General features: G+C 31.4%; 2 protein-coding genes across 3 annotated transcripts; one reads left to right on the top strand and one right to left on the bottom strand.

The window, feature by feature from the left end:
• Nucleotides 1-5,393: 5,393 nt before the first annotated feature.
• LOC132942876 (D-2-hydroxyglutarate dehydrogenase, mitochondrial-like) lies at nucleotides 5,394-31,477 on the bottom strand. Of its 2 annotated transcripts, XM_061011560.1 has the most exons (8): nucleotides 28,934-29,028; nucleotides 28,379-28,765; nucleotides 23,130-23,327; nucleotides 19,566-19,759; nucleotides 13,041-13,209; nucleotides 10,201-10,487; nucleotides 9,867-10,038; nucleotides 5,394-5,756 (listed from the first exon to the last, which is right to left on the bottom strand). In XM_061011560.1, exons 2-8 carry the CDS (start codon nucleotides 28,638-28,640, stop codon nucleotides 5,485-5,487), a joined length of 1,554 nt encoding a protein of 517 aa, XP_060867543.1. In that variant the 5' UTR covers nucleotides 28,641-28,765; nucleotides 28,934-29,028; the 3' UTR covers nucleotides 5,394-5,484. The 2 variants fall into 2 exon arrangements, with proteins under 2 accessions (XP_060867543.1, XP_060867542.1); XM_061011559.1 differs by lacking the exons at nucleotides 28,379-28,765; nucleotides 28,934-29,028 and adding an exon at nucleotides 30,674-31,477.
• A 10,239-nt stretch (nucleotides 31,478-41,716) lies between these two features.
• On the top strand, nucleotides 41,717-46,568 carry LOC132943890 (uncharacterized). Its single transcript, XM_061013032.1, has 4 exons — nucleotides 41,717-41,861; nucleotides 45,377-45,478; nucleotides 45,817-45,982; nucleotides 46,388-46,568. Exons 1-4 carry the CDS (start codon nucleotides 41,803-41,805, stop codon nucleotides 46,388-46,390), a joined length of 330 nt encoding a protein of 109 aa, XP_060869015.1. The 5' UTR covers nucleotides 41,717-41,802; the 3' UTR covers nucleotides 46,391-46,568.
• Nucleotides 46,569-66,742: the final 20,174 nt, after the last annotated feature.

Consider the following 66,742-nt stretch of genomic DNA (forward strand, 5'->3'; position numbering starts at 1 on the left):
AACGTATTTTATATAGAAATGTCGATGTGTCATGCTCATGCAGTCATGCATACCTAAGAAATTAAAAACAGAATAAATAAAATTTGTCTTATTTTGTATGATGTTTTTTTATTTTTTGTACAATTTTATATAGACAATCTTATAATCTTGTTTAAGGTTTTGAAATTATTTTCAGTTGATTTAGAAAAGTGAACAAACGATTATATTTGTTCACAATTAATGTCCATGTAGTGATGCAATCGTAATTACAATATTTTGTTAATACCTAGCTAGTAAGCTTGATATTTTGATAAATTAAGTAGGTTGAATCTATTGAATGCAAATATATGTGAAACAATATACATTCTACGATACGACTTTTATAATATTTTATATAGCTTTGTTCTTTGTTCTTTAAAATTAATTTTCGTGTTTAGTATACATTTCCAAAAATATAAAAATAACATTTACATGGTTAATAGTTTTGAAACCAAAATAAAAATGCAAAAAATTGAAAAATTATGCAGCAATTTTGATTGAAAAACTTTGGTACCTAATTTCATACTATAAATAACACGACTAATACCATGTTTAGTGTTTCCATGAAAAATCGATGATATTATAAAACAACTGAAAACGTACGCTGTGTATATACAACACTAATCAGTATAATATCACTATGGTTATAAATTGTATGCCAATTATGGTAATTAACGTTTTACAGATTCACATTAAAAATGCACATTGTAATATAAATACACATGTATGTATAGTACATGGTATTACATGGTATAACATACGTTTTAAACTTTAAACACGTTTTATTGCGTACCTATATTTTTCGATAATGGATTTGTAGACAGCGTGTTAATTTATTTTGTAATTATTCATTTATGTATACAATATACATACCTACAGGTACATAGTACACACGTAGGTGTAAACAAAATTGAAAATTACCGAGTTGAGTTGATTAGTCGTAGCGTTTGCGTGCGACTAAAACACAATGGTTATTCATATTACACACAATAGTTGAATAAAAGCATATTATGGAATACCCGAATGCCTCTAGGTACCCACTTCGAGTATAATATATGTATAGGTAGGTAATGTAATGTTTCCTCGTTGTTCGATTAAGTATAATCTGTATTCAGTTTAATTATATCATAAAAGCTGCTAAATTTATTTCGATAAATAATTGCCTGATTAATTGATAAGGTACACCTAAGTATAAACTAATAGGTACCTATATCCTTTATGTAAACTTGGAAACTGTTATATTTTTTAAATTAAAAAAATCTAGTGAAGCCGCCAGCTGCTGTCTAAAATAATTACCGGGAGTTGGTCACTGTAATAGATATTTGTGCTATGATGTATTTCCCGATTATTTTTAAAAGTACTCTGAAATTTTTACTTTGAACCCCCCCCCCCCCCCCTCTAACACTGTAAAAAGTGTTTTCGGAACACATTGTAAAACCAATACATTTATCGCTCCGCTCATAATCTAATAACTTAAAAAGGAGAGTATTTTTATTTACACGGCATTCAAGAGAAAAATTCTAGTTGTGCCAAGCTTATGAGTATATAATATTAATCATATTTTATTAGGTAGGTACTTTTAAATTTAATATTTACTTTGAGTAGCTGTACTTTAACTAAAGTACAATAAACTTATACCCCGAGATGTGAGAGGAAATTAATATAACAATAAACCAATAACTTATAATTAAAATATAATAATTAAATTCATATTATCACAAAATAAATTATATACAATTGTATATACTTAACATTATAAATTATAATTATTTATTGGAGTTATATAACTTAAAAGTATAATATTATGTAATAAAAACATAGCGTATAAAGCAAATACCTACAGGCTATACAATAACTGCAGAACATGAACATTTCAATTGACTTAGCTTTTGAAATATTTGTTTAAATTGTTTATATTTACTTTAGGTTAACAGTCACTGCATATGATAGTTATAAGCAACTTAGATAAATGTATAAATTTATTAACGTCGGAATGTTACATAATTTTAAAATATTGCTAAACTGCGTAAAATATAATGTAGTATACGATATATACCTATGCCTGTTATAGAAGTTAAATTTGATTTAACTGTATAGTTAAATTAGCAAAGAATAACGTTGGTATTCATTGCAATTAATATTAAAAGTTAGAAACAATATAACATAATACTATAATAGTCATGATTCATGAATATAAACACTGAAATAATTCAGGTTAGAAAAAATTTAAATATTGAAACTTAGAAATTAGGACGACCGATTAAATACAATTGATATATTATCTATAGTTAAACGCTTTGCAGTTTTTATTTCGATAACTTAAATTAATTTTGTTCAAAGCGAGAGAATATTTAGGAGGATATTGGATATAGTATTTATTATACATGGACCATTTTTACAAATTTTTGCTAATGTAGTTGGATTAATATTAATTACAAATATTTTCAAATCAGCATCGCTTTAATATCTTCGAAATTAATTTTATGGATCTATTATTATTAATCCTTAGAACACAAAGTTAAATAGCTCAAATAGTACTCATTCGAATTTTAATTTTGACGCATCAACATTTTCGGAAAATTATCTACTAATTAATTTAAAATAGAAAAGGGAGATTCTCATTTGAAAAACAGAAGTTTGTATCTCCACAGAACACTTCTTAAGTAGGTAGTACAATAAATCTCAAGAATTTGATAATATGGTCTAAAAGTAGGCATATTTGAAAATTCCAAAATTCAGATTTTGAATAATTGTATTAGGTAAAGGGGTGAGCATGTTTGGTGAATCACACTGTATATGATATATTTTTTGCTTATCTGATTTAAACTCGAATATATTTTATGTATGCGTATGACGTATGTGTTAGGTATTTGCTATATGAGAAATTATTTCTAATTGTGTAATTTAAAAAAATAGAGATAGTACATTTTTAACTGATTGAAATATCAATTTATTATTTACAGGCTGTACTATAATACTCTATTATACTCGTATACTATATAATATGACTAGAGACTATTAGTTCATAATATGCAAGGCATTAATATAATTATTTACTTGTCTTATATTTATTGAACTCAGCAGATATTTTAATGATGAATAGTTTTATTAACTTGTAACTTAAATTAATTTCCTTGATTTGAAATTTGCTTAGGTATTTTCAGAAAGTTAAATGCTAATGTTTCTAAAGCCTGAAACGTGTCTATTAGAGTTAAACGGATCATCAAATATTGAACAGTTCCTTAAACATCGAAGAAAGACCGACAAATGATTGGGCCATTCAATTTAAATGAGCCGTTAAGCTTATCAAATTTTGTGTGACTCGAAGAAGTAAGTGAGCTCGTTAAATATTTTTTTATTGGTTTTATTTTATACACTGAGCATCAACTAGTGGTTGTCACCATCGGTCTAACTGTCATAAATAACGTATCTGAACTGAAACAAAAAACTAACAAAATTGTAAATACATTGTCTTATTTTTTTGTCTACAGGTGATGAAAACTCTTAAGCAAAGGATTTTATTTATTAAACCCAATAGAGTGGTAATTTTATTCTTAAAAAATTAAATGAAATAAAAATTTTTCATATTGTTCGAAATATTACATATTATAAATTATAATATTATGTTTGCTTGATTTATTCATGAAATGTGTTATGTATAAACGTATAGTTATTTTCTTGTCCAACATTTTTTTTTGAAACTCCAATGATTTATATTGCATTTTACGTAATGATAAAAATATGTAGGTACTATACAAATCAAATAATTAAATAAAAACCTTTAAACAGAATATGGATGTCGTGTAGGTTATATTATTATGTTGTATTAATAGTATTTCCTTTGTACGTATAGAATTAAAACAATTTTTATTTAGGTATTTCAATAAATAATATTTTCCATCGTACCTATCTATACGGGGTATTATCATTAATAATTAATACGATGCCATAATTTAAAATAATTTAATGTTCACATGTTAGTAAGGTTTTTGATTTTAATAGATAGCTTAATTTTTTTTTTAATAATGGTATAATTGATAGTTATCGATCAGATTAAAAATTAGTTTAAAAAACAAAGTATAATAGTTATTACTTAAGTACCTGTTTAGTAACAAAAAATAAAAAAATAAAAATTATTCAATATTATCTTTGGCACGGAATCAATGTTATTAATAGCGTCTGTTCTGTATTATATTATGTTCTTGACACCTAACCGTTCTTATAGGCACAGATAACTATCGGAGTATCGGACATAATAGAGCAATTTGAAATAGTAAAATTAGTTATCATAAAATAATGTTATTGTATCCTGGTATCCATATAATATAGCTTCTTGTTTTAGGTTCGCACATTATACGGTATTACAGATTAAATACTTTTACTGTATAATATATGATATATAGATTTGTGAATAATCTAAAATTCACAATCAATATCATTGTTTTTATTTATTTTGTATAATTGCGAAATTCAATAACTGAAGGACATAAACAGTTAATAATTTAATAGACTTATAAACTTTATTCAACCTCCTTATCAACTATTTCGTTTATATTTTAATTGTACAACATATTAACGTCCATGATAGGGAAATAGTGAAAAGTAAACAAAATAAATGATTGACAATACTAAGTTTGATTGTACAAATATTTAAGATTTCATATCACTGTGCTTATTGTTCTTTGTATTGTGATAAATATGATAAATATAAGTAATATAATATCCATTCGATTTAACAAAAACTATTGATGGAAAAAAACAATACGATGTATATTGTATTGATATATTTATGTATAAAATGTATGGTCTTTATTAAAATGTAATATACTGATAAGTGAAAATATGTGTGTACAACACGATTTAAGATAGTAGATTGCACATCCATTAGTGATAAATTGACCTACAGATTAAATCAATAGGAATTTTCGACTTGCAAATAGCGTTCCAAGCAGATAAAATATTCAACCATAGTACTACAAAGACCAAGAAGGTGGTAAAAATAACTATAAAATCAGATTACTAGGCGCGCTAGTAGTATATTGAAACAGCTGATTTCTGGATAAAATTCTGTCGCCACAATATAAAGGCATTATCACTGATGGATGGGCAACCATACTATCTTAAATCGTTGCGTACAACAACGTGACATTTTTTATGTTCAGATGATATAACAGTGTTTTGGACAATCTCTATTCACTCATTCTCTCGGCGAAATAAAATTGTATTTTATCTGAATATAGCTTCGAGATTTGGGCACATCGAGGAGGGTCAACCGTTTCTGCAGCTAAACACATCCCAGCACAAACCCTTTTTTTTACATATATAAATGTAATTCCGTATATATGCATTAGGTATAATATATTTATATGCGTGCGTAAGGTACGTATACCAAAGTTTATTACCACATTCGACGTATAAGCTATATTATAAATATATAAATATTAGGTTTTTTTTTCCAATCCCGGATTACTGATCGCTGGCCGCCACGGCCGGGATCACTTTGTAAGGGTTCAATATACACTTTGGGTCCATGGTATGTTTCAGACTCCGCATAAGGTCGATGGCCGACTTACTCTTCGTTTGCTCCAGATATTGCGTTTTTGACAAACCGATCCCGTGCTCGGCGCTGACGCTTCCGCGGTGCTTGGACGTCCACCCGTAAATGAACGGTTGGATCGTGCGAGCCACTTCTTCGTTTCGTTGCGATGTCACCACGTTTAGATGCAAATTGCCGTCGCCTGTAAGACGACACGCACACAATAAATAATAGGCATATTATGATAATAATGTGTTTTGGAATAAAATTTCAAAAAAAAACGTTTTTTTATAAATTCAGTAAAAATGTTTACAATAAACATATTTACATTCCCTCTCTGTATTTTCGCTATTGCCGATTTCCTCTGAAGGTAGGTACATAGGTAACTGACCGCTGATGGGCGTAGGTATATGCGTAGGTATATGCGTAACCGCGGCCCGAGGGCGTACCGTGTTATTATAATGATATATAGATGTGGGTATGATATAAATAAATTATATACATTGTAATACACCGCGGTCACGCTGGGTTGGCGAATAATTACTGAAAAGTCGATAAGAATATTAAATTACGCACCTCTGTCTCGCCGACGGAGACGATTATAATATAACTATATTGTACGACACGATGAGAAAAAATGGCGGGCTGCGGTCGGCCTATGGTGTACACGGGTGTCGAGTAGCCATTTCAAAAACTGATTATGTACGTACTAAAAAAATTCTATTGATATTAAGATTTTAAGCTTTCATGGTAGCATATCATTTTCTTAACTTCGTCTTGAAATAAAATTCCAAAACTTATTCTCCTGCTTTTTCAAAACTTATCATTTATTATCTCTTACTTCGGATTTGGCGGGTTTTTAGTTTCTAAACTGATTATGTAGGTACACGTTTAATTTCAAAAGTTTATTATTTGCAGTGATAAACATCATAATATAACAGTAGGTACCTACCTAATACCGTTTGCTGAATCAAAACTTTTTATCTATACATATTATCTCCTACATAATGGTTTCCATGTAAAACCTATATTATAACAAATTCTCAATTATTTAACATTAGAGTAGTAAATAATTTTCATTTAATAAATGAAAATATTAAAATATTATTGATAGCCAAAGAAGCCTTAACCTATTGACTGTTGTTAATTTGTGAAAACAAATAATAATTGTTAAATAATTTTCGTTTCAGAAATAACCAAGTTAATTCCAAAACTCATTTAGGCATTTGAGTAAAAAAAACTTATTATCCGAAATAATTTTTCATAAATATTAAGTTTGGTTTAAATAGTTGTTACTTGTTGATGTAAAATATAGTTTAGACAATAAAAAGAAATTGTATGTTATATTCAGAATTGTTTTAGACATTTAAAATTATTTTTTGTTTTCCAACGTCAAAAAATGTTAGACCATAATATATTATTTATACAGTGGAATACATTAGACTTATGGTAGGAGTCTAAGTAGCCATCCAATTGCCTGATTTTACTGTTAAAATTTGTACATATTCGCTCAGTTCTCTTAATCATCTTAAGTATAACTTGCACTCGAGCACCCTAGCAACTAAAATAAGTAACATCATTGCAAAAGCTGACAAGAACATACGGCTAATATGGACACCAGACCATTGTGGTATTGATGGCAATGAGAAAGCTGACAAAGAAGAAAAAGTCGAGAAACAGTATGACAGAAATAGGCACACCTACTCCTCACTTATTGACAACCATATAGGAATGTTAGCACCTATATTGTACCAATTTATGTGAATCCAAATGGCGGGGTATATCAAATAACAAACTCAGAGAAATCAAAAATACTACCACGTACTGGCCTAAAACTTATTCATTCAATCGTAAAGATGAAGTAATTATAAACAGACTACGTACAGGTCACTCAAAACTGTCCCATGGCCATCTTAAGCACAGAGAAGAACCAATACTGTGTTAAACTGGTGGAGAACCCATTACAGTCGAGCACCTTTTTGTATACTGTTGAAACCATATGGGAACTAGAAAAGCCTAGGAATGCCTGACAACCTCTTTGAAGTCCTCAGCCATCAAAGACAACATCAAAACAACCAACTTATTTCTCAAACATATTATAATATGTACCTATACAATTTAATCTAGGAAAACCATTGTATTGAACCATATATTTACTCTGTTATAGCAGAGCTAATGATAGTTATCATAGCAATGATATTTAATATTGTGTAAGCTAATAGCCTAAGCTGTTGAAGCTATACCAAGAATTTATAACAAAAAATTGTAGATAACTAGAATACTAGATGTTTAAATAACCTACTCCTATCATATTATGTCGTGTAATATTGTTATGTATACAGTATAGGTACCAGTGAACTGCCGGGACGGAATGACACAACGGTGCTTAAGTTAGATGGAACCCTGGACCGACATATTTTGTAACTTAAATTCTAGATGATTATTGATTATTAAAAAAATATTATTTATTATTAAGGCAAATAATTGTTGAACGTTGTAAAGTTCCTCCGAAGTACTATGTATTCATGACTATTACTTTTTGTAATCTACTAAAAGGAAAAAACAAACATTAAATAATTCACGTGCGTGAAAGTCTGGTGTACGTACTATGTAGTGTGGTTGACTTATAATTCATTATATCTATATTATGCTGTTTGGGTGGATAAAATTAAACAAGTTTATCTGTTTAAGCTGCAGGTATTCAGTCGGTTGACATTTGTCCGTATTACTGCAGTTTCATGGGGTGGAGTTGGGGAGGTATCTATGACGTGAAAGTTCACGTAAACTCGGCAGGTATTGTTATACAGGGTTTCAGAATTGCCATCGTAAGATCCAAGTCAAATATATGACTAACCTAGTTTCAGTATAGCTTACACGCACTGTTGGTTTATCATCCACGTGCGGTTCCATTTGTTTACCAAAAACCGGAAAATATCATGACTGACGTCAATTTTTGTGACCGATTGCGCAGTGGTTGTATTATAATATAAACATTGAAAACCGTGACTTTTAACATGGTGGTAAATGGTAATATGGTACCTATAGAATATAAATCAACACATCTATGTCAATATATTTATTATATCGTTTTATTGCTTAGAATTTTTGATTTATATAATATAATAAAGGTACAATAGCCTATAATTATTAGTTGCAAGGGTACACACATGTCGCACACATAAAGTCCACGGCGCCCAGCATTATCAGGGGCATAAAAAAAATGTTTTAAGGAGTCATTCTGCATTCATAAATAAATTATTTTGTATAAACTAGAACCTACGACCTAACTACCAATTTGTTTGTGTAGTCGTATTCTTCAACACTTGATTTTCACTAAGAAGTTGCTATGTATTAAAAAATTCTAACTTAGACTCAACGAGTGCCCCATATCCCCCCTTTAACCAATCCTTAAATATATGTAGATTAGTATATACTTATATACTAATTACCGTATGTCTATATTATAGACATATAGTATAATTAGTATGATAGAATTAACTTTATGTAATGAATTAAATAGCTTCAAATAAGTTATAAGTATTTCTATCATCAATAGTTCCATATTTCCTTACATTTGATTTTAAATAAGTTGTGTTGTAAAAGTTCACAAACGCTAAATAAAAATAATATATTTCGACATTAACAATCATCATAAAAATATAAATATTTAAATAGTCAATTAAATATTCAGTTGTAAATTGTGGTGATATTGAAATAGAATGTTTTAAAATTAAAATAGCTTTATAATAGCTTAATAAAAACATTTTTAATTTGTTTGAATAAATTTAACTATCATATATAAATAGTATTCTAAGAGATAAATCGATCAAATATTAGTTTTTTAAATAGATATTGCTTACTTAAAAGCTAAAAATAATGCATGGTCAATAAACAATAAACATAGATACAATAATGAATAAATCCAATAAATCATGTTATGCGCAATTTTTATCGGAATAAAATTATGTCGATTTACTGCTAATATACTTAATCTAAGGCTTAGATTCTATAGAAAAGAACAATTTATAAACACTCTAATAGTGTTTTATGTTTTTTTGAATTATCTATTATCAATATCGTATTATTTATTGTTACTTCAAATACATTACAATTGAATGGGCATTTAGGTACCTAATGATTGTGTTTTATGAAATTCTACCTCAGTGTGTTTTGATTTCGGTTAGGTATATCGCTTATATTGACTTGTACATGGACTTCAGCCATAATGATAATAATAATAAATAATCTAATAATAGCTGATATAATAATTTGTCGTCTATACTAATTATTTCTATTAATTCTTTTAACTCACCAATGTGACCAAATCCACAAACGGCTTTGACATCTGCAACGTCCTTAAGTTTTTCCCGGGTTAGCTCAACAATCTCATAAAATCGGCACAGAGGTAACGATATATCGAAGCTGTACACGTAGCCCAACTTTAATAATGCTTCAATTACTGTTTCACGAACTTTCCATATTTTCTGAAAAATAAAATAACAAATAATGTTTTTATACCATTTTCATTTAATCACAACCGAACTAAAAGTACTATTCATTATATTATTCATGATAAGGTAAATAAAACTATATAATTCGAGCGGCCTGTAACCCATAAGTTATATGTAAAAACTAAATAGTTATACGTGTATGCTGGACATCTGATCGGTCGTTGTTGCATCGGAGATCACCGAGTGACCGAGTGCTTTTTCTAGGACATTTTCCATGTGTTGGCCGACAGTCGGTTGACTTGAAGCGAGTTCGATGAGTACATAGAACGGATGGACATTGCTGATCGGACACGAGTGATGAAGTTTACTTTCCACGTACGTCACAGCCGTGTTGTCCAGGAGTTCAAATGACGATAGGGTTTCTCCGAACTCGGCACGAGCAATGGAAAACAATTTGAGCACTTTATCGTAACTGTCCAATCCTGTATATATAAAAAAAAAAAAATAACTTAAAATTAAATAGATAAATTATATAAAAATGGAAAAAATTATTTATAGTGAATGCGTTTCCGGCTGGAATTCATAAAGATGCATGACTGTACCTACAATTTGTACAGTGATGACAGTACGTCTATATATTCTGTATGGCAGTATAATATATGACACTATGTACGAAAAATTACTTAGTGTAGAAAATTGTCACCATTAAACATTGGTATTGGCGGTGGTAAATTATTGTAAGTTTGTTGCGTGTTATCTTATAGACGTTTTGCTCGTATGGATAAAAATAAAAAGGATGCGAAATGTACCCTTATATACTAATGTATAACGTAACTGTTGGGTAGAATATATGCGTGTAAAATAATTACAGGGTAGTTTTCCGTTTTCTCATTATACTTTCCCGGGAAAATGGGAAAATACCATGATTAAAGAAAAACATTACAGTCCGATTCCTGTCAATTATAGTAGGTACCTGATGAGTTCGTTTATAATTCAACCACAAATTACCACTCACATGTTGTGTAATTTACGTGGTAGGCCATTGAATTCATTTGGCATCAGGCCATTGGTTGTTACGATAAATATAATATTCAATGCATTTCAACCCAAGGACATTGATTAGGACCGTTATGTGTATTAAAATACATTACCTAAGGAAAAATATTTGAAATTAGGGCATGGGTATATTAGTTTTTAAATTCGAGAATTTTTGTGGAGAAACCTGTATGTATATTGGTTACTATAGATATAAATGAAATTATGTAACATAATATATTTTATACAATAGTTTTAACCGGTGACGTAAACATACAAAAAACCCTCGAGAACAGGAAACAGCTAGCCGACTTCCGCGACGGACTTATTTACCGAAAAATTATTTTTAAAGCATTTATTATTTGGCATTTGCTTGTGGAAAGGTATTATAGTATATAGTAAGATATATTAGTATTTGTTACCATGTAAAACAGTTAAAACTTATCGGACTTATCCTGCGTTATCTTTACGAAACGTCTAACACGTACGATTTTAAACCGTAAAAATAAAATATGTATGAGTATGAATTATGGTCTTATGGATGTTTAGTTTCTGGGAAAAGTTCGATGTAAAGACTGCGTTTTTGTCCACGAGATTTGTATGTTGCTGCAGGATTTCCATCTTATTATAAATTAAAATAATTATAATCCTAGTTTAGTATACGTATATATTTAATATTAATTTTTTCCAGCGACAATAATTCTGTGATTTTTAATTTTTAAAAATGACATAAAATAATGAAAATATTCTTATAATTTGTTCAGTAAATATTAATAACTATAGATACTATTAATATTGATATTTGTTTTTATAATTTATACTTATTAAGTTATTTTGAAAGTTATACATATACCATAGGTAATATGAAATAATAAAAATATAATAATAATAATAATTATATATAAAATTGTACCTATATTGTTTCCTATTTCTAATATTATGTGTAATAAGGAAAAAAATGTTTAAAATGACAAAAACATAAGTACAATAGCAAATGTATACTAGTACTTAATGACGATAATGATTATAATGACTAAATTTAGTTAATTATTTCAATATAATATATTTTTAAGACCCTAACTTTATTTTAAAAATAGATTTACATACAAAGATGATTTTAATTTTGTATATTTTCATAATGTATGTTTGATAAATTAATGTAAAATTAATAAATATTAAATTTAATGTAAGAATGCAGTGTCACACCGTTTTAATTTGCCAGTCATAATTTAAATAACAAACAAAATCATCGTAACATTGCAGTCTGCCACACGCATAATCTCTGTGACCATATTTTGAACAAAGTACACAAATGCTTTCATTAATTGTTTTTCTTAAGTAAGCACTAAGTGGAATTAGTATCGTTTAATTTTAGGGAAAATGCGCAAGAATTGATGACATTCTTTGGGTTAAGGCTATTAGCCACGAGGAATTTGTTAAAAAAAAAATAATTTTATCAAAACATCATTGTTAATTAAATTATTTGTTGCTTAAACTAGTCAATATTTGATGCAATATTTTTAAAAAAGAATTATTTACAGTTTGGATGCTCGGCCGTGATTCTGAACGGTATTGATTTTACAGCGAAGTGTTTTTTTTTGTCCGTCATCGCCCTGTGGGGCAGTAAATATGCTTCGATTTTCAACTTTGGAGTTTTGGGGTGGTTTCTGGTTGAAAATGGTTTCTAGTTGTACTTTGTAGGTAACCATGGTAACCAAAAAGTTAGAAAGTCTACGCTCGGAATCGTTTTTTCTTCGTATACAATTATACATTAATTTATCATTGAATTCAAATTTCACACACCCTTTTCAGTGCCTAGGTACTCATTTCTCAATGACGATACACTCAAAAAACTCAACTCCTACTGTACAACAGAGCGGTTACTTACTCCCCCCCCCTTTTTGTTAGTCTTATGATAATTTTACATCAGATTAGACTTAGACAATTATTGATGATTTAAAATAATATAAAGTTTTTAGATACAAAATATGGTTTCTTACCAACAAATGCCACGTTTACGTGCTTCGGGAGACTTGGACACAATATCGCCACTTTGGTGACAATGCCTAACGTGCCTTCTGAACCAATGAATAAATGCTTCAAATGATATCCCGTGTTGTCTTTTCGCATTGTATTTAAACAGTCCAAAATCGTACCATCTGCGGTGACCTATACAATTAAATAAGATCATCTTCTTATTTTTAAATAAATATCAATAATATTTAATTATTATATGGTAGAAATAATAATATCAAGATGGATGTTTGTGATAAGAAAATAAATAACGTCTAATAAATGATAGGTAGATAATCATTATTAAATAGGTATTAACAGTATAACGCAATAATGACAGTGATATTATCCATTTATATACTACAGCGAAACACGTATTATTAAATAGTCAACACCTCTAGTCTATATTATTATAATAAAGGCATTGTTAAGTGGCGTCAATAATAAAATATTTGTTGTTCCCAACGTAACACTCGTTACGGACTTACAGCACTCATTTGCCCGCAGTACACCTATAGTATAAATATTTGAAAATGTTCGTCTCACCTCAAAGTATATTAATATCTAGTATATAAAAATGTCGTGTCACAGTGTTTGTTAGTGAACTCCTCCGAAACGGCTTGACCGATTTTTATCAAATTTTCTTTGGTAGGTCTGAGAATACGTTTTAGGGTAATTTAAAAACAGGAATTTTAAGATTTACGACAGAAATTCTTGTTTATTAATGATAGGATCTATCTATCTATTGATGATAGGATTTGAGAACGATATTTATTTTATTTATTACTAGCTGACCCGTCACAGCTTCGTCAGTGATTGGTTGTTAATTATTTTAAAAAAATAGTGTCATCATATAATTGGAACAATAAAAATACAACCCCCCCCCCCTACTTATCCCTCCCCTCTGACAAAAACAATTTAAAATCAGGCAACATGGTGACACTCAGGAAGGAATTCGGAACAACTCTGTGAAAAAAAATTGGAAAAATATTAAATAGTGCAGTCACAAAATTGGAATATAAAAAAGGCCTGTTCTTTTATATATATAAAGATTAGAATAGCTTTGTTTTTTTAATCTTTCAAGAACTTAATACTTATTTGTTATTAGCAAAAGTGGTATTATAGCCTCCAGCAGACTATCAGGTATAACAGTAAAAAATGTCAGCCAAATCGGTTCAGTAGTTTTCTTGGTTAGAGCGGTCGTAGAAAACCCCTTACAATTTTATATAGTAGTATAGATATATATATTATATATAGATTATTATTATTATCTATTTATTATCTATTTATTTCTTAAAGCAAATATATACGCGTTCAAATGCTTCAAGATCCATTCGCTGAAACATTCTCAAAACAACTGTTAGATATCGGCCATAGAAAAGTAGCTTACATGAAAATACTGGATGCATAAAATTGCCAAACGATTTCTGCACAATCATTAATTCGCAAAATGATCTCATTGACCAGATATTTCCCGATATACACACCCAATACTTGAACAATGAATGGCTGGCAGAAAGATCAATTTTGGCAGTAAAAAATGTGGATGTCAACGATTTGAATTTCAAGATACAACAGTTGTTGCCAGGGGACTTGGTGTCATACAAATCTATCGATACAGTTTGCGATACCAATGAAACTGTAAATTTCCCAGCAGAGTTTTTGAACTCATTGGATTTGCCTGGCATGCCACCACACCATTTACAACTGAAGGTTGGAACTCCTATTATTGCTTCGTAATTTGAACCCACCAAGGTTGTGCAATAGCACGCGATTAGTCATTACAAAATTGATGAAAACCGTTATCGTTACCAGCATTTTGAATGGCAAGTTCCGAGGAGAAGATTTATTACTACCACGAATCTCTATTATTACCACAGATATCCCAATTGAATTCAAACGGGAACAATTTCCAATTAGATTGGCATTCACAATGACGATCGATAATTCTCAAGGCCAAACGATGTCTGTTTGTGGCTTAGATTTGGGTACACCATATTTTTCACACGGACAATTATACGTGGCGTGTTCTCGCGGAGGTAAACCATCAAGTTTGTTTGTGTTGGCTAAAGATGGACTCACTAAAAATATTGTACACTCCATTGCACTAAGAGACTGATAGTGTTTTTTTAAATTTTCATAATGTGTGATAGAGATGTAATTTGAAATGTATTAGTGAAGATAATAAAAAAACAATGAATTCAAAAAAATTAATAGTTGGTATTTTGTTTTTGTCCACAGTGCTCCAGTGCTCCATTCCTCTTTCAGTCATATACCCGTATAACACATCAACACACAAAAATTACAATAATTTAGTTATTTTTTATTTGACTACCAAAATATTTATTAGAAATAATTTTTATGGCAAAACAACGTTTGCCGGGTCAGCTAGTTTTATTATAATAATTACGGTGTATAATGTATATAATATAATACAGTAAAACATATTATATAACTATATAATATGAACCGAGATTGCGTCTAATTAAAAAAAACTCGTTCACAGCCTTCCAGTCAAATTTTGTAAAAATAAAAAGGGAAAAAAATAAATGGCTTTAATAAATAAAAAGAGGGTTGGCGTCGTGGGTATATTATAGTGAGCCTCGAGAGTTTCAGTGGATGTCTGGGCGATAAAAAAAAAGGAAAAGAACAACATGAAACACTGATTTGATTAAAAAAAAAGAAAAAGTAAAGTTAAAAGAAAAAACCGAACCCACTTAATTGAGCGTCGGGCCGATTGCTAAATCACCGGCGACGGTGGCAGACATACGCAATTACAAAAGTGGGGGTTGAGAGGGAACTGATGTCGTTTGGGTACCGACGGGGTAGTGAGGGGGAAAGAGGAGGCTGTGGCATTCCGTGGAAACCGTATACGCACTGTGCATACCAATTCCGATTTCGGTGCCAATGAAAACACACGTAATTAAGGGAAAGTTTAGGGCCCCAAAGCCGCGTTTTCGACCGTTCAAACTCATTTTGCCACCACCACCGCCGTCACGGCGCAGTTTATTATGTTGCGTTTTTCCATCGTTGTTTTTTATTTGTTTTTGACGCAACGGAAAACGCAGAGAGAGGAAAATAAAAACATTACAATCCGTTTCCCGCCAATTATAGTAGGTAGGTACCTATGGGTTTTTTATAATTTAACCACCAACAACCGTTCACATTTTGTACATGTTTTGTACATGTTACAGGCCATTGGTTGTTACAAAAAATATAATATGTAATGGATTACAATACATTACCTACAAGGAAAACATTTAAAATTTGGGTTAGACAATAAATATATTTTATATTTTGTATTCACTTATTGAAATTATCTATTGTATTTTATATCTTGCATTTATATTCGATGAAAATAGATGTATTTAGTATTTAAATACAATTTTAAGAGTATTTTTCTCACCCCTGGATATGGGTATATTATAAGTTTTTAAATTTCAGTAGTACCAGTAGGTTGGATGAGGGGACAAGTAACAACAGAATAATAGGGGAAATGTTGAATTTGATTTTGACTTCATTATATACGCTCGAGTGTTCTACAGACTGTCTTGTTATTCTGGACAGTTAGGTGCTCTCCTCATATTTCATGATGTTTGTAGTTTACATATTATTATGTACCTCATTGTTGAGGAAAGTAAACTCCGGCACATGAGATCAATCAAAATCGTATAAATTATTTATTTATTAAAAGATGCAACATAGGGGCTAAGGCATCTGAAAACAGTCCGGCCCCCGTGTAGCGATGAAAAAAAGGTACTCTCCTCGTGTGGTGCAAATAGCAAATCCTGTGGTTTGATATTTTCGGACTAGGATAATTTTATTAAAGACCTGATCTAATTCGGGTTTGTTTGTGCCAATACATATGTTGTGTGAGGAGTGTTATAATAATTATTTTTTTTTTTGGTGTTTTGGAAAGTAATTGAATAATGAATGAAAAAAAAGGAGATATAAAAACTTGCTTGGAGTGGAGTGTATTAATCATACATATAAATGTATAATTTAGCATATGTAGCATAACATAAAGGACCGTACATTAATGATATGAATACATGATATTGTCAAGAATATAGGTAGTTAGCACGATTTAAGATGGTATGGTTGGCCAACGAGCCATGATAAGATGGCATGGGAAATTAATCCAGATTCCACTACTAGCGCTCTTAGTGGACAATTTTTTTTTATGTGTCATATCTTATTAAAGTCTGTACTTACACTAATTATCAAGTATTATATGTAAATAACTAAATAAACAACAATTATTAATTACTATTTAAATAACATTTTAACAAATTTAACTTTGCCACCAGTAGCGCTGTAGATAAAAAAAAGTGACCAGATCACGTGACTTTCGGATTCATATCGTCGATCATAATAATATGATAGCCGGATAGCACTTTTATAACGGATCGTTGGGTAACCATACTATCTTAAATCGTGTTAGTTAGTACCTATTCAGTAGGATTGACAGAGCTGCTGCAATATCGCATTAAAGTGTGATACGCTTACACTGATAGAAGTACAAAGAAAACTGACGGATGCTTTGGACAGTGTAATTGCACGTAGCAGTTGTCATAATTTAGAAAAATAATCGATTATACGACGTATACCCTTTTGTTTTTAATATTACGACGAATGGTACTATTCACGGTAATTATTTCAATCGATCCGTCGCGTTTATTTAGGCGTAAAGGGCACTAACCACTATTGTTTTAAATTTATTATTTTTTACACGTCGATTAGGCGGGCTACCGTGCTATGGAAACCTTCGTGTCACGTGATCGCGTTTTGCGAGGCTTCGTCAGTGTTAAATGTTAATACATACAGCTACGGCGGTTTGTACTCGTATAAATACAAATGTATATATAGGTGTATATTTAACTTTTGTCGACCCATAGTGTATAAATGTATAATATTATCGCCCGAAAACAAAATGATTGTAATCAGCTATATCGATGCAAAGCCGAAGGGGCTGCCCTTCTCACCCGCTCACTTATTGCAAAAGCGCTGGACGCGGCGGTGTGGTGTATTAAATAAACAAACAGGTCTACGTAGTATAGTAATTTTCCGTTTTGTGTTTCAACTTTTAATGATACACATTATTTTTCGTTTTGCGTGTTTACATTTTCTAACGTTATTATTTAAGCAGTTCAGTTCTGTCCGTTTCGGTTTTTAGAATACATTAGGCGTATAATAATAGCAATAATACGCACGTGAATGTTTTGTTAACCAAAACTCGGAAAACACGTAAAAAAATAAACGCTGTGAAGCCTTCGGGTAGCGCACAAAACTATCAACGAACCCCCTCCCCCCCTCCCCCCCCCCCCAAAGGCCGTCCACCGCGGCACCACTCATATACTAAAATATAAACTATGCGCGAGTGATGCGATATTCGTGAACGACGACAGTCGCGGAAAACAACAGCAGGTACCACCATCATCATTAATTGGTTCTCAATCCGGTAGTATTACGATAAAATATAATATAGCCGATGGGTATAATCTTATAACGGATTACGAAAACATACATTATTATTATATACCTATTCGAGTTTATGGCGTGCGTATCGAGAACGTAAGGGGCCGCGTTTACGTACCCACCCACATATTATTATAAACGCGTGGATTAAAACGATTGCATTATTCTGTTATAGTACTTATTACGACAAATCGACCGTGAAAAATACTTGTTGTACGCACATCGCACGCGGAGCGGGCAGTAAGTTTGCAACATGACTTGCAGTGGCATATTATTATTTATCACATAATGTTTTTTAATGAAATATAATATGATGCGGTGCAACACGTGAATTGATCATTATCATTGCTGTGCACTGTTATACCCGTGTATCGTCGTAAGTAACAGTTACAGTACCACAATAGTCGTCACGTTTATTTTTTTTCACTCCATCATAATAGTGCGAAAAAACTCAAACGACTCAGTCCACCGCAAGCGACCGTGCAACGAAATTTATTCGGACCTATCGTCGCAGCCTTCAGTCACACACAACCATCGCACTACACCTATACACTACATAATATACACCGTCACCATGTCGCCGTGATCATCATCATCGCCGGCTTTACTCTATGCACACATAATATCTACACGCGGCGAAGTAATAAGTACACATACACACACACACACACATAAATACGTATATATCGCAGCGGCGTGTGTGAGTGCACGAGCCCCACAGGGTTTTCCGGTCGGATGCACACACAAAACCCTCTCGGGGGTCGCACAGGCACACATGTGTATATATATATTATGATCCCATCAATCGAATAAAACCATACGGTATATTGATGGGGAGGGGGTGGCGAGTAAAACACACACACACACACACGCACATCGAGCACAGGACCTAACGAACCGTCGATCGGGGACGATACATAATATACGCGTGCCCCGTACGCAGCCCCGTGGCTTGATCCTGCAGCAGTCGCGGAATTGCAATGGCGGCGATCCACGCGACTATCGCCCTTCTGTTTTTCTATTTATCGACTTACGGCTTCTAGGCCCAAGACGCACCCCTGCAGCGTGCCGTAACGTATGACGCGTATGCCGCCGGCGTTGGTCGACACGTTGCCGCCGATCTGACAACTGCCCTTCGACCCCAAGTCCAACGGCATCATGTACCCGTGACCATCCACGCACTTCATCAGCGACTCGAGCACGCATCCCGCCTCGCAAACCAACACCCCTGTAAAACGGTATACACGGCATTGTATAATATCATATTATATTGTACAAAATAATACGATGCGTATGTATTTATCAGTGCCTATATAATATATTATATTGTATTGTAATATATTATACTGTATATATACAAGTTACTCTTTGTCACTATTGACTGTAGATTATTATTATTATATTTGGTAATCATAACCGGAGGTCTGCAGCTGTATATTGGCGTATGATTTATTTTGTATGTATTGGCATCGAAACTATAAGGGTTCGCGATGACAACCGTACTGTGTTACGTAGTTAGGTCTATATATAGTTAAATATGTATACATCTACGATGTGATTCTTTTAAAGGCAAACACCAATTTTCTCAAAAAGGTTTTCGAAAATACATTTTTTTTTTACACAATTTGAAGTAATTATTACAAAACGACGTTTTTGAAAGAAAAAAAATTAGAATTTAGAATTTCATATTCTGATGCAGAATATTCTTTTGAGAATTTCAATACAATATAAACATCATATTTCGAGCGTAAAGCTACTATACAGTTAGTTAGAACTAGAATTTAAAGTTTAGGTGAGCCACGGAGGGGTGGTAAACCACGCAAAATGTTGTTCTTCTATCGAATGAATTCTCTTAAATTTTAAACAATATTATATTGCTTATAGACATAAGTATTTACCTAATGTCGTGTGCAATGATGACACGTTTGAATGATATTATATATTCAATAATATTTGGATTTTGGAAAGATTTAGATTCTCGCCGTTTATATTCATTAATTCGTCTGAGGTTATAGTAATAATAACACATTTTGACTACGTATAGACAAGTTCTGTAGGTAATTCAAATGTTTTTAAGTATTTCGTTGTGGTTGGTACTCTGTGATTCACGGGCCGGGGTGATCGCTTTTCCTCGAACTTACTACACAAAAAGATATAAAATTTACGTGCGGACAACTTAAACATGAAATGCGCATGACATGTTATTATACTCGAATTGTTCGTTTAATTTTATATGTTATGCAAGTATTTAACTATATATTACGATGTATGCGATTCTTCGTTCTTGTTTGTCTATAAGTACTGTTGTCAGTACTGTTCCTTACATAGTATAGAATCCATAAACAATTATGACCTACAAAGACATGTAAAACTTTAAAAGTGTACAGGTACTCTTTATTTAAAGGAACGCCAGCTTTTTAATAGCCATAGCCATGCATTTAATTTACGCATTCACACGTTGTAGGTATTTCGTAATTGCATTCAATCGTTGAAATGTCTTAGCCTTCAGGCTATATAACAAACTACCTATATATTTCATTTTTTAAAAACATATTGCATAAAAACACCAAATAATATACATAGACACGTATATGGAGGGGGGAATCAACCCCCCCGAAAATTAATAGTTTTTTTTTTGATTTATTTATATGTATAGATCCCCCTGAAATCTACTATGCTATAAGTACATAATATATTATAATTACATATCATAAATTATTAATTTAGAAGTTTATCATCCTTTTCCTTTATATTGTATAATAATAATAATAATTATTATTATTATTTATTATGTAATATTTTATTTGTTCGCGTTGTATGTATAGGTGTATACATATAAGTACCTACCTATATATTGTTTTTTTTTCATAGTATAGGAACTATAGAGCCTGTAGTGTCAACTGCTGTACACTCACATATGGTCGAATCATTTTGTAGTATGTACAACCTGACAACCACCTTTTAGATATACATAAACAATAATATCTAGTCAAACATTGTTATCTATTAGATAGGAAGCAAAAATGGACAAATTATTTGCAAAATATATAATATAGAGGCACAGCTGCGTTAAGCTAAAAATTAATTAAATCTTCATAAATGTTTTACATTTATTTCATCGACATTTTCTAACTAGTTTGTATTGCATTCAATGTTTCGTGAGAAAATTATTTTTTTTTTTAAATATGATTGTTGCCAATTTCACGCTGACGATCACTATGACATATGAGTAAAACCGCAGGCATTTGAAACTTCACGTCACGCCATGTGCTATACTGCTATAATATACATTATACAACATACTTTGGTGTATATTATTATGTAAAGGTGGCATTAACTAGTTAGTTATTTCTTTAATTAACTTAATAGCTTAACTAGATAAATTGTCCATGTCCATTGTAATAATTTATAACATAGCCTTTTAAAGTTGATTTTAAAAATAATAGGTAAATCTTACTTATACGCTAAGTTAGATAACTGTGGTTAAAATTAAAAACTCGCCTAGATATTTTTTTTTCGTAATAATTATGCAGTAGGTTATACAATGACTTTAAATAAAATATTATGTGTTTAACTTTTTATTAGACTAACACCAAACACGTGTAACTATTATCATTGTCTAAACCTTTAAAATACCTAGTTTACAGTCATGTGAAACCAGAAATGTTCACTAAGTTTAAATCATAATACATTTTCTCCGACCAAAAAAATTAATCCATAGTTTGTCTATTTTGTGACGGTTAAAAATGTGTCATGCACAAATGGTACCACCACAAAAATTATTTCTATATACGCCACTGAGAGGAGGATTGCACCTTTGTTATTACTGAAAAAATTAATTGCATGGCCAAAAGACTGAAAAAATTGGTATACTCCCACCTACTTCATCCCATTATATACTTATCATGATGAGCTTATAAGAACATTGAAAATTTCCCGCGGGCAAAGTATTGGAGTTACACCACAGCGTATATATAATATCATCCTGCGCACAAATATTACCATAAATAATGCGCGTATTACGGTATAATATGATATTATAATGGTAGGTACTGTATGTGCGTTATACATATAGGTATTATAATATGATATTGTGTGAAGTAAATGCGGTATTTCTATATGGATACTCTCCAGAAATACAACACTGATGAGCATGGTTTTAGATAGGCGTAGGTGCACAACGCGGTCTACACGACTATATTATCAGAGGTATATAGCATAATAACGTATATACCACAAAAACTCCTATAATATACTGTATTACACTATTGCTACTACCTAGTTTTGGCGCCGCCGACCGCGCCCGAGAACCGCACCCGCACGCATGCGAGGGTACAATACAGAGTGCTCACCGCCGTCCCCGTCAATAACATTTTTTTTTTCCCCATTCCCTGGATATCAATATATTAAAATGGGGTTTTCGAAAACCACCGTCGCGTTTATGGTGTGTGTGTGTGTGTGTGTGTGTGTTGTAATCGTACACCGTTATAATATTATACAATGACGTTATTTTATTGTATTACCTATAATATAATATATATAATATGACGCATAGAAACGGTTATGATTTTAATAATCTTTACTCTACGCCTACTTACCGGACACGGGATCGAAATTAATTATATTGTTCATCCGCTCCGTGGATAAGACCACCTCGTCGAATAGCGCCACGCTACCGCTCGACACGCTCGTGTTGCCCGCCTGTGGGCACACCGCAATGCTCCTGTCGTTACAGTACTTCAGTATGTCCGACACGTCTTCTGCGGTTTTCGGTCTTAACACCAGTCCGCTATCGCCTGTACACACGCACACATCAATCAAACACAATAACAATAATAATAATGAAAATAATAATAACAACAACAACAGCGACGATATAGCTGTAATGAAAACAATCGTAAAAAATATATGTAATATCTTATATTATGTCCATCAACACGCAAGACACTATTGTATTAGCTAGGTCCCTCTCCACATCTTTCTATAAAATGTGTGCCATTAGCGAAATTAGAGGATGTTATCATTAGGATAATATTTAGGACGAGTAATTTAACATCAGTAAAGAATACATAGCATATATCAAGTAAAAATAATGTCATAAAGAAATTGATTTGATTATAATAATATTTATAATTTTATTTTATCATTAATTGATCATGAACGGTTTTTTATATTATTACTATATATATTATGCAAATACTACGAGGTATAGATGTGAAAAAATAAAACATTTGTTTAGTTATAAGTCTATAGCGAATTTGTTTAAAATGATGGTGGGACTATTGGGTTTAGAAGATATGGGCCATATGGACCATGTGGGCTATGACGATTTGAACATTTTAATAATCTATCAATATTTTATAATTTATAGAAATTGTCCTATACTCTATAGTATAATGAATACTAGATCTATAATATTATATATACATAATACTTTTGAGGACTATTAGCCCTAGTATATCCATTTTAATAACTCAGAAACTACTCGTTGGATTTTTGATTTACATCAACATTTTCAACAAAAAAAAACATCTATTTAACTAAATAGGTTGGTTCTTTTTTGAAAATAATAAGTTTGTATCACCATTCTCCTTAAATTGTATACAAATCTAAACAATTGAAAATATGGTCCTTAAGGGTGCCACATGGCACACCAGCATGTGCTGTCTACGTCTTACAAACGTACAAGTCGTACAACATAGCAAATTGTATACGTTCTGAATAATCCATTTTACTATGTTATTTTTAAAATTAGAGAGAATTGTTCTATTATACATTCTTAAGGTAAGATTATTATTTTGGGCATGCATCTCGGAGGCTTTAACTGTAACTTTAACTATGAAACTAGTTGTGAACATTTTAAAACTGTGCATGGGTGTCTTCAAGGGGGTGCCAAGAGGGGCATTGCCCCCCTTGGAAATTTTTAACTGCATGTACTTTAATATAAATATCTCTAATCGCTATAACTAATATTAGATTAAAAGTAACTTTTATTTTGCTCTAGCTATGGGATTTTATCCTGCGGGTGCACTTTAAATTTTGTAAATTTTAAAATGGTTATAACTTGTCCAAAATTTGGTATGTTGTACGCTTGTTAGACGGAGATAACTGCGGGTGTAAGTATACTTGAAAACACCAAAAACTAGAGTTCGAATAAGCTCATTATTAAAGGAAAAAATTGGGGTGAGCGTGATTAGTGAATCACTCTGTATATGGAGTTTGCGCATGAGTCCTTTGTATATTTTAACATTACACAAAAATGTCTGGAATGTCTGAATGTATATAAAATCTATGTGCCCCTTGATCGTACCACCCAGCCCCCACTTAATCTAGTCTTGTATAGTTGTATCTATATATATGTGTATATTGTGTGCGTGCGTATAATTTCGTACGTTTTATAGCCATACAATTTCTACGTGACCATCGTTGTCCGGCTTTTGTGCCGGGGTTGTAATCTGTTGACAGCTATATAGGCGATGATCGTCCCGCCATATATTATAAAAGAAAAGGCTGCATCCAAATTGGGTTCCCGACCATAATGGTATTTATATTTTTTTTTGGATAGAAGTGCACAATAGTTGGTTCTCAGATATGTATTGCCATGTTGGGTAGTACGCGGAGCTAACTATTGATTCCGGATTTTTATATAGCGTTCAAATGAATTACATATATTTGAGTAAAAATGTATACTTATAAGACAACTAATAACGACGATAAACACACAACAGTGGCACTGAAGTGTTACCTTCTGTGGGAGGACTTTAGTCATACACCACCCCTCCCGAAATATCTCTCAATATTATTTTTACGAGCATACAACAAAAACTTTATTGGCAATTTCAACTATTTATTGGCAGTGGGTATATTTTGTACCCCGAAAATATCCTATACATAAAAATAATCTGACTGTAAGCTGAGTATAAGGCGAACTGTTCGTGCTGTATGAATATAGTTGTACAATTGCGGGTGTATAGTGTATATACATGCAAAAAGTAAATAGTTTGTTCATCGTTTTATTTCACGCATTATGCGAAAATAATTCAATTTTATTTTCAACCGATTTTCGATGGGTTTCACCCTTGGTCAACCCTTCAAATTCGAAATTCCATATCAACCCTATTACTTGCCCTAGAATAAAACTAATTGGAATTCAATGCATATTACACACATAACACACACCCACACGCCGGACACACGCACAATATACATTCATAAAATTTTTATAATTTTTATTAACTTTGTTCTCAATAATTAACAGGGAACCAACCGTAATGGGATATTTTTCATCACGTAGTTATATTATAATACGTAACCCCAACAATCGTTTGCCGAGATTTTATTTCGATTAGATTATCGGAATAATTTCGTTTGTATATTATGATAATGTGGTGTTGCGTGTACTACATGACTCGACCCGTAATTGATTTGTTTTAACACAGGGATTATTAATGTTCGAATTAAAAAGATATATTTTTTTTTAATTTTAAAGTGATCAACACCTATGTTGTTTGTAATATAAATTATAATGCTGATGCAATATACCGTGTAAATATTGTGCCACCTAAGTTTATATACTTTAATGGACACTGCGCGTGTATTTATAATAATTAGTACTCTGAAGTTGTAGGATTAGCATGTTTTTATAAATGTTTACGGTGTTTACAAACTACGTTGTAAATTCGTTGCATTATATTGACGAATTTAAAAATTAAATTACATTAAATATCTATTTTTCTTCATGATTTGCCATTATTTGGAATTTTTTTTTTATTTAATAAGTTTTCAAAAGTATACATTATATAATAATATCTATGTTAGCTTCATGGATGTATATTATAATGTTTGGCCTTAATTGGTATTTGATGGTATATGATATACCTCGAAACATAATATATCTTATATACCTACATAATATTATGCACATATTATAATTTTCTAAAAACTAATTTAAATTATAACTAAGACAATTTAAATACAAGCTAAATAACATAATAACATAAAACCATTTAAATACAAAGTTAGTAAAATGCATTTTATTTAATACATACCATTACAATTAGTATAAAAGCAAAAATAGTAATTTGAAATAAATATTTTGGATAGTAAAATTAGCATAATGTAATGGCACATTTACTTACATTTATTAATTTTTACTGTGATAATGTACAATATCATTATTGTTTATTAATGTATTATCTTTTAGGTAGTACCTAATTTATATGAATTGCAAATTCAGATCAATATTTTATATTAACAATTTAAGTTTTAAAAATATTATTATTATTGTATTTAAAATTTTTCCAGCGCCAACCAACCATTTTAATTATCATGTTTTTATTAAATATTTTTATTTTCTACGAATCATTATTTTGAAACAATTGGGTTTAATGAACACCGTTAAAAACAATACATTAATAACATTATATTATTGCCGTGGCGAGTTACATTTTTGATTTCGGCTTCTGTGTGCCCGTGCCACACCACTACCATGTCCTAAAATAAAGATAAACTGACGTACAATAATTAGCCATGTCGTACTGTCGTGGGTCGTAGAAGAAAAAATTAACGAGTTCGATGCGATAAAACGTAGCAGAACGAGCGCGCGAATGTATAATATGTACATCTGTGGGACGAAAACAATAATTCAGCGGCGGGATTTGAAATTAAACGGTGCGAAAGAAAACCCGACGATGAGAAGAACACAAAGATAAATGGTGCGTGTTTACGGCGCCGGAATATTGAAAGAAAAACGGATTGTGGTGAAAATCAATAACGACTATATACATATATAACATGTACGTGCACGACCGCGAGAGTATAGTATTGTACAGCCGCATAGGTATATAAATAGCCATGTAAGAAGGTATTGTATGGTTGATAGTTATTTGAACTCTGACCGATCGGAAACAATCAGCAAACGACGGAGTATTTTTCTCGCACCAAAACTACGTTATTATCAACATTACTACATTAGGTGCATTATACAGTGTGACTATGATGCTAGAGTTAACACTAGACATTTTTGTTGAACGACCATCGATTTATTTCACCCCGAGGGGTGAATATTGTATGACATATTTTTGGAAACAAATCAAATTGTTCAATAGTTAAAACAAAAATATAAAATAGGTACACCCCCATAGCCGTACAGTAATTTAATTGTTGAGGAATTTTTTCCAAACTCGGGTGATTGATTTTTCGCTTACCTATAAAATTATTATTATCAAGTCCGATAAAATTAACTTGGACAATTTCAAAGTTTTATCGAATAATGATAAGAAATCATTATCATTGATAAGAAAATAATATCAGTATCAGCTGTGTCAGAATCTGTTATCAAAAGACAAAAGTGGTATGAACAAATTGCACACAGCACACTTTCTGTAGACATAGGGTCAACATTCTGGTGAGGGGCTACATCCCACCTAACAAAACTATTAATTTAAAATAACCCATAAGTGGCTTGTACCTAAAATCTAAATCAATGAGGAATATTGATTTTTGGGTGGGGCTAAATCGTAGTCAGGGGAGCTAAGCCCGCCTAGCCCCCGCCCTAGTTGTGCCACTGTCCGTAGTGAGTTTGAAAACTCAAATTATTGTTGAAAGTGGCCCAAAACGTGTATTAGGATGACCGTACCTCATTGTCCCTCACCACAAATATTTGAATCGATGGTCATTTCGCGAATACATAATATTAATCATAGTGTCGTTATTTCTCCAGAATGTACATAGGGGTTTTGTTTTTGCATTCTGTTTCAATGTCTAATCCCCCCCGTGCCCGGAAGTCACGGCCACGACTTAAATGCACATTAATAATAACTGCAAAAAGTGCAGTTGTTGTCTTTACCCGACACGTGTTTCATGTAGTCCGCGTTGTACGGCCCCACGTTTTCGGCGCCGGTCAGCACGTTCGGTTCGCCCAGCAGCGACCGGAAGTGACGGACGTCGGCGTCGGTCACGCAGCCGTACTCGCCCCGGACGTGGCGCACGTCGTTTACGACCTTTGCGTTCGATGCCGCTGCCACCGCCGACGACCTCTTCCGTCGGCACTCAAAGGCCCGATGCAAAAGCATCCGTCTGACATGGGCCACGGGTTTCGACGAGTACATAACGAAGACGATTTATGTCGATGTGATAATCGCCGATATAGGTACCTATATTTCAAGTGCTGACGATGGTGCGTGACCGCTGCTGGCGATATAGATGACGGTGTAGGTACAAACCAGTGTCGGAACTAAACGGAAGGATGTCGTAGTATAGATGAATAAATAAAATAAATCGCGATAGACGATAACGGCGAACAAAGCGTGTTGAGAATATTTTTACTATTATTAGTTGGTATAGTGTCTATTATGATACCGCGGATCGGCTAAGAGTAAGCAAGTAAGTAAATATTATATACCCGTGGGCGTCTGTTCTTTGCAACGCACTGCCGTATACCGTCGTTGACGTATGTTCCTACTTGAATGTTGTTAGGTACACTGATAACAGCGGTGTATAGATAACAACAATATACAAACTCCGATTAGAGCCACGCATACATATTACATACTATAATTAATTATTAAGATAATAATATATTATATGCATAATATATTATATACGTTTAAATTGATAATTTTAATTTGGAAAAGTATATAATAGATTTATGATATTTCTTACGCATAATTATTTCAACAGTAATAATTAGTCACACAAATTATGCATGAAAGATTAATATCAGTTCTATTATACTTTTCCAATTTGGCTGTTGTAACAAATATTAGTTATTAATATTATAATATTATCTTATTGGACCAATGAAACATCCGAATATCGTATGGATGATATAAAAACCAAAATCTTATTATAGTAGGTACCTATTATATTTTAATTATTTATTATTATTTATCCTGAGAAAACATTATTTTGTGGTTATTAATATTTCCTTGCTCCCTACCCCGCAATGTGGTGCGCCGATAACGTCTTCTACACTCGATTTAAACGCGTATCCGTAGTCCGTACACTATAATATCATAAATTATAAAATAAACAGGTCGGTATATTACATTGTTATTAGTTATTTTTTTTTTTTTTTTTTTTTTTTTATTTATTATATTAGCTTTTAGTCAAATACTATTACAGCTCAACGATTATTCGTAATATTATATAAAATTATAGATTAAACATTGTACATTATATATATAGTAACACCGATTAAGAGTCTTGTAAGGATTCGGCACGGCGTACGCCGTAGCCAATACAATAGAGATAAAAAAGCAATTAAGTTTGTTAGAAACATACAATTTAGACATAGAATAAAATACATTACTGTTATGTTAGATAAGAAAAAATTTTTACAGAAATAGCTATGGAGATAAGGAGGTTTTGGGCATTAATGAGTGTAGGACTGAAGAGAGGAGAGTAATTAGAGGACTGATTAGAGAGTTGAGGTTAGTTATAAAGTTAGATAATAGGACGGGGAAATTATCTGTGGAAAAATCTTTGGTCCGGGTAGCTTCAGCGTATGATTTTGGTCTGGAATGAGGATTTGGCGCCGGGACTTTGGTTGTAGAAGCCTTGAAAAGTCTTGGGTTTTTTTGAGCACTTATGAAGGTAGGGCAGCCCCTGTAGTTTGCGGTGTGATCCCCGGAGCACAGGGCACATTTTGCCTGGATATTCCGATCTTTGGAACATTCCTTGGTGTGATGATTTGCACCGCATTTAACGCAGCGCGTAATGTGGTGACAATAATTTTGCGTGTGGCCATATAATTGGCATTTATGACACTGCGGAGGACCGCGATTCTTTTTATGTGGTTTTTCTATAGTGACTTTAGTGTTAAGTAAAAACGAAATTTTTGTGATATCCACATTGTTGGTATTTTGGGAAACTTCTATAAAAAATAGAGGTAGGGGGCGTTTATTTTTGTCTGATATATTTTGAACACGTACGACAGAGTGTCCCAATTCTGATAGAGCAGAAACAATATCTTTTTCAGTGGTAGAGAAGTGTAAGTTTCTGATAACAAACCTGACTGAGCGATATTGCCGGGGTTTGAAGGTATGGAATTTGGCGTCGGTGTCATTAAGATGTTTCACAATTATGTTGAAATTTGACAAATTCGAGGGCTGAACAATAAGATATATTGTAGAAGACTTACATGTGAATCCATTCGGACCGGTAAGATTTGTCAAAAGATTTTTGAATGAAGAGTAGTTTGAAATATCTTTGATATAAATTAGCGGTGCTGGAGAATCTTCGCCCTGATCGGGAATGTGAGCGTTGCCATGGTTTGATATGGATGTGATAGATGGTGTAGTAGTTTCATTTTCTTCGGAGGCGAGAACGGCGTATCTGTTTGGTGTGATGAAAATTTTGGATTTTTTATCGCCAGGAGTAGGTGATAAAGACGAATTTGACAAATTGCGCTTTGAATGTTTTGCGTTGGTAAGATTGGGTGGCGAACCTGGACTCAAGTTCGGATCTGAATTTTTCACGAGGACGTAATTATCGCCGACCCTGGCCAAACGAACCGTTAGGCTCATTTGTAGGTCTATGATAACTACCGATTGTTATGATTGCAATTGAATAAAATCAATAAACGAGCGTAAAACAGAGATAACGGAACAAACACAGTGCGAAGTACATGCGTTCATGTTGAGCGCTGCGGCCGAACTGTATTAGTTATTTTATTATATTCTATTATTTGTAATCAATGGTTGATACAATTATATAGTTGTATATATTTTTATTTCGTTTTGAATTATTATTATTTTAATAAACACGTAAGCCACGTTATTAACTAATCGTTGTTAAGTATACACCTGTAAGCGTTTCCCGGAGGCCTATACCACATTATCGGTGTTTTTTCAACTTACAGTGGAAGTACGTATAGGATATCAAACAAATTGTCGTTCTATATTCGATCAGAAGATTTGAAAAAAAAATACTAGTATATATATGGAGTTTTTGATAATGGACATCTCATTCTCAGTTACTTTAAATCTGACGACATAAACGAATAACTACAAATGGTGTCAAATACTCAAATAGTCAAATACATAAGTCTTTATTGTATACGAGATACTGTTAGTAATAACTAATAACTTACCCGGCCAACGGCATAATTAGGACCAAATTATTTTTTTGAGAATGTAGGGGGGGGGGCTTTTGCCTCACCATTTTTCTTTATTGAGCTGTGTGTAAATGTCCCTTACACCGTCATGTACATTTCATGCATGTGGCTTATAGACTATAGTAAATATAAATTCACAATAATATTTATATCATTTTATATTATATATAAGTATGGCAAATTTATTTTAACATAAAACGCTGTACCTACCATCATTCTTCAATAAATTTACAATATTGGAAATAGCCAAATTTTAGAAACAAACTTGAAGGATTGTTAGTCAACTTTTTACCTTTTTGCCTCATTGAAGTTAACACTTTTCACGACTTAATGTAATTATTATTCAATAGCCAATAGGCATATAAAAGCTGGAGCAAATAGCAATGAAACTATTTGGACGGCTAAGCTCCCTTTCTTCAAAATGAAATTCCTCACCAAATAGCGCCAGCTATGATCCTGCAAATGAGAATGATATTCCAATGAGAACAAATATTGCTGCACAGCAGGTTTAAATCATATCGTATACCTACGATTAAATGCATCAAATACTGTAACGCGTTCGAAATATTATAAAAATTAAAAATCATAAAAACCAGTTAATTTAGGTGACTCAATAGATTAATGGTCTGAAGACCTCATGCTATGTTCTTGATTGCAGGCTTATACGCACTAGCCACTAACGCACGTACATCTATAATGCTATACGTTATGTAATTTAAGCTTTAGCCTTTAAGTACCTGTATATATCATAAAAGTAATTAAATGCAATTCTTCAGTCGAGTAGATCTGTTATTATAGATCAAAATTAAGCATACAAAATACAAACAGTTTACTGCTTGACTGGCCTGACGGCATGCAATGACCATAAAATGACAGATAAAAATATAGAATAGAATAAAATAAATTCATAGATTTAGTACTACGTATTTAAACGATCATAAAACGGTAATGATGAATAAAAACAGGTTCTCACTATACCGTATTGCTGTGTCATGTCATATCCGATATTGTTTTAAATTTGTAGGCAACGTTTTATCGACATTTTGTTACCTATACATTTTAAATATAATATGGGACACGCCATGCCACGGTGTAGTGGAAGTCCGGCTTAATTTTAAATTGTGCTTAGTAGATCGGGTATGCTGCAGGTGTGTGACTTGAAAACGCGGAGAACCTATTTACGTTTTCAAAATATATAATAATATTCAGTCGACGATACGAAAAATTATTTTGAATAACAATTCCACGAAATCAACTTGACAGCGCGCGTCTTGGAATAAAAAAAATTATTATAATATATTTTATTTTAATTTATATTTATATTATCGACCGCAATCATTTTTCTACAACGTATAATATTATACACGTGTACCTTTAACGAATTGGTTTTTTGTAAACACCTATATACATCGGACAGTAACGCGTCTTAAATGTTAGGATAATATTTTTTTTCATCGTGAATAATTTGAAAATTAAATTGTCTTTTAGTATATATTATACCACATACGTATGATTATTATGATATTTTATGTGAATGATCACGTTTTGATTAACATAATATTTATTATTTATATGAGATTATTCAAACGAATCAAATTGATTATTAATAAATAATAAAACATACATAATTTTATCCGAGTTTGGTATTCTGCGGTGAAATTCATAAACATTATATACATAACAATATCATCAATGCCGTTTTAACAATGACATACTGTTATACTATAGTTATTATATTATACACGATACACCGTTAAACACTAAAACGTACTTTCATACGTGTAAAGCAAAGTATGTTCAAATGAAAATAAACAATATACCCTCCTTAATAGTAAGCACTAAGTAGGTAGTATTCATTTTAGTACCTAGGTAGTAATAATATATTCTTTTTAGTACGTATAATATATCCTCGTTTATGAACACAATATGTTTACTCCGTGCCTCCATGCGTGATGATAATAATTCATTTTTGAGCTGAAACTAAAAAGTATAATAGGTAAATTAGTATGTTCTAAAACTAATTCGAATTAATGAATTGTCAGCAATTAAATTTATCAAAACTATTGGTAGGTATAAAAACTGATGCCATTTTATGTTGCCAAAGTGTAGTTAAGTTTACGTTTACGCATGTAGATATTTATTTTATTGTTGTTATTCGTGTGTATCTATCTGAAAAAGGCACAATGTAATCTTATATTTCACTGTATTGTACAGCGAAAAGTAGAAGTGGGTACACGCCGTACAGCATAACTGTCGAAACAGCAATACATCAAGATTGATAAAAGTCGAATACTGTTATGTTTTCACTCCTGACAAAGATTATGGGAATATTATCGTTTATCAAACATAGTGTCAAGAACATAATAATAATTATAAGAAAAAATACAACTTTACAACGTAAGTATACGCGTATACTTTATCGATCATATTATAATCATTATTATTATTATAAACACTAGGTATATTTTATATCTGCAGCTGTCAGTTCAATATAATATACTTAAATAGATTTGATGGGAAGAAAAATAACGCTTTTCGCTTGCGTAAGTACGATACGTCATCGTGTAGAGGTGAATATATACTACTTTATGGTTTATTGTACTAAAATGAAAAAAAAATCACACGTATTTTCCGCCGTTGTGTTCGCACGCTCGCACGCGTATTTGATCTCGTCGTGTCATATTTATTATTATTATTATTATTATTATTGTGATGCATAATGCATAATACATATACAAACGATCCACTGCGACAATACCGCATTTGTCAAGCAAACAAAACACATCAGTCTTGTCGAATGACGTCCAAAATCCTCTCTCGCCTGTGCACCTGCCCATATTATATAGTATAATATAGTAGTTACTCGAAAACGCCGAAAGACGAGTAGTACTGCAGGTTAACCCCACGTCTAAATGTCTGCAGTTATATGTTTAAATTAGTGAAAATATTGTTATAAATTATAGGTTAGTGGAAAAGTATTATAACTAAAGCGGAAACTTAAATGTAAAAAATAATTTAAAATTTTTTTATAATTGTGGACAATTTGAAAACTTGGTAACGGGCCCCTTAATACACGTTGGCCGACAGTCAACAATACCATTTGGTTCCACAGGCATGCCTTAAAGTGTCAAAATTTCATTACTGCATATGTCTGTACCTATAGCCAGTGAAAAAATATGAAAATATGAAATATATATATAATATAGCCATATAGGTGTACCTATATCTTGGTCTACCTCAGTTGACGGGAAAATCAGCATCGGTGTACCTCACTTTGTGAACTAATTCGACCGAGATGGGCAATTCACCTGTGGCAGATTGGATATATCGCTTGGTATAAATCGAAAGTGGTTCAAACTAATCTCAAAACTATCCCGATAAGACAATTTGAAATTTTCATAAAATCGGTCAAGTAGTTTTTGAGTATATAGGTTACAAATATATATTAAAATCTCATATTTGGTTCAAGACATAATTTCTTTATTCGAGTCCATAAAGGGACGATTTTATGCGCCTATATACCTCATCTGCCGAATGCAACCTTTTATATACAAAGTAAATACTAATTTATACTTATTATTTCTTCTATTGAATTATTTCTATTAAAATGGAAAAAAATGTATATGAAATATTTCTACTAATAATAATAGTAATATAATTAATATATGTAACCAAAGGCAATTCTTTATAAATAAACAAAAAAAATATTAAATTTACGTAAACCAATAAAAAATGCATGTTTGAGCTACCCTTCAGCTATATATAGGGGTTGTTAAATAACATATACATTTTAATCATAATATTTTTTGCCCTGCTATTGGCGTTACATAATTTATAATATGTATGTCTAATTTTTTTGAGACGGACGGCGGGCAAGCGAACGGACGATCGTCCGTATAGCACACACCGACCTTACACAAGCGGTTAACAGGACCGGTCGGTTGGTACCTAATTCACGGGTAGTTTTATGAATTATGATAAGCTGGATGACTATCAGAACCCTGAACCAGTATGTAATCAACAAGTGACGTGATGTGCGCAGACAGTGCAATTCGTATAATTTTTGAAAAACAATAGTGACGCGTGTCGTTTTATAGGAAATTATGAGATTTGAAATAGATACAATATGTTTATAAAATAACGTCAAAATTATGAATAGGTTCATATATTATATTTGTATGTTTTATATTAAATTCGGTTAGTAACGTGTGTCAAATATGAAATCTGAGACCTTCGTCCTACAGGTTATAATATACTTTTGAGGTCCATTAGGCAAGTCGCAAGTGTGTTGCACGATGTACTAGTAGGTTGTACTTAACTACTTATACGGCACTGCAGAATATAATACGTATGTATAGTGTAGGTATGTATATGTAGTGTATAAAAGTGTACAACGCAACCATATCCGCGATGGCGTGTTTAAGGTTTTGTTGCTTTTGCGTGGTGACATATAGTGCTAAATTTTATACACGGATAACATATTATATAATATAGTTTATATATATATTACAGTATATTCGGTGGTGGAAGCTGCAGATTTGGTCGTCGCCGTCGCATTCAAAGAGGTGCTTTCGACGCGTAGTTTTGAATTTTTTCATACAACCCACGGTTACCGTCACGGGTCACCACCTTCGGGATGTCGTGCGCGCACCGACCGAAAACCTGCACGTCGTGGTCCGATCTCAGCATCTCGCCACCGCTCGCGCATAATATACGAACATTATACATATTTTAATATATACCTACTCAATATTATATTATATAATACACGCGGCTACTCCCGTATACAGGATGGTTCTGTTTTAAGTGAACACTATACATTTTCTTTAAAATAGTCTTGACGTTTTTGGAAATAATTTTTTTTAGATAGATTGAAGTTATTACAAATAACCAATTTTGGAAAATCATTTTTATTTTATATACTGTTTTTTTTATTCTATTTTTTTTATTGTTTCGAATCGAGAACACATATTTAATTTCTGCATAATATGAAACGGAATATTTTCCTAAGAATTTGAGTACATAAAAATCCAATTCTGAACGATATTAGCTAATTAGTTATAACTTTATTTAAAGTTTAAAAGTTTAAAGCTTAAATGAGCGGATAGTGGACAAATATTTTGCGGGGCTCCTCAAGTCCCGTTCCACCGCACTTGGCTCGTTTAACTTTTACTCTTATATATTATTAACTACTCGTTCGAAATTTGTTTTTTATGTATTGAAATACTCCAAAAATATGATACTATGCTTAGGAATAAGAAATAAAACATTCACGGCATCATTCCAAAGAGGTAAATATAACTTAGTGAATGCAATAAAAAATCACAAAAAATAGTCAAAAATGTAAAATGTTAACAAAAATCATGACGTGTCTGTGGCGACTTGAAATACGTGTGAAACAAAAAAAATACACCGAAAAACGTTAATATTTTTTTGATAAAATGTGTGTTTACACAAATAATCTCCTTATTGCATTACACAGGTATTATAGGTACTGCAGCATAATACGAATACTTTACCAGCTTATTCGATGCACATTATCATGATGTGCGCTCTCGGCCGGCTGTCGGATCCCATGCACACGTTACACTACCGTCTGCACACGCGGGTACGTCTCGGTGTTTTTCTCCGCGGGTGTAAATTTGTTTTCTCTCGTTCCTGTGTGCACCGCTTATATGATTTATACACGCACCGCGCCATATCGCGTACGTTCGAAATACGTCACGAGCGCACAACACGAGTATAAATACGTACATAATAATAACAATGTGCGTGCGTGTGCTTGTGACTTGTGAGTGCGCAAACCGCAACAGCTATATTATAATGACGTGTATTATAATATTATTGTTGTTGTGATATTGTATCGTACGCGCCCGATGCACGTGTATATTAATGTATTATTATTATTATTATTGTTGTTATTATTATTATTATTATTATTATCGTCGTTATATATTATTATTATAAATCATTTCCGTCTGAAAAGTGGCTGTTGCTCTGCGCGCACGGTGGCGACCGGCGAAACGGATGAATAATACGTTTTCCGCGAACCGCCGCGCCGTTCCGTTTAATAGATTTAGCGATGCTCTCCGCCGCCAGTCGGGCTTGCAATATATCACGCGGTGTGCGCGATCCTATTATTATTATTATTATTATTATTAATATTGATATTACAACGTATTTGCGAAACGGTTCGCCTCGGGTAACGAACTGCGTCGTGTCGGGACGCGTACCCGTGTGCGCGGCGTCGTATTATTTTATAGCGTTGTAAATTATACATACGCTCCATACGAGTAATAGGTTTCCAATTCGTTTTGGAGAGAAAAAAAAAATATCGATTTAGACCTACACCTCGCCGTCGTTTCACTATACACGTTACAGTCGTTAATACCTGCGTATGCACTGTGCGCCTACACACAATCCGCTCGTTTCGTATTATAATATCGTCAACTGTGTTTTTGATGTTTTTCACAATATACGTGAAAATGATTTATTCGTTGGCGTCAATACGGGCCGCGACATCATCATCATCACTGTTGCCATTACTGTCCCGCAAAAGACAAAAAAATCAATCATCGTATTATTGCCCATACTGGTTTCGGGTATTATTGTAACGCACTATGCACTATGCAATAATAGGCACTATAGCCGCCGTAGCCCGTCCCGTATAGTTCATAATATTATTGCGTACATCCTGCCACGCATGACGTGTCCCTTCTGCTCGCGGGATGCGATTTTCCATTGCTCGCCCCCCCCCCCCCCACGGCTCATTTGCACAAAATCACGTCGTAAAAGCATATTTTCGGTCACTTTCTTGGTGGTGAATGACTCTATTTATTTTTTTCTCCCCCGGTCTTTATTATAATTAATTGTTCGTTGTCAACGTTATTGAACCCCCCACCACCCCCGTCCCATGGTTTTTGTCCGAGTCGACAGGAATCGTCTAATAGTGTTGAGAAATCGGTCGTTTATCTATGTAACTATGTATCATATATTTTTTATACACGACTCCGATCATCACGGCGATCGTTTTGTTATTTGTTGTACGGTTTGGATATTGTGAAAAAAAATCACACGCGAGTAACAATATTGCTATTTAGTGGACAGATGGGCAATGATGGTGTCAGCATCGTACGTTTACTATATGGTTACAACCGATCTCCGTTGTGGCTTAAGAGGACGCTACCCATGCATTTGTTGTCTCCATCTTACAAACGTGCGACGTAGCAAATTTTCGTTCACTAGTTATGATTGTGTGTAGTCAGTTTTGACGTGAGCGTGAATTGACCTATTATCAAACTTTTAGGTAAGAACATTATCTGTATTTAAATGTCGGCTTTTTATTCGATGTTTCAATTTTCAAGCGAAATTAATTTCAGTCCGTAATATTAGGTATTAGGTACCCATATTTTTCTTGAAAATTAAAATATCGAAAAAATCGCACAGATAATGTTCTCACCTAAAACTTTGACAATAGGTCAATTCACGCTCATATCAAAGCTACCTACACACAATCAAAAATAGTGAACGAAAATTTGTTATGCCGTATATACGATTGTAAGACTGAGACAAAACACGCATATACAGCGTCCTCTTAACAATTTTGCCCACATAAATATAAGGCCTCCGTCCTCCCACGGTATTTATGGGAATAAAAGCTATCCATTCCATATACCACCTAACTAAAATCAAAAAATACCTCGATCCACGGACCACGGTGGCACGGTCCACGGCGATATTATATTCGATATTTTTATTGCTGCTGCGTGTTTATGGACGTGTGCCCCTCGTATTTCGTAATATTGCCGAATGGCAAAAAGTGAAAACAAAAGTTTGAAAAACGTTTTTCAACATTTTTATTGAATTTTTCTTTGAGTGGTACCTAATTATTTTCTGTTCATAGACGGAAATTCAATGTAGATGGTCTAATTCAGGCACCGGCAACCCGCATGCGGCCCTCGGAACTTTTTGCTGAGGCCCTCCAAATATAATTCATGGTGTTTAAAATTTTAATTTTGTAGCTTAAATTGTTATAAATATATAAATAATATTTAATCAATGCGAGATAAGCTATGATCGAAAACGTAATCTAATCTTATGTAATGTATATATCGTCGATTATGACAAATACGTATTGGTTATGGCCTTAGTGGCTTAGTGGGTGACGTATCACCTAGATCCCCGTCCTACTAGATCCCCATGGTTATCTAGATCCCCTGTGGTCAACTAGATCCCCTGTGGTCAACTAGATCCTCGTGGGTCAATTAGTTCCCCTGTCAACTAAATCCCCTTGGGCCATCTAGATCCATATATACGGTCTTTAAGATCACCAAATTTATATTTTCCCCTAAAGATCTATATGATCTCAAAATTAGTGATCTAATTGACCAACATAGGAACAGTTAATGATATAAATAGCATAATTAAAATTAATTACATTATATAGGTATTATAATTTATTTATTTATTATCCAATATCCATTAATTATACTTTAAACTAAAATTAATAATAATAATTTATATACAATTATGTAAAATAGCATTTTTTTGTTGATAAAATCAAAAATATTCTTTAATCAAATACCATTATAATAATATCTATTCATACGATTTACATAACAGATAGAAGGATAAAGGCCGTGGAGAGCTGGGCGCTCATACACTTGAAAAATCTTAAATTACGACGGTTTACATATTATATTACAAATATAGGAAGTTTGAATTTATATTTGACAGTATTTTATTATTCAATTCAATTCAATTCAATGAAGTAGGTTGATATTATTAAGTAGGTAGGTGTATTTGTGATTTTATTGTGGTTAAAGTACTTAATTTATTTTTCCATTGTCCATTAGGGATTAGTAAGTACCTACAGGCTACAACAGTTGGTTAAATTCATTTTTGGCAAAAATAATACATTTAATAAATGTCATTGTGTGTTGAAAATATAATAATACTAAAGGTATTCTAAAAATCGTTGAAGGTTGTAGCATACAGACCAAGTACAGGAAATAGGACTACCGACTAGTATTGCAGACATGCATTCACCTCGAGAAAGGTAAGGTAAATTACTTGAAGAATAGTTAAAAATTATTTTATTGATATTTTTAAATGCACTGAAGTAAAATTGAAATTTTAATATAGGAGTAGTTGCATTAGAGGATTTGTTGTATGTTGTCAGTAAAAGATATGAAGGTGATTATTTGGATTCTGTAGAAGTGACAGTCCCATCATCAATACCCGGGCCATTCTAGGAGCATCAATATGAATGCACCACGGGATTTTGCGGGAGTACTAGTAGCAGCCATTAATAGGCTACCTAATATTTAAAATGTGTTAGCCTACATGGTTCTTTTTTTTGTAGTTACAACAAGTGTATAGATATTTTGTACCATAATAAATTAATTGTGTTTCTATTAATTTTACAGTTATTGAATGTTTTATTAAAAGGTAATTGTACGATATAAGTTGACTAATAATAAAATAAACAAGGTTTAATATGTATTAAATAGTATATTTTTATGTAAAAAAGTGTAAAACAATATTATTATATAATTGCTTTTTTTTCTTTGTTTTCAAGATCCCAGTCACATGTTGGTACGATTTGACGAGCATCCATTTAATTTAATTATAGACATTTTATAATAGGTATCTAACAACTTACCTACGACTATTATCCAGAAAGATTTATTGTTTTTTATATTGTATAGGTAATTTATTATGTTTATTTTTAACGCATAATACTGTTATATTTAACAAGTATGTAAAAATTATTAAAATTCCCTATACTTAAGAATAAAGGAACGAAAAAAAATAAATATAATCGTTCATGTTTCACTAAAAAATGAGCGAAAGTCCAATATGTGCCTTCACACGAAAAAGTAACTACCTACGTTCCTGTTAAGTTACTAAAAATTGAATGAAATCACTGGAAATATATCATTTGAACGCTTGAGTACTGCTGCTAACCTATTATCTCCGCTCTACACTTTTATGGTAGGTCGGAATTTACTAATATAAAATAACAACTTATAAGAACAATTAATTTCTTTCACATTATTCTGGCGATCTGGTGTTATATATTAAAATATTATTTTAAGTACAATCCATTTTCAGAAAAGTTGCAATCACTTATTGGATTTTGGTAAATTACTATGCATACGGACATTTATAAACTTTATTATTTAACAGTTACTCACTTATCAGTTATCAGGTATTACTTATTACTTATAAGTTACAACTATTATTAGCTACGTATTAAATATTAATTATTATTTATTAATATCCACTTAATAACATAAAAACTTGAGTTTGGTCCCGATTTTGAGATTTTTCATGATAACTTTTATTGTATCAAAATATGATATCTGTAGCACAGAATAATTTATTTTATTATTATATCTGTTAATTGTTATAAGCATATTATAAATTATAATATATATCTATATGGTTATATTCGATAAACTAAATTGATAACTGTGTAATTAAAAAAAATAAAAATTGTGACGGTACAGAATATTTTGTTTGTATTATTTTAATGTATTCCCTAATTTAATCTATATAATACAGATAGGTATTAATATTATAGGCAAAAAGGTGGATAAGTGGATGTCGCTCTGCTGTACAGTAGGTTACAAGTGGGTCACTGTAATGGATGGTGTTAAATTTGAATTCAATGATATAATATCATTGTATAAGAAAAACAATTCTGAGCGAAAACGGTCAGTCAGCCTATGATATTACCAAGTATATATGATGATATTATTGTGAATAAAGTAATTTATATATAACCTATTTATGTGGAGCCTTGTTTTAAATTTTCAATCCTTAGCCATAAAAGTTAAACATTTTATACAATTTTAACTACAAAATAATTAATAAATTATAAATTTGATAAATGTTATCAACATTTGAACTTTAAATGCTTATAAAAAAGAATTGTGCCTATGTATTTTTAATATTTTTCAATTGCTATTAGAACGATGTATCAGGAGCCTTATATTAAATTTTCACGACTTTTTACCCAACATAAAATTTTATTGATATTTATAGAAAAAAAAACTAAAAAAATTTAAAACTGACAATGTCCGTAAACCGCTCAAAAAGAGTCAAAATATTTTCAAAATTTTATGGTGTATAGAAAATGCTAATATAAACATTCAGTGAAATTTTCAAGTATCTATAGTCATTCGTTTTTTAATTACAATAAAATAAGAAAATTGTTACATGAGAAATCGAGTGAATATCAAATGTTGTAAAAATATAAATTTCAGACACTCATAAAAATTTAATTTAAGTTTCTTGTAGACATTTTGTTTTTGATAAAGGTAGACAAACTTATGAGTAATCTTATATTACATTTTCAAATCTTAGATTTAAAAAGAAAAATTTGTATGAATTCTCAACTCAACATCATTTGCTAGTTTTCGTGATTTTTACGTATTTTGTCAAAATTTGAACTTTAAATGCTTATAAATAAAAACTGTAACTAAGGATTTTTAATTTTTTTCATCTGCCTTTGAAACAATAACCTAGGAGCCTTCTATTAAATTTTCAAGCTTTTTTACTCAACAGAGAAAATTTTGTTGATATTTATAGAAAAAAAACTAAGAAAATTGAAAACTGACAATGTCCGTAAACAGCTCAAAAAGTGTCAAAATATTTTCAAAATTGTATGGTGTATAAAAAATGCAATTATAAACATTCAGTCAAATTGCATGTCCCTACGGTCATTAGTTTTAGAGTTACACCAAAAACCAAAATCGATTTTCTGGAAAACAGATTTTGCGTAAAAATTCCCATTTTTCCTTAATTTTTCTTTTGTTTTTCACGTCGCTTTTGAAAACTACTGGGAACTTTTGACCCCCCAAAGTACCAACTAGATTCTCTTTCCTATCAGAAAAGTTATTGTTGAAGAAAATCCAAGCACTTTTACTGTCCTAAAAGGTGATGACAGACACAAAAATAAAAAAAAAAATAAAAAAAAAACACACATCATTGTAAAATCAATACATTCATCGCTTCGTTCAGAATCTAAAAATAATTTCAGGCCATGTATTAATGTAAATATTATGAAAAAAAATAAAAATGTTATAATCATTAGGTATAGGTACATAGGTAGCCAGGTAGGTACATTTTAAAATATTTTGATAGTTTTTTTAGCTATTTATAGGCATAAGAAAATTTCGATTTTTATTAATTTTTTAAAAAATTATTGTCGAAAAAAATTGCATGTTACGTCAAAAAACTTAAAAACCTAATACAAGGTTCCTCATGAGTTTTTAAAACCTACTGGAATTAAAATTGAAAGTTGAGCGTAATTCCAGAAATATTTTTTACGAGTCTCTGAAGTTTGACGAATGAGGATTAGTCAAGCGTAAAATAACAATTTTGATCTTTTGTTTTAATTCAAAATCGGATACATTTTTAGATACTGAGCGAAGCGATGAATGTATTGATCTTACAATGATGTGGGTTTTTTTTTTATTTTTTTGATTTTTGTGTCTGTCATCACCTTTTAGGACAGTAAAAGTGCTTGGATTTTCTTCAACAATAACTTTTCTGATAGGAAAGAGAATCTAGTTGGTACTTTGGGGGGTCAAAAGTTCCCAGTAGTTTTCAAAAGCGGCGTGAAAAACAAAAGAAAAATTAAGGAAAAATGGGAATTTTTACGCAAAATCTGTTTTCGAGAAAATCAATTTTGGTTTTTGGTGTAACTCTAAAACAAATGACCGTAGGGACATGACATTTTGACTGAATGTTTATAATTGCATTTTTTATACACCATACAATTTTGAAAATATTTTGACTTTTTTTGAGCTGTTAACGGACATTGTCAGTTTTCAATTTTTTTAGTTTTTTTTCTATAAATATCAATAAAATTTTATTTGTTGGGTAAAAAAGCGTGGAAATTTAAAACAAGGCTCCACGTAAATAGGTTATTTATAAATTACTTTATTCACAATAATATCATCAAATATACTTGGTAATATCATAAAATGTTTAACTTTTATGGCTAAGGATTGAAAATTTAAAACAATGCTCCACGTAAATAGGTTATATATAAATTACTTTATTCACAATAATATCATCAAATATACTTATTTCATAGGCTCCTAGTCATAGGCTGACTGACCGTTGTCGCTCAGAATCGTTTTTCTTATACAATGATATTATATCATTGAATTCAAATTTAACACCATCCATTACAGTGACCTACTTGTAACCTACTGTACAGCAGAGCGACATCCACTTACCCACCTTTTTTTATTATTAATCCTGCTATAAAATCCGATCCCTACTTATTACTTACACAGACATAAAAAAAAACTAAAAATACTCAGAATCTAAAATAATAACGGAGAAATGAACATTCTAGTTTCCCGGTAATCAGTAAATCTGAAGCTTTAAAATACTTATAAAGTTGTAATAGGTATCTTAATTCGTTAAATACTAAATGACTGAATGTCTTAGTAGTTAAATTTGTAGTAGTCAGTATTCAAGATAGGTACACATTTTTCTAGATTAATAATATTATTAAAATGTTGTTAGATTATTATAACCCTCACTATTCCATCGTTCGTCAATCATTACAGTTATGTATGTTACGAGTGATTGATGCCGTATAGTATGCGTTATTAGTGTTTATAATATTTTCAAAATAAATTATAAAACACGATAATTTAATTTAATAATGGAGAAAGTTATTCGTGAGATTGGTGGTTCCAGAGGCACAGGACTTAAATACAAAGACGACGATGGATATACTTACTGGAAAAATCGACAATGTCGAATGCACTTAACTATTCGTTGTGCATCCTGGAGAGCTGGGTAAATTTAATAATTTTAAACAATCACCTATATACATTAAATATAAAAAATTACCTACCTTCCTTTTCTTTACATTAAAATATTTAAAGATTTAGAAGTCATAAATTCGATTTAAGAATTTTTTTCTTTTCACTTCATTGTCATCCAGGCTACTGGTAGGTATAGATTTAAAATAATGAAATTTTGCTGACCATGGTTAGTACTGCAGGGATCTTGCTGTACAGTAGATTTTATTCTAAATGGTTGTGTTATTAAGTAATAGTGTATTATGTTATTTAGTAATTATTAGTAGAGGAACCTATATATGTTTATATTTTAAATATTATTTTCTTTTTTAGTTGTCGTGCAAAAGGCAAAGTTTTTAATAGCGACACTTCGAAAGTTTTGCTGCTGACAGGCCATGAAACTCATCCAGAAAACCAATTGGCATTAAATAGGTTCAAAAATATTTGTAATCAACGGGCACAGGCTGAACAAATATCACTTCGGGTCATTTATAACGAAGTAAGTTTTATATTTATTATAATTACAAACACCAATTATATAGCAAGGAAGTTAATTAGAAAGTATTATTATACGATACTTTTTTAGATTGTTTTCATACATAAGTGTTTTGTCCTGAAAATGTAGGTATAAAATGTAAATATTATGGCGTGATCTTTATTATGCATTAAAGATGATGTAAACGTATACTGCGTTCTCTCTGGCCCACGTGCAAAAATGCAAAATAGAGAAGATACGCATTCACGTAAAATAATTTTTTTTTTATGATTTTGAGTTATCTTGATAAAAATCACACATCGCAAAAATTATAGAGAATAAGTATATGACATAGATTTGTCTAAATATATTGTCTCAAAAATCAAAACAATTCAATAAATATAACCATTTAAATTTTATATTTTTCAGTAAAATAATAATGAAATATAAAACCGACATTATAATTTTTTTGTCACGTCTGCACCGAAAGTTTAGTTGTCGATGACGGTTGAAGCGGAAAGTGACCTTTTCCGTCCAGTGGGCAGTAAAGTGGAAATCTCAAAACGTGGTAATTTTAAGCGCAATTGGTAAACTCTCTAACCAGACACTGATCGATTAACGCAGAGGTTTGACAAAAAATAGTTAGTGTGGCTCGTGCGGAAAGGTAATTTTCAAAAAGCTCACTTTCCCCCCTTGTCAGTTGCCACACAATATTAAATATACTATAGTAATAATAGGTTATTCAAAAATCATAAAAAAATGGTTTTCCGTGACTTTTTATCTACGTTTGCACGTCAGTCTGAGAGAGAAAACATATATTGCGCTAACTGACATCCTATTGATAATTTGTGTTTATTTCATGCTCATGATTTATTTAACGATATATAGTATATAAATTATACCCTTTGCACAGTATCATTTCATCAAAAGAAATTATTTATTAATTCATCAATTATAAATTAAAATACATTTGGTACCTATTTATTGTTTTAAAATCTGAAATCAACTACATCCACCTAGCTCATGCGATAAGTACTTTCACCCCTATAATGCAATATACTGGCCTGATTTTTAATGTAATTTTTTTTCTGTATAACAGTATTTATAGTAGTTATTTTTGATTCTGGCTTCCTCGCCGGTCTATGAGCTTATTACCACTGGTCATTTTATAAGAATTTATACCATTTGTCTCAAATTTTTAAAAAGAGTTACCTAACTAAAACTTACATTTTTCTTTAGCTATCTAGCATAATTTAATTTAATTTAATTTTAAATTAAAAATAATTAATATATTATGTTTAATACAAATTACATTTTTTTTTTCGCATGCTTATATTATACAAACTTAGGTGGGTGCGTGGGGAGTTACCTAATGAAATGAAAAATGAAACCTTAAAAATTGCTCAATTTACTTATTATTCAACCATTTTCAATAGTTTTTGTTTGAAAAGATGAATCTTATATTTACCTACAAATAAAACTGCTAATTTAACACTAACAGTCATGTTTTTTTTATATAAAGTAAGTACTTATTATGGAACTTTTTTGAAAAAGTATAAAAATATTTGCTCATGTTATAATAGGTTCTTAATAAAAGGTAAACTAGTAACAATATTGAATAGAACCAAGAAGCTAAAACAACTAATTTTCTATTTTAATTTGAAAGCTAGTGTAAATTTAATATCTTTATAATTAATTAATATTTGTAACCAGTGAACACAGAATGATCAAATTTCTCTCATATACAATGAAGTATATAAATAATATTGTTACTAAATATTAAATCAAAAAGTAAAATGTAATTTATTGACTCATATTATGTATAAACATACCTATTAAGAGTTATACATCATTTCTATATACAAAATACTAATATATTTTTTTTTGGTAAATACATTTGTACATTAAATTTTCAAATTTGAATATGAAAATACATTTTAAGACATGCGGTATGGCAGATTTTGTAAATGTTCATGTCGGTTCATTTGTCTCACTGCATAGAACAATGCGTAGACATAGACGTCGAATTCATCCAGTCACTCCTCAGTCTATGACTGAATTCCACTTACAATTAACAGGAGAATATGCGCACTTGTCTATGATACAAAATGAACCAATATACTCTGGCATTGTTGGTGCAACTTTAGAAGAAGGAACCACTTTATTTTTCATTTTGCCTGGAATCAAAAAGTATACAACTATAAAATATAATAAACTTTATTTCAAATAAATAATAATTACAATAATATTATACAATTAATTTAGTTTACTTAGGACTGGTTCTACTTTTTTGTTGGATGGCACATTTTCTAGTTCACCAAGTTTTGGAAACGAATGCCACCAATTATACATCATAATGGGCATAACATTTAATACTGTAAGTTTTGTATGTAATTTGTAAATAAATAATAGTAAATTATAAAATAACTATTTTACTAATTAGATTATTTTAAGTTACTTTTTTTAAAAATCTATTTATTAAAATATTTTTTCAGGGATTTCCTACAGGTTTTGCATTGATGTCGAGGAAAACGGAAAGGGCATACACGGCGCTTTTCAATAAGATTTTAAACATAGTACCAGAGTGGCAACCTCAAACCATAATAGTTGATTTTGAAAGGGCAGCTATTGCTGCTATAAGAACAATGTTTCCAAATACCACTATTAGAGGCTGTTGGTTTCATTCCTCCCAAGCGGTATGGAGAAAAGTTGCAAATATAGGTAAGATTACTTTAAAATCGGAATTTGTAATTAATAATAAATTAAATATATAGTCAATTAATAACACTGGTTAATATTTAGGATTGATTGATATATGTAGTAACCATCGAGGAGCCTATGACACTGTGCATATGTTGATGGCATTGCCTTTGCTGCCGACAAATTGTATAGCTGAAGGTTTTGAAACTGTAAGGGCATACTATATTGAGAATGTGCAATCATTGATCAGCAATAATAATGATTATAATTTTACATTATTATTTGAATATTATAGATCAACTTGGCTTGCAGGTCTGTAAAATACAAAATAATAGTTTTAATATAATATTTTTTGTTCATACAACTAAACAAATTTATAACTAACCCTACACCATTGCCAATAGGAATAAATGCAGATATATTGTCGGTGAGTGACACGGTTTGGCGAACCAACAATGTGTTGGAAGTAAGTCACCGACATCTCCAGATGCACATGCAAAATCAGCACAATCCTGAGCCATGGGTGTTCTTGAGTAATTATATTTTTATTTATTTAACACTAGAAAAGGAATATATAAGTATTTTATATTTACAGAGGGGCTGATTACTTACTCGAATGGTGTTTTGAACGATTATAATGAGGCTACTGATGGAGGACAAGTAAGAGAACCTCAACGACAAGTTTGGATAGAACAGCAAAGGAATTTAGATAGATCATTGAGGCTGTTTATAGAAGGATGCTACTCAATGTCAGAATTTTTAATATGTGCTAGGCATTCAACACCAAATTTTGGTGTAATACGGCCTCAACACCAAGCTATTGTAATACTTCCTGCTGCTGTCTTTCCACAAGCTCCACTAGCTTTATTACCACTCCCCGTTGATCAGCATCGGGAACTGCAACTTCCAGCTATTCCTGTACTCCCTGCTACTGCTTTACCACAGGCACCACTACAAGAAGCACCAGCTTTATTACCACTGCACGTTGATCAGCATCAGGAACTAATTCGAGATGAAATAATGAGAAGGATTTTACCACGTAGACCAGCAATGCCCGTTCCTCGAGATCGTATGATTTTTCATTATAATATTACTTATAAAGATTTCCAATAAAATATACTAATAAATAAATCGCTTGTCTTTAGTTTTTTATAATCTCGATGCTGATGCAGATTATTCAGATGAAGATGTGTCTAACGAACAGTCTGTGATACCATCAGTTATTTACATTGAACGTGTTGATTTGACAAGTAAGTAGTAATTGTCTGAAATTTGTTTCTAGCTAAAGTAATTGATTAAAAATAATGATGTTTTATTATTTTAAAATTGTACCAATAGTAGAGGAAACATGTTACATATGTTTGTACAGTCCACCAATAGTAGTAGCGTATCCATGCTTACACCAAGGCCTATGTGGAGCTTGTCATGATAGCTATTCAAGAATGCCTCCGAATGAGCACAGGCCATACTACCGCTGTCCACTTTGTAGAGCTGGAATAGAAATCTACTATATATTAACATGACAATTATAATTAATTATTTATCTTATCAATTAAATATCAACTAGCCATAAACCTACTTTAAATTTTTTATTTTTTAACAAATTAAACAAAATTAAACTAATTTTCTTGGTATGACACACATTTCAATTTAACTTGGGATTTGACTGTTTTTTGACTGTTTTGAGTAAGTTTAACACATTTTCTTGATAATATATCATATTCATACACAGATATATACTAATAGTATATAATATATATATCTGTATATTCATATAAGTAACATATTATAGGTATACTGCAAGTACCTACATTGAAATTAAAATTGTTACCAATTATGTGTTCATTATCAATTGTGATTAAATATAATTTACAAATACTTTACAAGTCTATAAGTATAACCATAGTATAACTACCATATTTATTTATAGAAAATACTACTCAGTCTATATATCTACTATACTGTATCACTGTTACTACTTCCTACAAGTTACAACAGTCCACTAGACAACCTATAATAATAATTAATAAGAAGTTTTTAGTTAAATTATAGTAATTATTAGGTATTAAAATTAAAATGTGAAACTTACTTTTGAAATGACTGAAATAAACGATTACAGTCTACAAGTCAACATTACAATATAATAGGTATTAATTAGCAGTAAATTTCCGTTATAGAAGGTTATGTTATAATTTACAATAGGCTTATTTACCTACTTACATGTCACATTGTCACCATTTTATTTCCTATGGACAGATGAGACCAGTATGTTGAAGGCTTGGAATAAGTTCACGTTCACACTCATTTTGTTAAAAAGGAACTACTTAAATCGTTTCTTCTTCCTCATTCCCAAATAAAGAACATTTTTTGTGCCTCAATCAATTAAAAATTGTATTAAAATAAAAAAAAAAATAATTAGGTTCTGTTTTATTATACAGCTACAGCATTACAGCCTATGAAAGTATGAACTAAATAAATTGAAATAAATTAGTGATAGGTTGTGCATAAGAGATAACGGTTGTTATTTGGAAGTTTAATTAAAACATTTTAATGAGTCAGTTGTGAGATAAATAACTTTTGATCATGATTTCGTGGCCCATAATTACTATACCTAGTCTTATGACTCTTGTTTCTTATGAATTATTCATGAGTTATGACTTATGAGTATTATATTAATGTAATGTAATACCTAATATGATTTATGATACATATTGAAATTAAATTAATCATTTGTTGAAGAAAAAACAATACGTTTGTCGTTTAGTATAAAATAAGTTTAATATAATTTATAATGTTATTTTAAATTACCGCCACAGAGGGGGTATCTAGTAGACCAAGGGAGATCTAAACGCTAAATGGGTAATTTAGATCCCCAACTAGGATGGTGTCAACTAGTTCCCTCTGGTCATTTAGATCCCCTGTCAATTAGATCCCGCTTTGTCATTTAGATCACGGGGATCTATTTGGATGGGGATCTAGGTGGCCGTTCACCGCTTAGTGCAGTTCGTTTCGAAACATTCCAACGTGAAGTTTAAATTTCAACTGTTTTATAATAACCTATCAATTCAATGTCAAAAAAACGTAAAATTAGTGATGAACATCGTACATTCAACGAATCATGGACGGATTTATATTTTTTTATCGAAAATAAAGGTAAACTATTATGTTTAATTTGCAAAAAAAACCATTTTAACTGTAAAAGAGTATAATGTTAAACGTCACTATAAAACAGAGCATAAATTAAAATTTGACACTCTCACTGGTGATCTTAGACAGATTAAAATAAATAATTTTCATCAACATCCAATTTAAAAGCGGATATAAATGAATTGGCGGGAAAAATTCAACCTCAAAAATCACACTAGTAACTTAATATTTGTATACTAAATTGCATTCAAGAATTAATTAATAATTATTTTAAACTTTTAAATTGTCTCTACTTATGTATTTAATTAAAAATTAGTTAATAAGCACAACTGCAATGTTAAATTCATAATATGTTTGTTGCTATCTGTAAATATATTAGTATTATTTGTTAAAATTATATTTTTTAATATTTTAATTTTGTATGCGGCCCTCCATTAAAAACTGAAACAAATTATGGCCCGTGTAGGTAAAAAGGTTGCCGACCCCTGGTCTAATACTTTAATCATAAACCACGCTGGTATGGAACAAATGAATAACGTGATGCCAGACGCACAAAAATAAACAAACAGAATTGTAACTTGTACAGTAGTTCAGAAACAATAATGCCGGGTTATATGAAAAATCTATTAATTTAATGGTTCAATAAAATTAAATGGACCAATCTTGGGCCACTAAATCATGTTAAAAGGATTGGAAGTGGTGATTTTCATTCTTTGTCTAACACTGTACGTGAAACATAGCAGTTTAGACTGTTTTCATTCCAACGTACCGATTGATCTAGTGAAGCGATAAGAATTCTAAAAATAGATTTGAATTTGTCATCATGTCTACGGGAGATCAACTTTCCCACATTTTTGGTTTTATTCTCCTAAATCTTAAAAAAAACGTACTAAAAAAGGAAACGGAATATTTAAATTTTTAAGAAAGTTAAAATCAAAAAATCAAAAATCTGGGAAAGTCAATAGTAAGTAGACTTGATGAAAATTCAAATTTGTTTTTAGAATTCTTATTGCTTCACTAGGTCAGTCGGTATGTTGGTGTGAAAACACGTCTAAATTCTCATGTTCCACGTGTGTTGGACAAAAAAAGAAAATCACCGCTACCAAACCCCTTAAAGGGGCCATTAGCTCACTATTGATTAGTTAAATTTTTAGTGATTGCTCATGTAATCTGGCATAAAAGTAATAAATCCAAATGAAAACAACAGTATTTATAATCTTTTAATAGTTCAATTTACCTGCATAGACTTATTTTTATAGGCGAATTCACCAATAATTCATATGGTAATTATATTATAATAATATGCTTTAGTTATTTAATTAATTTATTTTTTTTTTATTTTTTATTTTTTATTTACAATCTGTTACATAAAATGAACAATAAGTAAAATAGATTAGTGAATAAGTGGCTTGAGGAAAGGACAGATTTAAGAAGCCTTCCAGTGAAGACACTTTGTAATTTAATTTATAACTTTAAGTAATGCATGTTGTCAAATCTTATCCAAACTTAAACAAAATGAGGCCTTTCAAATGAGTGGCCCTATATAGGTTGTATATACTCATCAATTGATCGCTTGACAAGGCTCGTATACTTAAGTATTCAATGAGAAATGTTCTTTTTATATTAAAAATATTTATATTTATTTTTTATAAAACGCGGTTCGCCAATACCATACCGATATAATAATATTATTATCCTACTTACTATCTTTATCGGAACATGTCAATATAATATACCTATGTCATAAGACATCAATGGTGCTAACACAATAAGATATCAGTACCAATTTTAATACGTTACAAAATCATTTTCACTGAACGTGTCACTATATTTGTATATTAATACAATATTGGAATCAACTGTCACTCACCCCGAGTGCCAGTACACGTGTACATTATTATTTATTATCTGCCATCTATGCCATTTGCAGTGTTTGTCTGTAATGTGTAAATATATAAGTATTTCTATAAGTATCAATCGATTTTGAAATGGGTATACCTCTACAAATTTAACCATGACGTGATCAAAGACTAATATATATATTACACCAAATAAAGCAATATCAACAACAAGAACACTTACACATTTTATATGATTGGGTAGTTACAAATATTCCAATATTCGACTACATAATATAAAAATTCTAGATATACTATATAGGTACAGAATAGCAAAAAAAATACGTTGGCCCAGCAGGATTAATATTTATTTAAATACTTTTAAATAAAGTCTACGGTGCCCATGTAGGTAATTCAAAAGTACGTTCATTAATCGTATTGACACGTATATATAAATTAGTTTTGTTTCACAAAGTTAATACGCGTCATTAAGCCATGTCTAATTAAAACGGTGCATGCATCCGATGAAGTATATATATTATATTTATTATTATATATATATTTACTTATAGCCTTTGATTTAACAAATCGTTTGATCTCCCTAAACGTATAATATAAATCAATGCGTTCAAGGGAAATATTAGATTTAGTACTTACAATGTAAATAAAATAATATAACTTTAAAAGGTCGTGATTGACGATTGTAGGTTTTATATACAAATATTATACCATTGACAATGGAAATACATAAATACTAGTATTTCGTGTAGATAATATTATTATTATTCGTAAATGATTAAATTTATATTCGATTAAATTTATATTTTTATTTTGTCTTTTAAAATATTATTTTTGCTAACCAAATATCGTTGAAAAAATATGCCTATTGTGGAAGCAGAAAAATAAATGTAATATGTATATTATAATTATAATATGTATAGGTATTCATAATAGTTGGATATACTTGGATTTGAGAATTCATAACGATTTTCTCATTTAAAATCCTACTAGTAAAATTGAAATTTTAACAGTCTACCTAAATTTTATTGTTTAACACAACTGATCTTAATATAAAAAATAAAATGTTAGCATAACGGTGGAAAATATATTAGAAAATATTGGAATGACCTGAAAAGTTGAATACGGGTAGGTATCTGGTTGCACAGTGGCCTATAGAGATTGGTCCGGGGTATAGATTACGCGCACTTAAGAGTTGAGGAACTTGATTAAATAGTAGTTTAAGCCATAAATATCAGTGAAAAAAAGACTGAATGAAAAAAGGTGAAAAACATTGGGGGACTCGTGTGTCTTTGTAGTAATTTTCCTTTGCTTCTTTGGTGTTACATTTCTTATTTTGATATGAAATAACATCGCTACATTGATGCAAAAATAAAAATTCTTAGAATCTAAACTCTACCGAGTATATTTGGGTATTTGGCTGTTTTAAATTTGTTTAACGTTGGAAAAAATGAGTTTAACACGATCCGTAAAAACATTTTTTTTTCGCGTGAAATCAAACCATTTGTGCGGTGACTGTGAGACGAAATTTTAAATATTTAATGCACAGGAAACAGATAAGAACAGTAAACATTTTTCTCTATTTGAAAACAACTCATTATGTACAGTATAATATTAAGACATTCAGAGAATATCAAACTATATATTATTATATGACTATTGACTATATGTATGTATTTATTATTTATATATGTAGTGTAATACTTTGAATAACTATAACACTGTTCGATGTGTAATAGAAATATAGGCAGGTACTTAATATATAGGAATTACCTACCTAAATTGATTGAACTTTGTTGTAAATATTGTTTAGATAGTTATAAAATTACTAATCAGTAAACTAAAATAACAAAACTAACAGTTAAATTGTATACTATCTGTTAATAATTTAAAAGACAAATAAAATAATGATATATTGATATATTATATTATAAATTATAATATATTAAAGGGCGCAAATATATCCCACGAAAATGTTCCGAATACAATTTTTAAATGTGATTTATTTAGGTAATTCTATATAAGAGATCCAATTTATAGAGCTAATATATACATTTAGTTTGAAAGAAGAATACATGTCGATTTCCATTAAGTATTCAAACAATAGTTAGAGTTTAAGTAGGTAGAGTAGTATGCAAACCTTAAAGTAAGTGGCTGTTATACGTATACGAGGACAAACACACTAAAACGACTTGTATACATATATATTAAATATACAAATAAACCAATATATATTCTAACATATTACATATCTACTAAAATAGTAAAAAAGCAAATTATTTGCGTTATAAACATAATCCACGTAGGTATAGTACCTACTCCTCATTGGCAGAGACATACCAATCGTCTCTTATCGCTCAACTCGGCCCAGGACAATAACATTAATTGTGCTGTGATATTAAATTAAAAAACAACCACACTCAAAAACTATACTGAGCTGAGGTATGTGAAACCCGCACATGCTTGCAGTAACTCTTCAAACATGTACGACGGCGGTCGATAGTCATTCATAAGCGTATAGAGAAACCGTTGAGAAAATTGGAACAGTACAGTCCAGACTCGATTTCCGATCTTTAAAGATTGCTTTGCTCGAAACTTTTTGAACACTCATTTAACCCGAAAAAAAATAAAACATTGTAAGACCAATTGCTCCGAGTATAAAATACACGTGAGTATGGTATAATATATTATTTAGTTAACCGTTGTGGTACTGATCTATATATATCCGGTAGGTACTCGACGAAATACTCGTTTTAATTATACCCGTTATAAATAAATATTAAATGATAATAGTAATATGTATATAGGATATAATCAGTAAGAAAAACATAATAATATAGAAGAATTAAAGGAAATTATTCAAAACGCCACCAATTAAAATTCACTATACATATATATACTATACGAGTATTATACCTACCTACATAATAGCACGATAATAACGCCGCAATGGGCGAGGAAGAACTCTACGAAATTGATTACATTATTAATTTTTTGTATATAAATATGTTTTCATAACGACGCCCTTTTAATTACGACAAAAACGTTCGTTTACCGGCCGTCTGCGAAATAATAATATAACCTGCATTTTGTAAAATGAATATGCCTACCATAATATTATATTATATTAAACGTATTTGGTATATTGTGTATTATATTAATTTGAAATTCTTTCAGCGGGTACCTATACCCACCTATATTATGTTATTTAATTTTATGTTACAGGCCCAACGCCTCTCGGTTTTTGTGTACACCTTTTTTTTTTTATAAAATATCGTTATCGTATTAATATAAAATATAATATACATAATATTATATAATAATATATGCATGTAAATCGTCGTAGGTACACTTGTTCGGTAAAACGATAACTTAACGGCAACACGTGTTTTTCACGTCAAAACCAAGTACGTAAACACACTCGATAATATTATAGCTTATAGCCTCCATAATATTATGTAGGATATATTAATATTATTATAATTTATAATATTTTAGGTATATATATATATATAATATGAAACTGTTGTCGAGTTAATAATAATTAAATGTAGCGGCCGCTGTGGAATTCACGACATTAAAACTCGCGCGTATATATTATTGTGATGGGATACGATTTCGAGGAGAGTGGAAAAAAAAAAAAAACAAGATTGTTATACAGGTATAATAACGAACGACTGCGATACAGATTGGTAGAAACCACACGCATGCACATAAAATATATGTCATTAGTCGGTGGAATATTAGTCGAATAACCTGCGGCAACAACGGCAGCTGCGGCGGCGGTAGGTCGTATGACGTATAATATAATATTATAAAGGAACTCGGTGGGTAGGTACATAATAATATTATCGTTTCGAATAGACTTAGTTTCGTGATAATTATTAATTTCCGTCCGCCGTCCGGGAATAACGAAACACGCGTATACACACTACTATAAGTTTATAATATCATCTAAAACGATTTAGGTACTTATTGTAAGACTATATTATATTACACCTCTATATCGGTCGATGTTGGCTATTTCTATATACGATATAATATTATTCACATAATATAATATTATTATTGTAGTCATACTTGTTTTTATATTTCGTTTGCTCGCCTTTCCTATATCATACATGTATCATAAGTCACATTATATTATTATTTAGGTATACCTACGCGTAATGTGTAGCTGACAAAATCGTAGGGTTAAATTACACACCAAAAATATGTAACTAAGGCAATTGCACACGAGCACACCTACACAAATACACGCATATTGGGCGATTCATCAAGTATGCTCACCTCAACCCCTTTTTATCCTTTAATTATACGTTTACTCAAATTCATACGTTTGTAATTTTTAAGTACGTACACTTAGACACTATATTTTCAAATGCTTAGATTTTTTATACCTTTTGAGGAGTGTCTTGTGTCTGTTATTCAAACGAGAACCGCCCTTTTTTTACTGTACTTTGTTAATCAGATGATTTTTACAAATATAAATATAAATTTAAATTAGTATTTCTTTAGTTATTATAGTTATTAAACTTAATTTATATAGGTCCTAAGATAAATAAATTAGAGTCCTTGATCGTGGTTGTAATGGTTTAACACATAAAATAATGTTTATATTATTATACTATATGTAATATTTAGTCTAAGGCCTTGGCGTCTAGTAAGTATTATACTAGGAAAATATTTACAGATTTTAATATTTTAACGTATTCAAATTAAAATATCGTCGCACCACATGACGATAGACAGCGCATGTGTTGTCTCCGTCTTGACACACAGACGACATAGGAAAATTTCGTTCGCGAGTTTCAATAGGGTGCTGTTAGTTTTTATATTCGAATGAATTGATCTATTATAAAACTTTTAAGTAACAACATTATCTGTATTCTCTCGTAGGTTATTTACGATATTTAAATTTTTAAGTGAATTTAAAATTTTAAAATGATAATGTTTTACATACTCATAACTCACTTAAAAATTAAAATATCATAAAAAATTCATTCTAATATCAAAACTAACAGCATCCTATTGAAATCAGTGAACACAAATTTGCTATGTCGTTCGTATTTAAGACGGAAACAACACACGCGGGTGGCGAGGTCCTCTTAATTACTATAAAACATTTTAAAATCATAATACTCATCATATTTTTTAAACCTATTATCAGGTAGGTACTAAAGGCTTAGTAACTCGGAAAGTCAGAAAATACTTGTTTGCATTTCAATATTGATATGTCATCAAAGCGCATTTTCAACAAATTCATCTCCTCAACAATATTTAGAATAAATATTCTTATTTTTCTGAAAAGAGGGAATTCGTGTCGCTACAAAAATATATGTATTACAAGATATAATCCTTACTTAAAAAATTCCAAAAATCAGAAAAATTTGAATAAATGCATTATTTATGGAAAAATGGAGTTAAGCATTCTTGATGGATCACCCTGTATACGTGTCGTAATTATTTTATACCTCGAGGAACTTGCGGCCGGCGCGTGTAACACGTTATAAGTTTTCATTATAATTATTTCTATATTATTATAAACGCGCAAACAATCAAAAAAATAATAATAACGATCATTGTATACGAAAACGCTTTGTACACACCCGAGTCTTACATCGTGCGGCGGCGTCGATACATCAAAATAATTTACGACTGTGTGTGCGCGTGTTGGCGGATAGGTACGCGTGCTGTCGGTTATATAGGTAAAAAATGGGGGGGGGGGGTGGCGTGGCGGTCGTACAGTCATCGGTTGGCCGTCGCTGTCAATCACGAAACGAGAACGGTTAACTATAATATACGTTTCAAAATAAATAACTATATTATTGTACTATATCATTATAAAATTTAACACACCACACTATATTTTATACAATACCTATATTATACACCTATTATACGCGTTGCAATTATTATTGTGTTTCGCTCGTATAGGGTATGAATGTATAATGTAACGCACTGTTGAACGTTTGTTTGCGACGCTGGGATCACTTTTGTTGGAAATATGTTTTGCTTTGCCGATAGTGTATTTGAAAACCGTTAATTATAATTTACTGTGTAAGAACGATATTTATTTTTGAAATCGTTAAAATATAATAGGTGCCTACTCAATATTTTTCATATTCTATACAGTAAATATAGGGATACAAAAACTAATTTTAAATATATCCATACAATTTTCAAAATATTTTGGCTTGTCTTGAGCTGTTTACGATAAATTTCACTTTACAATTTTTTTTAGGTTTTTTTCTTTAAAATATGTCGATAACATTTTATTCGTTGGGTCAAAAAGCTTGAATATTATAGGTACTTTTGTAAACAAATTGATAATGTTGGACATTTAAAGTGATGTAAACGTGAGTTTGTGACCTATGGTAGATCTATATAGGGTGGAAGATCGAAAGCCGATTTGTTGTTGACAAAAATCCCTAAAATAGACTCAGTTTATTCGGTTATAAAGCTTTGACTATTGAGCAATGAACGAACGAACGGCCAACGAGCGTTTTTTTCATTTCGATATTCAATATAAAAATTTTACTTTTACTGTATTAATAATAACTGCACCGATACCGAGGGCGTGGTGTGTATTTCATATTGTGCGATATGTTGGACATAGATAATAACCGAAAAATCTATGTGCACGTAACACACGACAAATCTGAAAATCTGGACGACGACGGCGACGACAGAGATAAATATTATCATATATAGTACAGGTAACACAATGTAATATAGGGCATATTATAGGTCATAGGTGTTATGATGGTATTGTTATAACACTGAGTTTGAAAATAAAAATGACTATACCTACCTGCGTTTATCGTATAACGTCACGTTTCGTGTTGTTTCCGAGTGGATGGACGAAAAAAAACGAAAAGCGTTCGTAATAAAAATAAAAATAATAATATGCACACACAAATGGAGTGCGTTACATTTGTTTTAAACCAATACTACCAAGAACTCTTTATTGTTCACAATATATTATATTATACCGCGGCCAGAGATGGTTTCTATACATTATTATGATTTGTAATTTGTATAATATATTATAATATCGTGTATTTTATTGTGCGCGTTACGCATGCAGTGTATTATATATTATATAGGTTAGGTTGTCTTCGGGACTTAAAGATATGAAATAACAATTTCAAAGTAAGTCTTTTATACCATCACATTATATTATATATTATATTCAATATTCATATACATTTATACTCTCATAATATATGAGTATACCGCGTTATTGTCGACTGGATTTTTAAAGCGATTTCCAGTTGACACGGTTCCCCCACCCCGCGGCGTACACAACACTCACGGAGGCGTATACGAATTTTAAAATTGCTTTTGTACAATATATTATATAATATATACGAATTCACTGTGTACAGAAAGCAAAATAATATATATATATATATATATATACATTATATATACATAATAATATGCAGATCTGCAGGCAACGGCGAGCTTAAACGATGATTTATTCAAAAGCCTTCGGCGGCGGTGTTCGTAAACATTTGCCGTTTAGTTATTAAGGCAACGCATTTTCGACAAGTCGTTGGCAAAGTTGCTGTCAGACGGAGACAGCGAGACCCTCTGCACCATGGTGGATTCGCGGGATAGTGGTAAATCTCATCTCCGTATTTCTCTTTCTCTACTGTAGCACTCCGAAAAGGTGTAAGTCATAAGAGAGCGTCGGATATAATGTATACGAATAAATTATAACTTTTATTATTATTTATTTTATTTTATTTTTATTTTTTTGACAGTCGACAAAAAATATGTTTTCAAGATTCCAACTTTAAACTAACTGGGGTAAAAAAAAACGTATTTATTATAATAAACCTCAATTGGCTTTTACGTCAACAGTATACGTCGAGCGTTTATCTACTTTCATTGTATAACAATTCATCACCATTTCATTATATATATATGATTTAAACCTATAAATAAATGTATATAATATTAATACATACAATATAAAAAAAAATCTCATAGCAGCGGAACTAATCTCTATGCCATGGTAAAAAAAAACTTTGGGAGCATTTAGCTATAACAGGATTATTGAAATCAAAATGTAATATTATACAATACTAATAAGAATTCCAATAATTATCGTTGTTACTAGTATGCTATTAGATTTAAGGGGATTCGATACCGTGATTTTCTGTTTTTGTCTAACACACGCGCGACATAGTATTTTAGACGTGTTTTTTGCCAAACATTCCAACTGATCTATTGAAGCGATAAGAATTCTGAAAACAGATTTGAATTCGTCGTCAAGTCTACTTGAAATCGACTTTCCCACATTTTTGATATTATCCCCCAAATTCCAGAAAACGTCATATTAAAAAAGAGTATTTAAACATTTTTGTATTTCAATTTTTGGAGAAGCTAAAATCAAACAATCAAAATTGTGAGAAAGTCGATTTCAAGTAGACTTGACAACGAATTCAAATCTTTTTTTCAGAATTCTCATCACTTCATTAGATCAATTGATGTGTTTGGCAAAGAATCCGTCAAAAATCCTATGTCGCGCGTGTGTTAGACAAAAACAGAAAATCACGGTATGGAATCCCCTTAATTAAATGTTTAAATATAGTAAGTTATTATAATAATATTTTCCTACATATCTAATATTGTTCAAAATTCAAATGGAGTTATTTTTGTTGTTTCAAATCATCACGTAATCTAAGGTCATTGTTGACATGATGGAGTCATGGACATAAGGATAAGATTATTGGACATTTGGTAAGTTTTGAATCTGGCTAAGGCTTTGCCGAAACACTTGACGACAATATATTTTTGATTAGATATGGGTTACTGTGATATTTAAGTTTATAACGAAATCAATAACAAGTGGTTTTTTTTTTTGACGCACTCGTCATATTTATACCAGAGAAAAAATAATCGTAGAAGAGTGTATAATGCTGTGCAGAGCACACACAGATAAAGTGTCCCGCCGAGCGACTAAGGTCTGGGAATATTCCTCCATAGTAATGTATACCCATAAATTATCATAATATATAGATAAAGCTCTAAGAACAAAACAATCATTTTGACGGCGTTAAAAATATGTACGTTGTTAAGCGTTGTTTGGGTCAAAACAACATCGACGAGTGTTTTGTTCTTTGATTTCCACTCAACGGCCATAGAAGGATAATATATACAATAATTTGTTAAACTCGGCGAAGTATCGTGTCGACGTAATTTCCAAGCCGCGGCCGTTTGCCACTTTGAATTATACCCAATTATTGATCGATTTAAATCACTTTAGTATGCATCACAGGACCCGATACCGCCGGTATGCCTAATATATGTAATTACCTCGGACTCGCTTAGATATTATGTTACGAAATCAAGTACTTCCCATATCATTATGTTTTATTTAAACACACGTCGGTACGATAATATTATTATAGGTTTAAGTATACCTCCGATACATAACTAGTTTTTAATAACAGTTATTACATATCGTTTTAACAATGACATTGATTATTGCGGAACCGAAAAACTAATTTCATCGAACAGGTTTTGGAGTTCAGTTTATGATGTTTAATTGAAAATCTATTGAATCAAGCCCATAATAATATACAATTCGCGCAAATAAAACAAACAGCGCACAAAAGTCGAGTTTCATAGATCGCGAGCAGTCAAAGGGACACGATCGAGTCGAAGGTTGAATATAAGCGAAGTTTGATAAACTTATTTGGAGTGGTTGAGAATCCCTGATTCTATTTTTAATAAATTTTTTTTATTTACATGAATTAAATAATATAACTTATACTAATACAAAATAGAATTAACTGATTCGAACATAATATGTCTACACATTTATTACTTATAAATTATAATATAATAAAACCAAGAGGCTAATAAGGTTGAATATTAATTAATAATATAAACTTTATGAATAATTATAAACAAATTATATATATTATTATTATTTTATATTAAATACCCATATTCATGTTATAACTAGAGCGATTTTTTTTTTTTTTGGGTGGGTGATGACAATTTTATATTTTGATTATTCGGTACGTGTACTGACGGCGCGGCGATAAACGAATCGTATAATTTAGTAGACAATTACTTGCGTGTTACAAATTACAATATATTAATAAATTAAATGTGTAGGTTACATCATATTTAATTATTATAACATGTTATTGGCCATGTTGCATTTTTCTTTTGTCGTGGTAAACGTAATCGTTTTAATATTTACAGAATAGAGCGTCGATTTAAAAAAAAATTTGAAAATTCACTCATCATATTTTCCAAGTGACAACCGACTGTGCATATTATTATATATATGTGTACCTAACCTACTTCATAGTCGTCTCGGCACTCTGTACTCTGTAAACTGAACAGTCTGTACATTATACTATGTACATTACACATTTACACTGAACTGTACACACACAATATTATATTCGTGAGTGTGTTTCATAATACTATATATATAATATGGTTTACCGCACACAAACCCGTACACTTACACGGTGCAGTATTATACGCGTCTAGTTTTATATTATATTATTATTATTATTATTATTATGTTTCCACGTTTTCACCGCCGAGATGTATAGAAATTGTATGTTATTTCTGCGGCCCGCAGAGAGTTGTTGTAAACGGCTCCTCAAACGCGTTTTTCACGGTTCGTGGAACGGTCTTATAAGCTTCGGGTATGAAGTTGTTCCCGTCATGGTATTTTATGGGCAGGCACTAGCTATAATAACGAGTATCGCACGCACGGTCGTAGAACATAATATTAATATACCGTGGGTACACGTGAAACGTTGTAATTTAATTTTTTTTTTTTTCAAATTACGGTCTCGTAAATTAATTTCTCTTGTATTTATGTTATTATTATTATTATTATTATATTATTCAATTATTATAATATGCGACGAACGAGTGCGCGCGAACCACCTCGGCAAACGGGTTTTATGATACGCACAATCATTTTCTTCGAACAATTCGTTATCGTACAAGCGCATTTCATTTACTATCGTGCGCGAGTTACCTGCCGGCGAGACGCGCGCATTGCGACACAAAATAACAACGCTGATAATAAATGATAATAATATTGGACGCGCCGCCAGACGAGTGTTGTTGTTGTTGCGGCGGCGGCGGCGATTTATTTCGCATAATATCAACCGACGCTTTTCTACTTCTGCACGCGCGCAAAACTTATGCTTCCCATCCGCGGCACCTCGTCGCGCGCACCATGTGCCGAGGAGATCGCGATACGAATACCAATGCGTGTTATTATTACGTACGCATAGTAGTGGTCCGCCGGGAGTTTACGCTCCGCCGCCGTGCACGCACACTGCTGCACAACCGCCCGATCCATACGTACGACTCGTTATAACATAATATACCACGCATACCTATATACCGGTACTATAATACCGCACGCTGTATGCATGTGCATGACGTACGGCCCAACAACGTTACATTACATTTACGTACACGCGTATGATACGGGTGTGTAATACCTGTTGTTGTTTCGGGTGGGTGGGGGGGAGGGGGAGGGGGGTCGTGCGAACGATCGCGAGTTGGAAAAACCAAAAAAAAAAAAATTTAAACGGGATCACAAGACGGTCGGACAATATGAATACGGATAACGTATTGTGTGTGATATTGCTGCGCCAATAAAAGTTTTTTTTTTTTTTTTTCATTGGGTAACCCGCGGCAACATAGGCCATTGGGTGTGGGGGGAGGGCGCTGTAGGTTTTTAAATTGGGTAGGTTGGTACGCGCGTGTGTTGTGTTTTGGCAGAATTTCTAATGGGGCGCCCGTAGGTTTCTGCCGTGCCCCGGGTGGGGGGATGGCGGCACTTGTTCTCCGCGGACACCGTGACTTGCCCGAAGAAAAATGCCGCCCGCGGCCAAGGTATCGAACTCGGGTCGGCTGCGTCGCGGCCGACGCCTTAGTCCGCTCGGCCACTCCGCCCCCCCCCCCCAATAATAGTATATTATCATAAAATTATAGTAGAAACTAATGTAGGCGCAAGTACGCGGCGTACTACAAGTGAAGCCCTAATTTGGCCAATTGTTTGACACCGAGATAGGAGGTATGTTCGAAGCCGAATATTGGTGAGGCATGACATGGTGACATACTGACATGTTATGTTTTAATTCTCTATATAGTCTATAAACAAAATGTATAGTAATCTTTATAGTTTATAATAATTTAGGGCGGCCCTTATTTATGAACTTTCAAATGTTTAATCTCTCACCCGCCCAATTTTTTCAATACCATACGAAAGGTATGTGTGTTAAATTTGGTGATGATTAATAACCCCCTTCGGGTGCCGCAAGAGGGTTGAATAATGATAAATAGGGTAGTTTTAGGGTTATTCTGATTTAATTAATTATATATTGCATTTAGCGTAACATTGTATAGAACCTAAATTGTAGATTCAGGTATTCTCTATGAAAAACGTTCAGACAAAACTTCTCGTAAATCTATTATTTTCTGTGGAAATTAGAATAAAATAAAAATTATTACCTTTTTCTGAAGAAAAATCGAAAATTTCAATATATTTTCTATATTATGATTGCTTTTACGATAACATACTTACAAATCTTCAAAGATGAAATAAAATAAAATTGTTTATAACTAGTGTACTTAAGCTGATTTTACAATTATTGTTTTACATTAAGAAATTAATCTTTCAGTATACAAAATGTTAACTTAATCTTAAAAAAAAAAAACGTTTACCTACACAAGAACATATTGAATATTGATGTCATTAAAAATAAATAGGTAGTTAGGTAGTGGTTCAATGGAGTAATACAATTTGAAAATTAGATACGTTACATTCAAATAAAATAACTATTAATTATGAACGAATTTATGTATTTTTTTACAGTCAGGGTAATTTGTTTTATAATCATTTACAACTTGTAATAGAAATTGTTTTTGATTTTCGTCTTTCGTCAGTATACTATTGTATTCTTGAATTAACTTAACTCCTCTTTCTGCAACATAATTTATGGCCGATAACTCTGTTAAAATATTAATTCATTTTTTAAAGTCTTCTCTTTCTTTCCAACTATCCGGGTGATAA

Source organism: Metopolophium dirhodum, chromosome 4, assembly GCF_019925205.1.
Source record: "Metopolophium dirhodum isolate CAU chromosome 4, ASM1992520v1, whole genome shotgun sequence".
Taxonomy (NCBI): Eukaryota; Metazoa; Arthropoda; class Insecta; order Hemiptera; family Aphididae; genus Metopolophium; species Metopolophium dirhodum.

Coding starts and splice junctions, on each gene's coding strand:
- LOC132942876 (XM_061011559.1), bottom strand. CDS start 31,058: ATGAGCCTAACGGTTCGTTTGGCCAGGGTCGGCGATAATTACGTCCTC. Junction 19,760..23,129: donor TAATTTCGATCCCGTGTCCG/GTAAGTAGGCGT, acceptor ACCGTTTTACAG/GGGTGTTGGTTTGCGAGGCG. Junction 13,210..19,565: donor GCGTCTTGGGCCTAGAAGCC/GTAAGTCGATAA, acceptor TTAATTGTATAG/GTCACCGCAGATGGTACGAT.
- LOC132943890 (XM_061013032.1), top strand. CDS start 41,803: ATGCATACGGACATTTATAAACTTTATTATTTAACAGTTACTCACTTA. Junction 41,862..45,376: donor ACTCACTTATCAGTTATCAG/GTATTACTTATT, acceptor TGGTGGTTCCAG/AGGCACAGGACTTAAATACA. Junction 45,479..45,816: donor TGTGCATCCTGGAGAGCTGG/GTAAATTTAATA, acceptor TTTCTTTTTTAG/TTGTCGTGCAAAAGGCAAAG.